The sequence below is a fragment of the Macaca mulatta genome, chromosome 5, assembly GCF_049350105.2.
Source record: "Macaca mulatta isolate MMU2019108-1 chromosome 5, T2T-MMU8v2.0, whole genome shotgun sequence".
In the NCBI taxonomy this organism is placed as follows: Eukaryota; Metazoa; Chordata; class Mammalia; order Primates; family Cercopithecidae; genus Macaca; species Macaca mulatta.
Genome location: NC_133410.1, coordinates 50,404,725 through 50,476,813, shown reverse-complemented (window position 1 = coordinate 50,476,813; position 72,089 = coordinate 50,404,725). Strand labels below are relative to the sequence as shown.

The 72,089-nt window shown below is 40.9% G+C and overlaps 2 protein-coding genes across 2 annotated transcripts in view; both read right to left on the bottom strand.

Annotated features, from left to right (window-relative positions):
• The window catches only part of COQ2 (coenzyme Q2, polyprenyltransferase), a 21,176-nt gene extending 3,728 nt beyond the window's left edge, over positions 1–17,448 (bottom strand). Inside the window, 7 exon segments of the mRNA XM_002808408.4 lie at positions 8–196; positions 2,273–2,406; positions 4,505–4,590; positions 6,246–6,367; positions 11,574–11,740; positions 17,032–17,304; positions 17,307–17,448. Coding sequence (XP_002808454.2) covers positions 8–196; positions 2,273–2,406; positions 4,505–4,590; positions 6,246–6,367; positions 11,574–11,740; positions 17,032–17,304; positions 17,307–17,433 — 1,098 coding nt within the window. The 5' untranslated portion in view covers positions 17,434–17,448.
• Positions 17,449–28,886: 11,438 nt separating this feature from the next.
• On the bottom strand, positions 28,887–70,190 carry HPSE (heparanase). The gene is made up of 12 exons (XM_001104975.5): positions 69,574–70,190; positions 56,513–56,658; positions 53,626–53,751; positions 47,406–47,579; positions 45,681–45,849; positions 44,991–45,038; positions 44,366–44,459; positions 43,813–43,919; positions 40,868–40,982; positions 36,602–36,720; positions 35,430–35,576; positions 28,887–29,070 (listed from the first exon to the last, which is right to left on the bottom strand). Exons 1-12 carry the CDS (start codon positions 69,804–69,806, stop codon positions 28,911–28,913), a joined length of 1,638 nt encoding a protein of 545 aa, XP_001104975.3. The 5' UTR covers positions 69,807–70,190; the 3' UTR covers positions 28,887–28,910.
• Positions 70,191–72,089: the final 1,899 nt, after the last annotated feature.

Below are 72,089 nucleotides of genomic sequence, written 5' to 3'. Positions count from 1 at the left end.
GTCAAACCTGGTGAGTCAGATGGGCTCCTACAGCACCCAGGGCAGCGTAGTAGGGAGCAGTCTGACCACTGTTCACACCCACTAGGCTCAGTGCCCCCAGCATTGCAACACTGAAGCCGCTGAGCCACAGCTTGGTGTTTTCTCCAAACCGCAGAGCCGTGGACTTAAGACCAATCAAAACATCATCTCTTTTGTCCTAATATCAGAAAGAAAAATAAACTGTTTTTTGAGATTTAGTTCACACACCATAAAATTCACATTCTGAAGTATCAGATTTAGAGTTTTTTAGTATATTCACAAGGTTGTGCAACCAATTACCACTAACTACTTTCAGAAGAAATTGTCTTTTAAAGAACATGCAGATACACCATAAGCGGTGAAAGATGACAGTAACTCAGAAACAGGCTGATCAGTAATGAATATGCAGGTCAATCAAAGTTAAATACCACTGCTAAAATCACCATCCAGCTTCATTTCTATATATCATTGTATTTGTTATAATCCTATAATGACTCTTAACTATATTTTTACAGTGTTAGGATTACAATTCAGCTCTAATTCTTCCCATAGCTCCTCTCTACCTCAGAGTTCTCAAATCTCAATAATCTCCCATACATTTTAGTTTCAATCTTGCAAAAGTCACAGATGCAGAAAAATGCTCACTTACCACCTAACCACATCCACTCATTTTCCACTTCTAGCCCAATCGATCCCTTGCCTTTTCTATCAAATCCTGTTTAGGTAGAGCTAGGTCTTGATGATATAAGCACATGTAGCTGCCTGGTTTCTCCCAGTAAGTTTACTTGTAAGCATCTTCATATACTGTTGTAAATAATGATGGTCACGTGAGATCAGTGGCTGCATGCTGAACTCTCTGCACTGACCTACAGGCAGACAGCAACCTGACAGGCTTCCCTTTGGGGCCCAAATCCAAATAACAATGACTGTGGATGTTTCTGTTTTTCCTTTCATACTACAATCGCCTTCAGGGTGCAAACTGTCTGTAATTATGTGAACCACAAAAGTGCCAATGAGTATGTGGTGTTTTCCTGAAGTTGTTAATCTAATTGGAGTACCGGTATCCTAAGCACTGGTTCCAGACCTTACTGCAAAAAGTACAGGCATCTCTTCTAACCATAAGTCAAGTTTCACTTTGGAAGTAAGGCTGATTACAGATCTGCCTTTTCAAGATACTACAAATGTAGCGGGGCATAGGGGGTTTAGTGGAAGAAAACAGGATGAAATCCAGACATATTCTTCAAGTAAATGGTTGAGAATACATAATCATATTTCAGAAAAATACTGAGAAAAACTTTTTTGAAAACTTCATAAATGCATTCTCAGAACATGTACTATCAAATCATCACACTGTATACCTTGGATGTGCATAATTTTATTTGTCAATTACTCCTCATATAAAGCTGGGGGAAAGTTTATAAATGTAAAAGAAAAAAATGAGTTTTTAGAATTGAATTTATCAAAAAGGCAAAATCAAAAGCTATAAAAACGCATATAATCCTTTACGTCAATAATACCACTTCTAAAACTTTAACTGAAAAACTCCTATTCAAGAAGTATTAATGATTAGAACAATATTACTTATAATTGTGAAAACTCAAACAACTTAAGTAGTCAAAATAGAGAAACTGTTAAATTTGTTTCAATTATGGCACATCAAATTTATGGCATGTTAAATTGGGGCATAGACTATCTCATAGTCCACAGTCTTAAAGCGACAATGACAAAGAATTGGTAAAAATATAGGAAAATGTTCACTAACTACACCAAGTATAAAACTTGCATAATTCAACGATTAGAGGGACAGGAGAATGTAGTGGTTAAAAGCAGTGTCTGAACACTGGGCTTGAATCATAGTTCTGCCACCCACTCACTGTCTGACATGACAAATACTTCTTCACATGTTTCCTCTTCTGTTAAGTGAGGTTAATGTTTCAGTACTTTCCTCGAAGGCTGTTGGGGGATTAAGTTTGTAAAGTACTTAAAACAGTGCCTGGCATATAGTAAATACTACTTAATTGCTTGTAAATAAAATAAATGAGTTGAATTTTGGTAAACACATATAAACATAAAAAAATATTTTGTTGGAGCCATGGAACTGTGAATGACCTTCTTTTTAGAAAAAAAATTCTTCCTCCTTAATTTGGTTCTTAAAAAACAACAACAAATTTAAGAAAAAAGGTTTTCTCCTTAATTTGGTTCTTTAAAAACAGCAACAACTAAACCCAAGTTAAGAAAAAGATAATTTCTTTACCTGATGGGCATAAATAGTATCATATATTAGTGTCCACATAACTCCAGAAAAATAAAGAGGCAGGCAAACAGATGGATCACAGGAACCCTTGATAGCAGACCATCCAAGTAATGCTCCCCAATTAAATGTCAAGCCTACAATTAGCAAAACACAAAAAGGGGGAAAGTCTATAGGTACTTTAGAATCCTAAAGGGAAGGAGTGGCATCGGAGCGCGTTCAGTGCTCCTGGGTATCAGACTCAGTGTGTGCTGCTTTCTGTGGGTTCCTTCCTTAAACCCTTTCAACCCTCGGTGGTAATTATTAGCTCCATTTTACAAAAAAGAAAACAGGCTCAGAGAGGTGAATAACTAAAGTAACAGAGCTAATAAAAAGAATAATATCCCCTAATTAAGTAAATAGTAGGTTTAAAGAGAAGATTTATCCCACCTAGTATGGTGCGTGGCACTATCAATAACAGTAGATGCTGGGATCTGACTCAAAAACCCATGTTCTTTCTGTTAGCACTCTGCCTCCCCTACCAGCTACAGAAACAAGAATATACATAGGAACACTGATTTATTCTACAAGGGCATCGTCTCTGAGGACGGTAAACAAACACCTACAGGTTGACAGCTCTCAAATCTCCACCTGCAAGCCTGATCACTCTCCTAAGCTCCAGACTGCATACTGAACTGTCTGCTGGACTTCTCTGCCTGCAAGTTGCTCATGTACCTTAAACTCAATGTGTCTCAGATACCTTTTCTCAGAAACCCCTTTTCTCCTCCTATATTACCTATTTCCACTCATGTCCCCTCCTTAACTGATTAAGTGCCTCTCCTTTGTGGTCCCGTAGCGTTCCTGCCTGCCACGTTGTACTGCAATGACCTGTTGATCTGTCATCTCCATCTCCAGCTCCTTAAAGATGGTCAGTGTGTTTTAGTCATTTTTATTTTCCCAGTACCTGCTGCAATTCCTGGCACAAAGTAAATGTAGGGGTTCAATAAATGTTTGGAGTAAATATACCAGCTTCTTAATATTATCTTACAGATAGGAAATGCTTATACTGAGAATATAATTTCAAATTTAATAAACAGAACATTCAATGAGAGGATCTTAGAAAAAGATAAATATTCTACCACAACTTCCCCGCAAATCAGGCTCACATCAGTTTCCTGAGTTGCTTTTAGTTCTTTCATTTACTGAAAAAAATGATTCAAAGAACTAGAGTCATTCTAGGAATATTCTAGGAATAGAAAAGTCTGGGAATAGACGTTTTTGCAACAGATTCTGATACTGGCTTACCTAACTATCTTCCTTTTTTTTTCACCAACAAGTATGTATTCAGTACCTACACTGTGCCAAGTGCTATGCTAAATGCTGGGCCACAGTTTATTAACTGGAGACCACAGGAGGCTCTCAACATATTCTTGGTTGAATTAATGCTGTTGAAATGAGTAAGTGCCGGATTAGAATCCTACGGTAGCCCAGAAGAGACTGTCTAACTTCTTCCTGAGAGGCTTCATAGAACAGGAGCTGTCTAGGCTATCACATACACTTTAACCCTTGTTTTCCTGCCACAGAGGGCTTCCTACCCCATTCCCCAAATTCTTCAGGGCATCTACATTAAACATTTTTTCATGACATACCGAGATTTTTAAAACAGCATTTCAGAAAGCAATGATGGCCAGGCACGATGGTACACACCTGTAATCCCAGCACTTTGGGAAGCCAAGGCAGGCAGATCGCTTGAGTTTAGGCGTTTGAGACCAGCCTGGACAACATGGCGAAACCCTGTCTCAACAAAAAAAATACAAAAACTAGCCAGGCAGGGTTGTGAATGCCTGTAATCCTAGCTACTCAGGAGGCTGAGGTGGGAGGATCACTTGAGCTTGGGAGGTCAAGGTTGCAGTAGGCTGAGATTGTGCCACTGCATTCCAGCCTGGGCAACAGATCAAGACCCTGTCTCAGAGAAGAAGAGGGGAGAGGAGAGGCTAGGGGAGGGGAGGAGAGGGGAAGAGAGGAGAGGAAAAAATAATGATGATGATGATGATGATAACCCTAATAAACATGCAATATTTCTTAGCTAATAAAAATAGCCAACTGCTCTCCTTTAAAATGTGAAAATCTACTATTGGTTAGGAAAATCACATGACTGATTTGTCATTTCATCTTTACCTATCTACCTACCTATCTCTCCATAAAAATGTTGTTTGCAGGTATCAAAGGAAATACTTAGAGTTATTTTAAGCTCACCCAAGGCTAGTTGAGGCCAGTATGTAATTCTTTTCATTAGTGGGTAGGTGATGACGAGAAGTAAGGATCCTGCTCCCAGAGCTATACTGAAAAGAGGAAACACAATTAAAGTGATTATTACCACTACCTCTTAGAAACCACGAAATACTTTAAGACAACGACATAAGTAATACTAATTGGAAAATATATTTTATCTTAAATTATATTTTATGTAAGTTATCTTCCTAGACTTTGACTTTCCCTATTATAAAGGATGAGTAGAAAACTACTTTAAATGTTATAAAACAACCAAACAAAATAATAGCTAACACATACAGTACTTTCATGTATTAGGGACTATTCTAAGTGAATCACATTTGTTAATTCAGTATAATCTTCACAATGACTCCAAAAGGCAGGTATTATAATATGAATGTTTATTCTCTTCCTTTTTGGCAGATGGGAAAACTGAAGCACAAAGAAACTAAGTAGTTTGCTAATTGTTATATAGCTAGTCATAGCAGAGCCCAGATTCAAACCTAAGGTAGTCTGGCTCCAGAGTCCAACCTATCCACCACCAAATGTTAACTACCAAATGTTACTGCCTCTCTGAACTGTTTGCAAACATTAAGGCATCTAATAAACTGAGACGTCCTAACTAATAATTAGAGTCAAGATATCCCTCCTTATATGCATGATGCGGTGTTACTTTTCTAGAAAAAAGGAAACACCTGTGAAAACGTGATAAAATAAGATGTTCTTAGGACCTCAAAGTTTATCTAACACTACCCCTTCCAGAAATAACCTTCCAAGGGTATTTTCATGTAATTGATGCTATCAGGGCAAGGCATGCAAAACTAAGTCTAGTCTCTATATAAAGTAACTCTTTTTGTCTTTCTTCTCTGGCATTGAAGTACTTTGTAAATAGCAATCTGATACACAAAAGTTTCATTTTGTCTCATTTAAGAGATATAGGAATGAGTCCTCCCACTTCTTTCTTCAGTCATTGATTAGTAACACCACCCTGGGAAAGACATAGTTCTTCTTTTTGCAAAATGAGTACAATCACTTCTGCTTTAAGTCTACTTTAGAGATACTGTCAGCATAAATAAAATTATACACATATGTGTGGCTGTATACACACACATCCACGCATGCACTTAGAAAACCTATGAAATTGCTTTGTGTCACTTAGGGAAAGTAGTACAAATACTGAAGGTGGTTCAAAACAAATTAAATGTTCATTTCTTTTCTTTTTTTTTTTTTTTTTTGAGACGGAGTCTCGCTGTGTCGCCCAGGCTGGAGTGCAGTGGCCAGATCTCAGCTCACTGCAAGCTCTGCCTCCCGGGTTTTTACGCCATTCTCCTGCCTCAGCCTCCCGAGTAGCCGGGACTACAGGCGCCCGCCACCTCGCCCGGCTAGTTTTTTGTATTTTTTAGTAGAGACGGGGTTTCACCGTGTTAGCCAGGATGGTCTCGAACTCCTGACCTCGTGATCCGCCCGTCTCGGCCTCCCAAAGTGCTGGGATTACAGGCTTGAGCCACCGCGCCCGGCCAAATGTTCATTTCTTAACTCCTTTGGCTGAAAGCATTCTTGAAGCAGATTTAAAAATATGTGGTGAGTTACTTACACTTGCTAACTTACAGTTGCTTGATAAGTAGCAAATGAACAACTTTGTGATAAAGATATTTCATTTTATTCCTACTTTCTCCATTTCAAAGGAGAGGTTTTATACATGATGTGGGAAACATGTTTAATATACCTGTAGTAATTCAGACACAGAAGAACACCCAGTGCCAAGGTTAGCTGTCCCCCAAGAAAAACAAAGGACTGAAAAGTTGAAATGTCTCCGGCGGCTATTGGACGACTGGCTGTTCTTGTAACCTTAAAACATAAAAACAGATACCTGAACTTCATGTAATGACTCAATCATTTACTTAAACATTTAGTGAAGAGACTGGCCCATGGTGGGCACAAATATGAATGAAGAGAGAAATCAACATTTTAAGTACTGGCAGGAATCAAAACTTCATATTTAAAACAGCTTTGAAAAGAACTAAAAATTCCCACCACTAATTCTCTTTTCTCCCATCCCCATCTCTAAACAAACAAAGGAAATTCCTGGCTGGGTGCAGTGTGGCTCAAGCCTGTAATCCCAGCACTTTGGGAGGCTGAGGTGGGAGGACTGTTTGAGGCCATGAGTGCAAGACCAGCCTAGGCAACATAGGGAGGTGCTGTCTCTACAAAATAAAATAAAATAAAATAAAATAAATAAAATTAGCCAGGTATGGTGATGTATGCCTATAGCCCCAGCTATTGGGGAGGCTGAGGCAGGAGGATTGCTTGAGCCTAGGAGGTTGAAACTGCAGTGAGTCATGATCGCACCAAGCTCTCCAGCATGGGTGACACAGCAAGACCCTGTGTCAAATAAATAAATAAATAAATAAATAAATAAAAGACAAAGCAACTTCCTTATCAGCTATTTAGCTATAACATGTTCAATTTCCACAGAGAAAGCCTAAAATATTTACGAACTGGCACAATCTCAGCTCACTGCAACCTCTGCCTCCCAGGTTCAAGCGATTCTCCTGTCTCAGCCTCCCAAGTAGCTGGGATTACAGGCATCCACCACCATGCCCGGCTAATTTTTTGTATTTTTAGTAAAGACAAGGTTTCATCATATTGGCCAAGCTGGTTTCGAACTCCTGACCTCAAGTGATCCGCCTGCCTCGGCCTCCCAAAGTGGTAGGATTGTAAGCATGAGCCATGGCGTCCAGCCCTTTTAATCTTCTTAACAGGGTCCTTAACAGATAAAAACTTGTTGATGAAGTGCAAATTCAATTTTTCCTCTTATGGTTGTGCTTTTCGTATTTCTCACAGCTTTCAAGATTTTAAAATTTTCTTTAGTTTTCAGAAGTTTGATTATAATGTATTGAGGTGAGGATTCTGTGTGTTTATCGTGTCTGGAGGTTGCTCACCTTCTTAAATATGTAGGCTTAAGTCTTTTGCTAAATTTGGGGCTTTTACAGCCAATATTTCTTCAATCATTTTTCAGCCCCAACCCCTTTCTCCTACTTTTCCAAGACTCATGAAACGAATATTAGATCATTTGTTATAGTCCAAAGGTCTTCAATTTTTCAGTCTATTTTCTGTTTTCCAGATGGTGTCATTTCTATTATTCTATCTCCAGTTCACTGATTCCTTCCTCTGTCCCCTCCATTCTGCTGTCGGGCCCATCCACTGAATTATTATTACAATTATTATTATCTTTCAGTTATAAAATTTCCATTTGGTTCTCCTTTATATTTTCTATTTCTTTGCTGAGAGGTGGTATTTTTCATTTGTTTCAAGCATGTTTGTAATTGCTCACTGAAGCATATTTATGACTGCTGCTTTAAAAATCTTTCTAAGAAATCCTAACATCTTTGCCATCTCAGTGTTGTTCATCTGCTGATTGTCTTTTTTTTCACTCAAGTTGAGATTTTCCTAGTTCTTGGTATGACAAATGATTCTTAACTGAAATCTGGACATTTAAGTATTATGTCATGAGACTATGAATCTTATTTAAACCTTTCATTTCAGTTGACTTTTTTTGACACTGCTCTGGCAAAAGAAGGGGGTGGGAGATGCTGCCTAATTGCTACCAGCTGAGGTTACAAGTTCAAGTTCCCAATCTGGTTTCCACAGGTCCCTGCCCAGTAGGCTTTTTATTTTTATTTTTTTCCTGTCTGTGCCCAATGACATTTCCAGATTTCTGGCTTCTTCAGTTCCAAGTCTGGGATATATGAAGAAAAACAAAATCTAGGAAATTCTTTGGGTACTGAGGTCCCTGGCCAGTCTGCCACCTTTTCTCCACAGTCCTCTTATGTTTTTTTTATGTATAATGTCCAGGGGTTTTAGTCATACTTAGTGGAAAGAATAGGAAAAATACATCTATTCCATCTAGTCCATCTTCCTGGAAGCAGAAGTCAGAATCTGTGTAATTAGTTTTAACTCTAGTCAAAAGTGTGGGATGTAAACGTTTAGGGGAGAGTCTGCCTACTAAATAAGATAAAGCAATTTAGAATTTTGCAGTTTGGCTTCAAATACTTAATCTCAGATGTTCACTTATGTAAACAGACCCAGGCTTCATAAACTGTTAGTAATTTATGGCACTATTTTTCATTTTCTGGAAGGCTTATACTAAGCTAGAAATTTTTTTAAGTGATGAACTACTATTAACATGTTCAAGAGTTATCTTGAAGTGATATATGCCAGAAGCCTCATTCATAGAGTGTACAGAATAAAAACTGACCGGGATGTGTGGACCTCCAAATCAAGAAAGTGTGTATCTCATGTTTGTTGGTTTCTTGTATGTCTTCTTTTGAAAAATGTCTGTTCATGTGCATTGCCTACTTTTTAATGGGGTTATTTTTTTCTTGTTGTTTGAGCTCCTTGTAGATTCTAGACATTAGCCCTTTGTTGGATGCATTGTTTGTAAATATTTTCTCCCATTCTGTAGGTGGTCTGTTTACTCTGCTGATTATTTCTTTTACTATGCAGAAGCTTTTTAGTTTAATTAAGTCTATTTGTCTATTTTTGTTTCTGTTGTGTTTCCTTTTGGGGACTTAGTCAGATATCACTAATCATCAGAGAAATACAAATTAAAACCACAATGAGATACCATCTTCTATGCCAGTCAGAATGGCTATTATTAGAAAGTCAAAAAACAGACATTGGTGAGGATGTGGAGAAAGGGGAACACTTATAAATGGTTGGTGGGGCTGTAAATTAGTACAATCTCTATGGAAAAAAGCATGAAGATTTCTCAAGAACTAAAAACAGAACAACTAATTCAACAATCCCACTAGTGGGTATCGACCCAAAGGAAAAGAAATCATTTTGCCAAAAAGACACCTGCACTCGTACATTTATGACAGCATTATTCACAATAGCAAAGTCGTGGAATCAACCGAAGTGTCCATCAATGGATGACTAGATTAAAAAATGTGGTATATATACACCGTGGAATACAAGGCCATAAAAAAGAATAAAATCATGTCATTTGTAAAAGCAACATGGATAGAACTGGAGGCTATTATTATTAGTGAAATGACTCAGAAACAAAGTCAAAACCACATGTTCTCACTTATAAGTGGGAGTTAAACAACGGGTAGACAGAAACATACAGAGTGGAATAATAGACACTGGAGACTCCAAAAGGTGGGAGGGTGGGAGGGAAGCGGAGGATGAAATACTACCCATTAGGTCATACTACATATGGGTACACTAAAAGCCCAGACTTCACCACTACACACTATATCCATGTAACCCAACTGTAACTGTACCCCTAAATCCATCAAAACAAAAACATTTTTAAAGAAAAAGAAAAAAGGACAGTGTGCATCTCCTGGCAAATTAAGGCATCCCAATTGTGTCAGAGAAATGCTTTACCATACAGCTCCTGCCACTCTTCTACTACACCCCATATCCTCCAGCCACACGCAGTCCATGTAGTTGCTGTTATCAAACAAATACTCATCTCACAGCCATGCCTCTGGACCTGCTGTTCCCTCTGTCTAGAGAAACCTTCACCCTCTAGCCCACTCTTTTTTGCCATCCTATTCTTTTAGAGTTCAAAGGTCACCCCTGCCTAGAAAGTTATCTCTAATCCTCTCCCTTAGGTTGAGGTAAGTGGTCTTCAGCGAGTTCCCTGGTGAATACTATTCTCAAAAGACTTTTGCTGTATTATAATTACTAAACCCTGAATGTCAGGAATGTTGTATTTCATCAATGCAATCCTAGAACCTGCCACTGGGTCTTCCACATAGCAAGTACCCAATAAATGCTTTTGAATTAAAAAATATATTAATGGCCAGGCGCGGTGGCTCATACCTGTAATCTCAGCACTTTGGGAGGCCAAGGCAGATGGATCACTTGAGGTCGGGAGTTCGAGACCAGCCTGACCAACATGGAGAAACACCATCTCTACTAAAAATACAAAAATTAGCCGGGCATGGTGGTGCATGCCTGAAATCCCAGCGAGTCAGGAGGCTGAGGCAGGAGAATCGCTTAAACCTGGGAGGCGGAGGTTGTGGTGAGCCGAGATCACACCACTGCACTCCAGGCCTGGGCAACAAGAGTGAAACTCCGTCTCAAATACACACACACACACACACACACACACACGTAACACTATTCTATTAACGAAAAATTATTATAGGTATGCCTTGCTTAAGGAAAAATCAGACTACATAAAAGGCAAACTAGGAGTGATTATTAACTTTATATAAGTTTATGTAAGATTATTCACTTTTTATAATTCAATGTGGGTTTCTTTTAAAATCAAATTTCAATTATTTACTCAAGCATTTAATGATCTTGTACTAATTATGGCATACTTGCTAAGATAAAAAGGCAAATAAGATGGCCCCTTTCCTTGAGAAAATAACTATTGAAGAACAAGGAAATAATTATACACATGCATTAGAATAGGTACAAAAAAAATCCAGAGAAAAATAATGCACCAAACTCTTAACAGAAGTTTTCTCTAGGGGATAAGAGGAGGAGATAAGGACAACTTGCACTTTTCCTTGGTTGCAATTCTATATTGTCTACATTTTTCAGAACAAGCATGTATTATTTTTCTAAGGAGAAAAAATGGGTAAAGTTATGTTTTTAAAAGAAACAATTATAGGAAACGCTAACAAGGGCTGCCTTGATTCACTTGATTTATGTAAGAATAGTTAGGGCTCTAAAATACATCTCAAAGGAAGGGATGACAGATCTTTGGACACTTGAAGGTTCAGGATGGATTTTTCACTTTCACTCCTAACCTTTAACTCCCTCATCCTCAGTCTTCCAAATTCTCAATTCACTTTATAATAATAAAGTACACACCTTGCCCCTGGGGCTACTCTTGTGTTGAGAAAGGAAGTATTGTACTCTGCACTTTGCAATACCAGCTATTCAACTGATCCTGGCACTTTCTATGCTGGATTTCTGTAGTCACTGAATGATCTTGTTCCTTTATATGGCATTCAAAAGCGATACCACTATGTTATTGCAGAATTGAGAAGAGCTTCTCTATTCCTTTTCAGGATGAAATTACCTTTTTATCATAGTCCTGGTCCCACATATCATTAATAGTACAGCCTGCTCCACGCATCAGAATAGCTCCAGTGCCAAAGAGGGAGAGCATGTACCAATCTGGAAAACAACCTGGTTCAGCTGCCAAACCAATGCTCCAGGTACATGGTAAATACAGCAGCCAGGTTCCTAAGCAAAAATAAAAAGACAAAAAAGGTATACATTTAAGTCAGTTAACTGTCTTCATTTGTTTAAACACCACATACCAAAGAAATACAGACACTATAAGTAAAAAAAAAAAAAAAAAAAAGACAAAACTGAGAGAATAAATTTGCAACTCAAATCACAAAGGACTCCTTACTATGCAGAATGCAGAGAAGAAAGAGATCAACAGTTCAATTAAAAACTAGACAAAACACATAATAAAAATTCACATAAAAAATACAAATGGCTCTTATACGTATGAAAAGATACTCAACTTTGAGAACCACATGAAAACTACATTGAGATAAAAATGTTCACCTATCAATGGCAAAACCCAATGTCTGACAACGCACTCGAAGGAGTTGAACACTCTTATGTATTTCTAATGAGGTTACAAAATGGCCCTACCTTTGTGAAGGACAACTTAAAAATTGTTTATTGTGTGTTTATACATGTATATAAATATATATATGTACCTACATATAAAACATTCATACACGAGTGTTAATATGCTCACAGACCATGTCAGGAAGAACACACCAGAAACAGATAATAATGGTTGCTTCTAGGGAGGGGAACTGTGTGGACAGGAGACAGGGGTAAGAGACTTGCCTTTCACTCTACACCCTAGCACCTTCTGAATATTGTATCATATACACACATTACCTACTCAAAAAAGTTAGCAAAAATTTCCTTTACTATTGTTAGTACAATACACTAAGATGGTCTAGTTTAATTTTTATCTTTTTTTTGAGACAGCATCTCACTCTGTCACCCAAGCCAGAGTGCAATGGCATAATTGTAGCTCACTGTGGCTTCAAACTCCTGGGCTCAAGTGATCCTCCTGCCTCTGCCTCCCAAGTAGCTAGAACTACAGGTGCAAGCCACCACGCCCAGGTAATTATGTTGCTCAGGCTAGTCCCAAACTCTTGGCCTCAAGTAATCTTCCCACCTTAGCCTCCCAAAGTGCTGGGATTATAAGTGTTAGATTTTTTGTTATTTTGAACTGAGTACTTTGCAGCTACAAGTACAAATGGGGTTAGTTCTTAGTACTTAACCAATAAACTAGACGAAATTAAGACAAAAACAAATAGATTATATAAAAGACTTCAAATATGAACTTTAATATTCTACTTCTAAAAGAAAGTCTTTCAACTGATGTTTGGATATGCTGCCTATTAGATACATTCTGAGCTTTCCTTCCCTATGGAGGGATACAAGAGAAAAGGGATCTGGGGCTAAAGAAAGTTCAGATCCTGAAGCAAAAATGGTCAAATGACCAAAGTCTCTGGAATCATGTTTAAGCTTCACTAGGTTTAAGCTGTATTCATTTACACATATTGATGAAGCATATACTCTGTGCCAGAACTGTGCTAAGAACTGGGAATACAATGGTGGCTAAGACAGAGGTGGCTTCTGCCTTCATGCAGCTCATAAATCAAAAGGAAGAAATGCAGTTAAATAAGCAGTAACAATAAAAGATCAATCCAACAACAGGACAAGAACAGGGTCCTTCAAAGGCATAAAACAAGGCGTCCAAGTTAGTTAGCTAGTTTTGGGAGGCGGTAGAGAGGAATCAGAGTGTCTTTTCCAAAGGGGATTTACATTTCCACAACAGAAAAAAAAGTTAAGGAGAAGCCTCAAGCTAACACCTTGAGAAATGGCCAGTCCAGACCTAAATTCAGGTTGTCCTGTACAGACTCATACTTGGTACACCCCACAGTAACAATGGTTAACATTTACGGAGTGTTCATGAAGCGTCAGGCAGTGTTCTAAATGCTTTATATGTCTAAACGTATTTAATCTTCAATGACATCTTTATATTAAACTTATTTATTTATATATTTATATTAGAGATAGGGTCTGGCTCTGGTGCTGAGGCTGGAGTGCAGTAACAAGATCATAGTTCACTACAGCTTCTGACTCCTAGGCTCAAGCAATACTTCCGCCTCAGCCTCCCAAGTAACAACCTTACATAGTAGGTATTGTTAATAACCCTATCTTACAGATGAGGAAACAGATAAACAGAGTGGTTTAAGTAAAACATAGTAGACGTAACTACTTTCTTTACCCTGGAGCTCTGAGTATAGTTCACAAGGGACAGAGGAATAGCTGATCCTATCCTCCTAGGCTAGAGAAGAAAGAATACCACTTCACAGCTATTATTTCCTGGTACAATTAGAACTAAAGGTTCCACTAAAAAGAAAAAAATTCTAGACAGAAAGATGTGTAACCACCTATAGTGTTTTCTATCAGGAACAAAACTTGCTTGGCCAAAAATCTGTATTAAAAGTACCATATTCACTTACTGATAGGAATCTGCAGAGCTCCCCTACAGATGACATGGGTTCCTACAGTGAAGGGGAAAATAAGACTTCTCAGTTCTATGTCTGCCACTTGTAAGTTGAGTGACACTAGACAGTAAAGTATCTTAAGGCTTAAGTCTTCATTTCATCTGTAAATGAGGGAAGAGAACAGCTACCTCAAAGAGTCGTTATGAGCTGACAATATTAATGATGATGTTGTAACAATAATAACAGATACATGGCCCTTATTGTACCAGGTGGTTTCAAAGAACACTTTTGACTCTCACAACAAGCCTATGAGATAGGCACTATTTTTATTACAACCATTTTACAAGTACAGAAACTGATGCGGAGAGGGAGTAATTGTGCCCAGGACCACACAGGTAAAAAGTGGCCAAGGTGGTATTCCAACCCAGATGGTCTGGCTGCAGTCTGTGTCCTAAGTCCAACGCTGTCACTCTGTACACCCTAAATCTCTCCATACACTTCAGTTTCACCTGTTCTTTTGTCCCTACTGATTCTTTGCAACATTTTTTTGTCTTCCATATGACACTTTCATTCCCCACACTTTTCTGTGAAGAAAGATGCAGAGGTAGCACAGACAAGAGACAAGTACATTGCAAAAAGAAATGTTTCTTGTAAAAAAAAAAAACTCTATGGGAGATGAAATAAAATGAGCAAGTTCTGAGGGGTGATGAGCAGATCAAAGACAGATGATCTTTAAGATATCATCACCCATAAATGTGGTAAAACAAAAAATTACACTTCCAATTTGGTGGAAAGAGTGCCACCTGCTGAAACTTTCCGGAATAAGGTAGTTTGGCCCATTTGAAAGAAACCATTGCCTTCTCAAAAACAATGAAACCTGCTATTGATCAACGAAGGTAACAAGCTATAACTTCAATAAAGTAAAACAATGAACATACAATTACCCCACAAAATAAGAATTTAAATAAAGAATTATCAAACCTGGAATTCTACTCCTGTCAATTATTGTTCCTGGCATGTGTTAGGGGTTCAAATGAATTCTAACATTGTACTATGTAGTTTTCTGAAAAATCCTGTAATGATCACCTTATTTAGAACCAAACCATGCAGGCTAGTATCTTCCTAACATATACAATCTGTAAGTACCATATTCTCCAATCCCCACTTCTAAGATAATAATGGCTGTTTCTTCAGCACATATTATGACAGGCACTGTTCTAAGCACTTAACATCTATTAATGAATTTTCATGACCTCACAAAGTCCACATTATCATTAATAGTATCTTCATTTTACAGATGATAAATGGATGCCCAGAGAGGTGAAGTAATTTAACCAAGGTCCCTAGATAAGCAGGGTGGAGGTTCACATCCAAGAGGTCTGGCGCCAGAGTTTTGTTCATAACCCCTTTGTTGCCTCCTGTTACACGGTGGAAGGTCCAGCCACTAAGATAGAAGCCAGAGGTTTAACTGGGGAAATGGGAATAATGGCAGATGTTCATCTATAAGCCTACACTGCCACTCCATGCCACAGACTCCAAGAACAGAATTATAGTCAGGCTTCAGATTGGAACTGGGCTTGGAAATGTATGCCTCTCAACATGAATCTCCCCAAAATGCATGGGGGTCATACACAGCCTCCCAATGATGTCAGGGCTGTCCCTATCATTCAATGGGCTTTTATGTTTTAATAGCTGACTGTTATAACTTAGTGCTCTAATCCCAAATAGGTCGTGCATAAATCTAGAATACCAAAAGCAAGGCCTAATTTGGGTCTTGTATGGGCAAAAGTGGAGTGAATGTACCTAGGCCTTTGAATACATCCCCATACACTGCAATGGCAAATGTCATCATCTAGATTGGCTGGAGTTCATCCTCCACTTCTCCCTCCACGTTATCCAGCTTCTTCAGACCCGTTCTTGTCTAGTCTCGTTTCCCATTTTCCACACCCACTTGGTGTTCCAGGTCAGGCTTATAATCGTAGTGTTCTAACACCCCATCCTTGGTGCTTTGCAAAAATACTTCTCGCACTAAGATCTCTTCTCTCCTTTGCAAAATCAACTTGTCCCTTGGAGTATAATTTCTTCTTGAAACTTTCCAGCAAGGGACCCACAGCAATTTCTCTTTTTCCCTGTAGCACTTGCTATCTGTACCACTCATATTTGATCCATATTTTCCTAGCTCACCAAATAGTCTTTTTCAACTAGACCAGAGTTCCTTGAAAGCAAGGAGTTTCCATAGCTCTTTCTATCTCTATGGCCGGACAATGTAGTAGGAACTTATTAATTCACTTAACACTACTTGAGTAGCCAATCAACCAATAAGAGCATAAGGTTAGTGGTGCTATTAAGAAAAATTGTGGATAAAGCGATAGAAAGTGAGGTTGGTAGGTGTTAATTAAAATAAGAAAGTCAGGGAAATCTTCCTGTCGGGGGCGATTGTGAGCTGACAGGCAGTCCGTAAGCGCTGTCTCTGCTGCGTTCAAATGAATTAAATCTTTGCCTTATGGGTGACACAGGCAAAAGAGCTCCGACTCAGTATCAAAACACAGAGTTCTTCTAGTCTGGCTCTGACGAGGAGCCTTAGTTTCCTCAGCGTCTTAACTGTCTTAATTATTGTCTTTGTGGGCCTTACAAGATTGCGGGGAGGATCAAACATTCTAATAAATAAATGAGGGCCACGAGAACGGAACCTTCCGCTTGAGTCACCATTTAAACAAGTATTTGTGGAAAGAGAATTATCTTGCCCCGCTTCAGGTGCTCAGGATGCAGACAGACGTGAAACTGTCGAGTCCTTTAGGAGACTGTCCAGACTGCGTGTCCCGAAGCGACTCGCCCCTGGGCGCACGGCAGTCGGCAGCCAAGCCCAAGCTTTCATGCTCTCATTTCCATCACTTCCGGGCCGGCCGCCGCGGACAGCTCCGCGGAGCGGAGTCGGAGGCTGCTACTTGCAAATTCCCGGGCTGCCCGCCCGCCCGCACTCACCAATGGGTTTGTCCAACCGCATGAGGCGCAAGTACGGCTGCAGGGGGCGGGGCGCGGAGTTCACCACCGCCGCAGCGGACAGGCTGAGCTGGCGCCCGCGCGGCCCGGGACAGGCGGAGGGCTGCAAGTCACCACCGTGGGGCGCGCCGGTCGCACGCGCCAGGGTGAAGGAGCGGCCCCGCCAGCCCGGCAGCGACGCCAGTGCCACAGACCACAGGCCCCGCGCGAACCCCGCGGCTCGCGAGCCCAGCATGGCGCTGGGGAGGCCGGGAGAGCTCGGATTGACGTCATTCCCCAGCGGGCATGCGCAGTGGCATCCGCAGGATGCAATCCAAGTCTGCCAGGCTGGGCGGCGGCGTGGACAGAAGCTTTCCTCATCCTTACTTGAGAAAAAGGGGTCATCGTGGTCGCTTACTGTAAAGGAGGAATACTTAATGTAAAAGGAATTCCTGTTGGCAAAAGGCAAAAAAATTACGACAAATGTAGTTGTAATTTTTTACAACTCGATCTCGATTGACTTTGTGATTCTGTTATCGGGCAACACTAAAACAGGGGTCTCTGAGGAAACAAACAAAAAATAGAATCGGGCAACACCTTATTCCATAAAATAGAATAAGTGTTCCAAAGAGTCGAGCGGAGGAAGTTGGCTTTATAGACAGAAAAAGGGCTGAAGAAAGCAGAAGCGAAGAACAAAAAGCGTATTGGTCACTTCAAATTACTTTCACTGCGAGGAGGGGACAGGGAAACAACAGTAGAGAAGTAACTGATTGGTTAACATCAGGTTACTCCAGGTTAAGGACTAAAACAGGAAACTTAATTGTCATGACGATTGCATTTTGAAACGGCCTGGTTGGAAAATTGGCTGTTGTCTCTCTTTCCTGACTTCTCAGAATGTCAGATACAACTTAGTTTTAGTTTGGTGACTTGGAACTTTAGCATGGGTGACTCTTGATTCTTAGTCTGATCTGTTGAGACCTAGTGCAGGAACTTAGTTCAAAACAATGGCCCCCTATAATTTAACACTATTATTAGCTTTCTCCATAAAATGAAAAGGATAGTGTTTATACATATGAAACAGTTGTACCAGGAAAAAAAAAAAAGCTTTGAAAAACGTACTGAATCCAAAAGAATTTGCATACACGTTTAGCCATTTTAAAACAAAAAGGGCACCAAGTGGCCACATACAAGACTGTTAATTAAAACCGCATTCAGGATTAAGGGATGCTCATTACACAAGTGAAAATTTTAAATTTGACAGCCCTTCAAAGGAGTTCGTGTAATCAGCAGACAACCAGCGTGTGTGACGCTAAGAACCTGGAGCTGAAAAGTCATCACTCTTTTTTTTTGAGACAGAGTCTTGCTCTGTCATCCAGGCTGGAGACCAGTGGAGGGATCATGGCTCACTGCAGCCTCCACCTCTTGGGCTTAATCAATCCTCCCATCTCAGCATTCTAAATAGTTGGAAACTACAGACACGAGCTACCATGGCTGGCTAATTTTTTAATTTTTCGTAGAGAGGAGGTCTCACTGTGTTGCCCAGGCTGGTCTGGAACACCTGGGCTAAAGCGATCCTCCTGCCTCAGATGATCAGCAATCTTTCATAAGCAACTCTGTATACCGCTGTGTGCCAGGCACTTTACATGTATCATCTCATTTAACCTCTCACTGAGTAACCCTAGGCAAGTCACTCGTCTGGATTTTAATGTTCCAGGAAGTTGACTTAGTCTTTAGGCTCCTTTCCATAAAACCTGTACAATGATTCTGTGACTTCTTGCACATCTTAAATACAGCAAGTTGGATGCCTGGCCACTTTAGTGTAATGAGGCAGGGGGTACCTAGCCTTTCTCCTGCCTGCAAAGAATAAAGGCCAACAGGAAATTGAGTAACACTCCTAGTTGTTTAGATGGGAGACGATTTAGATCTGACTCAAACCTGAAAAGGGTGTAATATTAGTCATGTATTGCATCCGTGACTATCCAATTTAGGTCCAAACTCTTTGTTTAAAGAAATATATTAAGAATTTCAAGATGGCAACAGCAAGACATTAAACCAAGTACAAGGTCCTTCTTAGCGTAGGCCCTGGGTGACTGCACAGGTACCCATGATGCTGACCCTTCCCAGAAGTGATACAATCCTAAGATATTTGGTCCAGTTAAAGTGCACAGGAAACTGAGACATCACTCTGCTAATTTGTAGAACAAGAGAACAGTCACATAGAGTAGAGCCCTAACTTTCAGGAGTCTCCTCTGGACTAATGTCAAGGCACAGTATGCCTTTGGGAAAGCCATTTAACTGCTGCAAACTCTTCAGAAAAGGCAGAGACTAGGCTTTCTCTAAAAGGGCCTGTAAGGCTCCAATTCCTCATTTTGGATTGGGCAGGAATTCATTTTGTTTTAAACCTATTACACACAGGAACTGAAATGGTTAATTTTACATGTTAATTTGGCTAGGCCATAGTGCCAAAATGTTTGGTCAAAAATTATTCTGGCCAGGTACTGTGGCTCACACCTACGATCCCAGCACTTTGAGAGGCCCAGGTGAGAGAATTGCTTGAGCCCAGGAACTCAGGACCAGCCCGGGTAACATAGTGAGACCTCATCTCTACTGAAAATTCAAAAATTAGCTGGGAATAGTGGCATATGCCTGTGGTCCCAGCTACTTGGGAGACTGAAGTGGGAGGATTGCTTGAGCCTAGGAGGTTGAGGCTTCAGTGAGCCATGATCATGCCACTGCACTCAGCCTGGGTGATAGAGTGAGACCCTGTCTCAAAAAAACAAACAACAAACATCTTTCATCTTTTTTATAGTGGCCGGAAGAATGAATTACAATGACTGACAAGGCTTTGGAAACAAGACAACCCCTCCCCACATCACAAGGACTGAGAAAGGTAATCAAGTAGATTTTGCAGTATGTTCAGAGGTGGTAAGTGGTATGGAGAAAAGAAGAGTAAGGGGGAAGAGTAGGGACAGGTTATATGTATACTTAAATACGGTAATTGGGGTGGTAGGGCAGTCCTGATGTCACTTTCTCAAAGACTTGAAGGAGGTAAGGGAGTAACTATGAGAGATCTGAGGGAAGAATATCACTAGATACTCTTAGAGGGATGGCTAGTGCAAAGGCCCTAAGATGGGAGCAAGCTTGAAACATTTTCTTAATAAGAGCAAGGAGGCCAGTGTGGATAGAGTAGAGTGAGCAAAAGGGAGGGAGATCAGGGATGAGGGCAGAGAGGACTAGGGACCAGGTTGTATGGGGCCTTACATAAGGTAAGGACTTTGGCTTTTCTCTAAGTGAAATGAGGGGAAGCCATTGGAGGATTGTGAACAGAACAGTGACATGACCTGACTTCTATTTTATTTTATTTTTCTCTCATAGTTCTTGTCTCATACTGACTTATATTTTAAATTACTCTCACTACTGGGTTGAGAGTAAACTGTAGGCAAGTAGTGATAGAAGTAGGGATATTCGTTAAGAGGCTGATGAAGCTCAGGTTGGTGGCTCACACCTGTCATCCCAACACTTTGGGAAGCTGAGGCAGGGGGATCGCTTGAGCCTAGGAGTTCAAGACCAACCTAGGCAACATAGTGAGACCTCATCTCTACAAAAAATCTTTTAAAAAATTAACTGGGCGTGGTAGTGCACTCCTTTAGTCCCAACTGCTCAGGAGGCTGAGGTAGGAGGATCACTTGAGCCCGAGAGGTCAAGGTTGCAGTGAACTATGATCACACCACTACACTACAGCTTAGGTGACAGATCAAGACCCTGTCTCAAAAAAACTAGACAAGTAAACCATTATTCTGGTTGTTTCTATGAGGGTGTGATATGGTTGGGTTGTTATGGGAAGTCAGGGACCCTGAACAGAGGGACCAGCTGGAGCCATGGCAGAGGATCATAAATTTTGAGGATTTCATCTTAATATGGACATTTATCAGTTCTCAAATAATACTTTTATAATTTCTCATGCCTGTCTTTAATCTCTTAATCCTGTTATCTTCATAAGCTGAGGATGTACGTCACCTCAGGACCACTGTGATAATTGTGTTAACTGTACAAATTGATTGTAAAACGTGTGTTTGAACAACATGAAATCAGTGCACCTTGAAAAACAACAGAATAATAGCGATTTTTATGGAACAAGGGAAGACAACCATAAGGTCTGACTGCCTGTGGGGTCAGGCAAAAAGAGCCATATTTTTCTTCTTGCAGAAAGCCTATAAACAGACATGCAAGTAGGAAACATATTGCTAAATTCTTTTCCTAGCAAGGAATATTAATAATAATACCCTGGGAAAAGAATGCGTTCCTGGGGGGAGGTCTATAAATGGCCGCTCTGGGAATGTCTGTCTTATACAGTTGAGATAAGGACTGAGATAAGCCATGGTCTCCTACAGAACCCTCAGGCTTACTAGGATTGGGAAAACTCAGCCCTGGTGAATTTGTGGTCAGATCAGTTCTCTGCTCTCAAACCCTGTTTTCTGTTGTTTAAGATGTTTACCAAGACAATACATGCACCACTGAACATAGACCCTTATCAGTGGGTCTGCTTTTGCCCTTGTCCTGTGATCTTTATTGGACCCTTATCAGTGGTTCTGCTTTTGCCCTTTGCCCTGTGATCTTTTTGGACCCTTATCAGTGGTTCTGCTTTTGCCCTTTTCCCTGTTCCCTCAGAAGCATGTGATCTTTGTTAGACCCTTATCAGTGGTTCTGCTTTTTGCTCTTTGAAACATGTGATCTTTGTGCCTACTCTCTGTTCTTATACCCCCTCCCCTTTTGAAACCCTTATTAAAAACTTGCTGGTCTGAGACTCAGGTGGGCATCACAGTCCTACCGATATGTGATGTCACCCCTGGAAGCCCAGCTGTAAAATTTCTCTCTTTGTACTGTCTCTCTTTATTTCTCAGCCGGCCGTCACTTATGGAAAACAGAAAGAACCTACGTTTAAATATTGGGGGCAGGTTCCCCCAATAGATTGTGTCCTCACCCAAATCTCGTCTTGAATTGTAGCTCCCATAATTCCCACCTGTCATGGGAGGGATCCAGTGGGAGGTAATTGAATCATGGGGGCAGGTCTTTCCCATGCTGTTCTTAAGATAGTGAATAAGTCTCACAAGATCTGATGGTTTTATAAAGGGGAGTTCCCCTACACAAGCTCTCTTGCCTGCCGCCATGTAAGATGTGACTTTGCTCCTCCTTCAACTTCCCCCATGATTGTGAGGCCTTCCCAGCTATGTGGAACTGTGAGTCACTTAAATCTCTTTCCTTTATAAATTATTCAGTCACAGGTATGTCTTTATTAGCAGCACCAGAACAGACTAACACAGTAAATTGGTGCTGATAGAGTGGGGTGCTGATGTAAAGATACCCGAAAATGTGAAAGCGACTTTGGAACTGGGTAACAGGCAGTTTGGAGGGCTCAGAAGGCAGAAAGGTGGGAAAATTCGGAACTTCCTAGAGATTTGTTGAATGGCTTTGACCAAAATGTTGACAGTGATATGGAGAGTAAAGTCCAGGCTGAAGTGGTCTCAGATGGAGATGAGGAACTTGGGAACTGGAGCAAAGAGGACTCTTGCTATATTTTAGCAAAAAGACTGGTGGCATTTTGCCCCTGCCCTAGAGATTTGTGAAACTTTCAACTTGAGAGAGATGATTTAGGGCATCTGGCAGAAGAAATTTCTAAGCAACAAGGCATTCCAGAGGTAAATTGGGTACTGTTAAAAGCATTTAGTTTTATGTATTCACAAAGATAGGGTTTGGAATTGGAACTTATGTTCAGAAGAGAAGCACATTAAAGTTCAGAAAATTTGCAGCCTGATGATGCAATAGAAAAGAAAACCCCATTTTCTGAGGAGAAATTCAAGGGGGCTGCAGAAATGTGCATAAGTAATGAGGAGCCAAATGTGAATCACCAAGACAATGGGGAAAATGTCTCAGGGCATGTCAGAGGTCTTTACAGCAGCCCCTCCCATCACAAGCCAGGAGGCCTAGGAAGGAAAAATGGGTTTGTGGGCTGGGCCCAGGGCCTTGTTGCTTTGTGCAGTCTTGGGACTTGGTGTCTTGCATCTCAGCTGTGGCAAAAAGAGCCCAATGTACAGCTTAACCCGTTGCATCAGAAGGAGCAAGCCCCAAGCCTTGGTGGCTTACATGTAGTGTTGTGTCTGAGGGTGCACAGAAGTCAAGACTTGATGTTTGTGTATCTCTGCCTAGATTTCAGAGGATGTATGGAAGTACCTGGATGTCCAGGCAGAGGTCTGCTACAGGGGCAGAGCCCTCAGAAGTGAACTTCTGCTAGGGCAGTGCAGAAGGGAAATGTGGGGTGTGAACACCCACAGAGAGTCCCCACTGGGCCACTGCCTAGTGGAGCTGAGAGAAGAGAGCCACCATCCTCCAGACCCCAGAATGTTAGATCCACTGACAGCTTGTACTGCACACCTGGAAAAGCTGCTGTCACTTAATGGCAGCTCATGAACGCAACCAGGAGGGGGGTTGCACCCTGCAAAGCCACAGGCTGAGCTGCCTGAGACCATGGGAACCCACCTCTTACATCAGTGCGACCTGGATGTGAGACATGGAGTCAAAGATCATTTTGGAGCTTTAAGATTTGACTGCCCTGCTGGATTTCAGACTTGCACGGGGCCTGTAGCCCCTTTTTTTGGCCAATTTCTTTCATTTGGAACAGGTGTGTTTATCCAATGCCTGTACCTCCATTATATCTAGGAAGTAACTAATTTGCTTTTGATTTTACAGACTCATAGAGGGGAAGGGACAATCATACCTTGTCTCAGATGAGACTTTGGACTGTGGACTTTTGAGTTAATGCTGAAATGAGTTAATACTTTGGGGGACTGTGGGAAGGTATGATTGATTTTGAAATGTGAGGACATGAGATTTGGGAGGGGCCAGGGGTGGAATGATATGGTTTGGCTGTGTCCCCACCCAAATCTCATCTTGAACTGTAGCACCCATAATTCCCATGTGTTGTGGGAGGGACCCAGCGGGAGGTAATTGAATAATGGGGATGGGTCTTTCCTGTGTTGTTCTCATGATAGTGAATATGTCTCATGAGAACTGACAGTTTTATAAAGGGGGGTTGCCCAGCACAAGCTCTCTTGCCTGCCACCATGTAAGATGTGCCTTTGCTCCTCCTTCAACTTCCAGCATGATTGTGAGGCCTCCCAAACCATGTGGAATTGTGAGTTAATTAAACCTCCTTCCTTTATAAATTACCCAGTTTGCAGTATGTCCTTATTAGCAGCATGAGAACAGACTAATACAGGATGTTTTAGGATGAAATTAACATTTAAATAGGTGGATTTCAAGTAAATCAGATTGCCCTCCATAATGTGAGTGGGTTTCATCCAATCTGTTGAAGGCCTGAATAGAACAAAAGACTGACGTACCTCAGGCAAGAAGGAATTCTCCTAGCAAATGGCCTTTGGACTTGGACTTCAACTGCAACATTGGCTCTTTCCTGGGTCTCCAGCCTGCCAGCTAGCCCACCCTGCAGATTTTGGATTCTGCAGCCTCCATAATTGCTTGAGCTAATTCCTTAAAATAAATTGGCCAGGCACGGTGACTCACACCTGTAATCCCAGCACTTTGGGAAGCGGAAGTGGGCGGATCACAAGGTCAGGAGATCAAGACCAACCTAGCTAACACGGTGAAACCCCATCTCTACTAAAAATACAAAAAATTAGCCAGGCATGGGGGTGGGTGCCTGTAGTTCCAGCTACTCGGGAGGCTGAGGCAGGAGAATGGCATGAACCTGGGAGGCAGAGCTTGCAGTGAACCGAGATCTTACCACTGCACTCCAGCCTGGGTGACAGAGTGAGACTCTCAAAAAAAAAAAAACTCTCTTTATATCTTTATATACATATATATATATATTTATCCTATTGGTACTGTTTCTCTTCTCTAGAGAACCCTAATGCAGAAATGTTGCACCAAGTGGATGGAGAATAAATTCATTCATCCCACAAATATTTGTTTAAATGGTGCATCAACCAGAATATTCCACTTTATATATACCCTTCATTTGAACAGATTTACATGTTTGAAGCACTTCTACATTCATATTTTTCATCTCTACTGTATTTCATCTGATTTTTGTGGTGGGCCCTAGAGAAGATGTTTTAGGTTTAAAAAATATTTATTGGTCAGGTGTGGTGGCTTATGCCTGTAATCCCAATACTATGGGAGGCTGAGTCAGGCAGATCGCTTGAGCCTCGGAGTTCAAGACCAGCCTGGGCAACATGGCAAAACATTGTCTTTACAAAAAATACAAAAATAAATGGTGGCACACACTTGTAGTCCCAGCTACTAGGGAGGCTGAGGTGGGTTGAGCCCAGGAGGCCTAGGCTGCAGTGAGCCATGAGCATGCCATACCACTGCACTCCAGACTGGGTGACAGAGTGAGACCCTGTCTCAAAAAAAGAGAAAAAAGAAAATAAAAAAAAATTATTGTTTATTATCGTTTGACTCCCAAATGAGATGTAAAAGTGACTTTCAAGTTTAACAGATACAATCATTAACTATAATTACTTCAGGCCTTAAAACAATTTTATGTGGAACTGGTGTTCTTTATAGAAATTGTAATTGACAATAATGTGACTATAAAATGATAGCTGATGAGAAATAAGAGAATAGTAAAAGACAAATTTTGGGAGACATCTCCTACGCTTCTCAGTAGTGCTGGTGGAACTGAACGCTCATTGCCTACGGCAACAAACTCAACAGCAAAAATTAATACTGGCTCTTTGTTCTCCTCCATCTCATGCTCCCTGATCTCTCATTCCTTATTCCCAAATAACCCACCTGACCCCAAGTCCTTGTCTCAGACTGTGCATTGGAAAACCCTCATTTCTGATACCTAATAGTATAACAAGGGGTGAAACCCAACACACTAGTGGTTCTATATCCTGTTTCCAGGTATAAACAAAGCAGTGAAGGAAAACAAGGCTTCCAAATGTAGGAATCTGTAGGCTTTAGCTTTACTAAAAGAATAGTCATACAATACCAAAGTTATAAAAATTACTTTATTTCAAATGTGAAAATATAAAAACCACTTACATATAAACTTTAAGAGTATTGAAAGATCTAAAATTTAATTTTCAGCTTTAGCTCCTTACAAATGTACTTAAATTGAATGGAATTAACCTAAGTGTCCATCAACTGATGAATGGATAAAGAAAATGTGGTATATATATATATACCATGGACTATTACTCAGCCATAAAGAAGAATAAAATAATGTATTTTGCAGCAAGTTGGATGGAACTGGGGGCTGTTATCCTAAGGAAAGTAACTCAGGAATGGAAAACCAAATACTGCATGTTCTCACTTATAAGTGGAAGCTCAGCTATAGGTACACAAGGACATACACAGTGATATAATGGACATTGGAGACTCAGAAGAGAGGAGGATGGAGGGGGGTAATGGATGAAAAATTACCTATTGAGTACAATGTACATCACTCAGGTGACAGGTACACTAAAAGTCAAGTCTTCACCACTATACAATTCACCCCTGTAACCAAAAAGTGTGTACCCCTAAAGCTATTAAAATAAAAAATTTAAAAGATACTATATTCATAACAGGCATAAATATAAAGAATATTAATCCTTAAGAGGGGAAAATATTACATTTTGTCACTGCTAAAAAGTGTAGAACTGCAGTGTTCAGTTTGTAGACTGACCAACACCCTCTCCATTCCAAAGGATTACTCAGAGACAATTATAGGAACCTTATTGTTGTTGGCAGTGACTGGTGAAATGGCCACATTACCCATTTCTAAACAATAAGACATGAGGAGACATGAGGAGAGGTTTGCTGTGAGAAACTCTGAAAAAGAGTTATTCAAGTCTATGAAGGAGATTTAAAAAATGACTCATTTTCTTCCTCTGGTTGCTATGAGGTCTGAAGGGGCCCTTGGAACAGGTACAGCCATCATGCTACCAGAGTCTGAGAATGAAGCCAACACTAAAGATGGCAGAGCAGAGAGCTGGGAAGAACTAGATCCCTGGTGACATACTGAAGTGCTGGAGCCTGGCCTGTTTGAACATCTAGTTATGTGGGAATGTACATTTCCTTATTGTTTAAGCCATTTGCATCAGGAGTTTCTGTTACTTGCAGCCAAAAGCTTCCCAACTGAAACAAGGATTAAAGGTAGAGAAAAAGTAACTATTAACAGATGGTTATAAGGTATTGGGTGTTTTCTAAAATTTATCCTCTTGATGAATCAATTTCATTTATAGTAATTTTAAGTTTATAGAATGTCTTCCCCTCTGAATTGTCATTAATCATTTTTTATACTATCACATCTAACAATCTGTCCTCTCACATATTATTGCTGACAAAGACAAACCAAAAGAAGAAAATCAGCAAAATCTAGCTCTCTTTTAAGGTGCAAATAGATAGTTTCTCTTTTACAACCAGTTTCACGGTAATGGCAGTACACTTTTTCTGATGGGAGCCTGTAGAGATGGCACATGAAGGAAAGAATTCTAGAATCTTCTAATTCATTTTGAAAGATAAATATACAGCTAAGCACCTTCTTAAAACTCATAATGTATCCTTCACTTCCTTGCTTCCTGGCCATATTAGGAGCATTCACATACATTTTTAATAACTTTTGTTTTTTTGAGATGGAGTCTTGCTCTGTCACCCAGGCTGGAGTGCAGTGGCACAATCTCGGCTCACTGCAACCTCTGCCTCCTGGGTTCAAGCAATTCTACTGCCCCAGCCTCCCAAGTAGCTGGGACTACAGGTGTGCACCACCACACCCGGCTAATTTTTGTATTTTTTAGTAGAGATGGGGTTTCACCATGTTGGCCAGGTGGTCTCAAATTCCTGACATCAGGTGATTCGTCTGCCTCCGCCTCCCAAAGTGCTAGGATTACAGGTGTGAGCCACTGTGCCCAGCCATTTTTAATAACTTTAAATAAAGACTGGGTGCGGTGGCTAATCGCTGTCCCCACAGGTATTAAAGTCTTTCACTGACTAGCAATACTGCATAGAGGTAACATCAAATGATCTCCTGCTGTACCATGTTGTACTCCCAAAGAAATCCCAGCACCTGGAAGGCCAAGGTGGGAGGATCAATTGAGTCCAGGAGTTCAGGACCAGCTTGGGTAACATAGCGAGACCCCATCTCTACAAAAAAATTTTAAAAAATAGCTAAGTGTGACGGCATGTGTCTGTGGTCCTAGCCACTTATGAGGCTAAGCAGGCGGATGACTTGTGCCCAGGAGTTAAAAGGCTGCAGTGAACTAAGATTGCACCACTGCACTCCAGCCTGGGCAACAGAGTGAGGGCCTGTCTCAAAAATAAAACACTGCTGGGTGTGGTGGCTCACGCCTGCAATCCCAGCACTTTGAGAGGCTGAGGTGGGTGGATCACTTGAGAACAGGAGTTGGAGACCAGCTTGGCCAATATGGCAAAACTCCATCTCTACAAAAAATACAGAAAGTAACTGGGTGTGATGGCACATTCCTATTATCCTGGCTACTCAGGAGGCTGAAGCAGGAGAATTGCTTGAAGTTGCAGTGAGCCAAGATTGCACCACAGCACTCTAGCCTGGGTGACAGAGAGAGACTCTGTCTCAAAATAAATAAATAAATAAAAAATAAAACAAAACTTTACATAAAAGTAAAACATGCAAAATGCTAAGCAGTATTTGGAACAAGGTATTATTAGCTATTATTATTAGCAGTGTTCTACCTAGAGAGATCAAAATACTGTGCTAAATCTAGCACTGAGAGTGTCCCAGTGTCTCTCAAGCACCCACTAGTTGCTTTGTAAGGTATCTGCTTCCTTTCCTATAACTTGAGTTGCTTTACTCTTAGTACACTTGAAAAATTCAGTGTCAGGACTAGTATATTTTATTTTCAGACGCAAGCAGCAACTTTGGCATTTCTTATCACAAAAAAACTATATGAGAAAGCTGGCAAGCCCAGTGAACTTCCTGGCCGGAGAGGTTTTTCCATTAAAGGTGGTAAGGTTTGATCATCCACCATCTTTAGAGTTTGACCATTGAGTTGGACAGCTCTGCAAAGGGGAAAGATACACCGAGTTAACAAAGTGGCGCAAGCCCCACCTATCCCCTACAAAAGTCATGAAATCTTTATTAGACCAAATAAACTTTTGTGTGTGTGTGTGTCAGCCTATATTATAAAACTTGTATTTCAACACTGTATCAGTTAGGCATTTGACTAGATAATCTTTTGAGTAGTTATGATAGAGACCATATGGACCCCAAAGCCAGAAATACTTACTGTCTGGCCCATTACAGAAAATGGAACACACACAATCTATACTAGGCAATATGATGGCGGTATTAAAAGGATAAACATGACACACCTTCTGGAATGGTGGCTATTTTATTTAATGGCCAATAATTGAAACTATTTCCATATAAAGCAAATAGATATGTAGAATAGAATGCAGTTTCTATGAATTTAGCATAAATGGTAGCCAATGAAATTTCTCACTTGTAACTACGCCCATAAACTGTCTAACTCCCCTCTCCCCGCCAGAGGTAATGCATTCATTTTCTTACTATTATTAAGAAATTTTGGTAGAATGCTGTGGTGAACCAAAAACAATTTGGCTAAACTACAGAACATTTTATATTTCCTATGTATTTCACTATTGGAATTCAAATTAAAAACTGTTGAATGTTTTTAAAAATTAAGGAAAAATGTTATTTCTTATACACACTTATTATTATTTAAATCAAATTAATGCATATTCACAGAAGCAAAAAAATATGGACAAGAGCTTATGAAGAAAAGTTTTAGTCAGCTGTAGATCTATTGATATTTTCATTATTCTAAATAAGATGCTTATATCCCTTTTCCTCAAATATGTTTTATATTGTGAACCAAGTTAGCCCTCTTTAAATATTGAAAACTTGTAAGATTAGGCTGAGCATGGTGGCTTACACCTGTAATCCCAGCACTTTGGGAGGCTGAGGCAGGCAGATCGCTTGAGGCCAGGAATCCAAGATCAGCCTGGCCAACATGGCAAAACTCCATCTCTACCCAAAACTACAAAAATTAGCTGGGCATGGTGGTGGGTGGTGTGCACCTGTAGTCCCAGCTACTCAGGAGGCTGAGACATGAGAATTGTTTGAACCCGGGAGGCGGAGGTTGCAGTGAGCTGAGATTGCACCACTGCGCTCCAGCCTGGGCGGTAGAGTGAGATTCTGCCTCAAAAAAAAAAAAAAAAAAAAAGAACCAAAAAAACAACGGAGAATGTATAAGATTAGTTACTGTCAGAGTTATATTTATATCATTTATGTAATACATGTAATGTATGTAGAACACTGACAACCGTGTCCTTTATATAGTAAACACTATAAAAGTATTATCTATCATCATTATTATTACTCAGATAAATATACAAAAAGTAACCTAAGTCACCATAACCATTTTAAACATTTTGATGTATATCCATTCTTTCATCTATTTTTTAATGTACATGTATACAGTCATATGCCACATAAGGATGTTTTGGTCCACTACGGACCGCATATATGAGCGTGCTCCCATCAAATTATAAAATTATAATTCCTATTGCCTAGCAATATCATAGCCATTGTAATATTGTAGCACAACACATTAGTTTTCTATGTTTAGATATGTTTAGATACACAACTACTTAACCCAATGGTAACTTGTATATTCACTACAGTAGCATGCTTTACAGGTTTGTAGCCTAGGAGCCACAGGCTAGTCATATAGCCTGGATGCATAGTAGGCTAGACCGTCTAGGTTTGTGTAAGTTCACTCTATGATGTTCACACAAGGATGAAATCACCTATCGACACATTTCTCAGAAGGTATCCCCATCATTAAGCAACACATCACTGTACACACCTTTTTTTTTTTTAACTTAAGTATGGGTATACTGTATTTTCTTAAAACTTGATTCTTCCCCCTGCCCCAGCACATCCTTTTTCTCACACTATTAAACATTCATCCACTACCTAATTTTAATGTCTGCACAGGATTCCATGGTGTGAGTATATGATTTACTTAATTCTCTAATGTTAGATATTTTTCCATGTAGCATTATTATATATATTTTTTCACCTAAAAAAATCTCTCACACCCTGTCCTCATTAAGCATCAGTGAGCAGAAAAACTGGTTTCCATTTTGACCTAATGAGATGCTCAGTCCTGGGTTCTGTAACTTAAGACATATCAGTAGCATGTGCATGATTGTGGCAGAGGCTAACATGCCTGCATTGCAGTTGTACTCAGTCTACATGAGTTGGTTTTGTTTAAAAGCCTGTATCACCTCAATTTTTAGATGGGGAGAAGGAGGAAATGCCATGACCATCATCAGGAAACCACAAACAAAAACAGGTCTTGAAAATATCTCCAACTGACAGTGTTAAGAGCCTGTTCTGCATGAAATTAAGAACTTTGCAAGAGTACACACAAAAGTTTTAGATACGCTCTTGGAGAGGATATTTTGCTACAAAGTTTAAAGGTAAATCTGGTCATTGCGAATTAATCCTGCTGTGGATAAGACGAGGTAGATGGGCAAGATATTATACCATTAGGCTATATTGTTTAATCAGCTGTACATTTATCTAAAAGATGTTACACATCTATCAAGGGTAAGCTTAATGTATGCTGATTATTTTCACATCAGGCTGGGCAATGAGGATGGGGTTTAATTTGGGTATAGTGTCTTATTTTATATTCTGAAGTCAATAACATGATGACAAAGAAATAGAAGATGTTTGTCAAATTTCAGATGAAATGAAGCTAGAAGTGATTAGCAAGCAACAGATTCAGCAGAAGTGGGGATGCTGGGCAAAATTTATGAGATAAATATAAAATACTGCCTTTATGTTAAAAGTATGTTCATTCAGTCCAGATAAGGTGGGTCATGCCTGTAATCCCAGCACTTTGGGAGGCTAAGGCAGCAGGATTGCATGAGTCCAGGAGTTCAAGACTAGCTTGGGCAATATAGTGAGACCTCGTCTCTATTTTTTTAAAAAAAAAGTTCATTTAAATATTTATTAAATACTTACTATGCAGAACTCTAATAATTTTTAGGGCTGGGTGCAGTTATTCATGCCTGTAATCCCAGCACTTTGGGAGGCCGAGAAAGATCACTTAAGCTTAGGAGTTTGAGACCAGCCTGGGCAACATAATGAGACCTTGTCTCTACAAAAAATTAAAAAATTAGCCAGGTATGGTAGCATAAGCCTGTGGTCTCAGATACTCGGAAGGCTGAGGAGGAAGGACCACTTGAGCCCAGGCAGTGGTGGCTGCAGTGAGCTGTGATGGCACCACTACACTCCAGCCTGGGAGACAGAATGATACCCCTGCCTCAAAAATAATAATAATGATAGTAATGATTTTTAAAGGTGACTGCTGTTTAACTCTCTGAGGTTGTTAATACGAGCATGCATACAGACTGTGCACTCATAAACTTATCTAGGATACTTTTTTGCAAAATTTTAAAGACAAGAAGAGTATAAGTAATATATACTCATCAAAGAGAATTTAGGGGAATAAAACATTGTCTATAATTTCACCAGTTTTCCAATTATAAAACATGAAATGTGTGATCAGAATGTAATAGGGGCAGGGCACGGTGGCTCACGGAGGTAATCCCCGCACTTTGGGAGGCCGAGGTGGGTGGATCACTCGAGTTCAGGAGTTCGAGACCAGCCTGGCCAACATAGTGAAACCCCATCTCTTTGAAAAATACAAAAATTAGCCAGGTGTGGTGGTGGGTGCCTGTAATCCCAGCTACTCGGCAGGCTGAGGCAGGAGAATCTCTTGAACTAGGAGGCAGATGTTGCAGTGAGCCATGATCTCTCCACTGCACTCCAGCCTGGGCAACAGAGCGAGACGCCACCTCAAAAAAAAAAAAAAAAAAAAAAAAGTAATAGGGTCTACTAAATACAGCAAAAAGAAGAGTCATTGGAGAAATTGGTCATAGTTAGCCTAAAGTGAAGACAATCCAATTTTCCTTCAAACACTTGGGAATTATTCCAGAGAAAATGAGGTATTCAGCATTGCTCCAAATTAGGGGTGGCAAACTCAAATGACACAAAGGCCAAGAAAGTGATAGGTGCAAGAACAGTAGGACAGATGTAAGATAATAGGGTCAGGAAGAGACTGCAGAGAGCTGCAAAGCTGAATGACCTGTCTAAAGTATACAATCCCCATTCAACTCCAGCTAGTCGGGAAAGCAAGCCCAGAGTTGCCATAGTATCCATTTTTAAAGAAAAGCTGGAGATTCAGATATTTTAATAGCTGTCAATTTTTCGATGCTGACAATTAACTAAAAACAAAACACAAAGTGCATGCCAACCTCCCCTACCAGAAAAAGGGGAGGGGGGAATCCTCCAAACTAACTTGTCCACAAGAATGAGGTATAGTTTCCAACCTCTCCTCTAGAGAACAGAACTAAGAGCAGCAAGTGAAGGCACCGAGAGGCTCACTTTATCCTTGCCAGACAGAATAGTCACCCTGAAGGGCTTTCCATGGGTAGTTGGACTAAAATGATCTCTTATGATGCTTCCAACTCTACAACTGTTATTCATTTACTTCAGAAAATTATTTTTTATCAGCAGCAAACACAAATATGCTAAAAAAAAAAACAAAAAAAAAAAAACAAAAAAAAAACAAAAACCATTTCAAAAAGGGTCAGAACCTAAATTGAAAAAAGTATCTGTTACCTAAAAATGCATTATTTACCACAAGGGGAAGAAAATATTTAAACAGTAGGAAAATGGTTAACTAAATCATGGTAGTATTTTATAAAACATACGGCCCATTAAAAATGTCTACGAAGGGGCCAGGAAATGGTGGCTCATGCCTGTAATCCCGGCACTTTGGGAGGCCAAGGCAGGTGGATCACCTGAGGTCAGGAGTTCAAGACCAGCCTGGCCCATATGGTGAAACCTCATCTCTACTAAAAATACAAAAATTAGCCAGGCGTGGTGATGCGCGCCTGTAATCCCAAGTACTAAGGATCCTGGCTGAGGTGAAAGAATCGCTTGAACCTGGGAGGCAGAGGTTGCAGTGAGCCTAGATCACACCATTGCATTCTAGCCTGGGCGACAGTGAGACTCTGTCTCAAAAAAAAAGAAAAAAAGAAAAAAGTATCTACAGAGGCTATGTTGGAAAGGCTCTTGGGAAGACTTCCGGATCTCTCCCCCAACCCTGCCTTTTTCCTATTATGTGTTATATGATTATAGTTATAGTAAAATAAAGCATAGAAGGGAAAAAAATAAAAGAGCAGTACCCAGTGTTAATAATGTTTGTCTGTGGGGGATAGGACTTTGAAGAAAGCAAGCTTACTGTACTGCCTCAAGTTCTGAGGCTAATAGTCCTGGAAAACATCACTTATGTGGCATTTGCAAAGATGGGAGGAGATGGTGAGAATTTTGTAAACTCTTCATATTTATTTATTTATTTTTGAGACAGGGTCTCACTCTGTCACCCAGCCTGGGTGACAGAGGCACCATCACAGCTCACTGCAGCCATGACCCCCTGGGCTCAAGCAATCCTCCCACCTCAGCTTCCCAAGTAGCTGGGACTACAGGCACGCGCCACCATGCCTGGCTAATTCTGGTATTTTTTTGTAGAGAGAGTTTCACCATATTGCCCAGGCTGGTCTCGAACTCCTGGGCCGAAGCGATCTGCCCGCCTCAGCTTCCCAAAGTGTTGGGATTACAGGCATGAGCCACTGCTCCAAGCCTGTAAACTCTTTTTATGTTCCAATATGAGAGTAGTCATGAGAAAGGAACTCCTTCCAACATACATTGAACAGAAACCTCAAAATATTTATATGTCTAAATCTTCAAAACTCATTGTCATTTTTGGCACTCCATTGAATACAGGCTTTTATAAGATGTAGTCAATAATTGGTTTTTGAAACCAAAATATATGAGAATCTACTTAAGAAGTACATTGTAGCTATTCTTTTTCTTACTCTAACCAATAAAAATTAATGCTATAAAAGAATCACACTGATCTCACATGGTATGACGTTTTATACCAACCCACATACCTTTAACAGCAATTATATACAGGTATATTTTGCTTTAGTGAATGTGTTACCAAGAATTATGTCTTTTTAGAGTAAATAATTTAAATGCGTTGAGTGGATCTTGATATGTCAAGTTATTTTGAAATGCAAACTTATTCTCTAAGATAACTGCTAGTTTGTGTTCACATCCTTTTGCTTTAGACTCTTAGGGTGAGTTATACTCATATTAGTAAGTATTCATACATAAATTTCCTGAATATGAAGAATTATTAGAACTTGAAATAGCTGACTTTGTCTTTTGCTCCCTGTCCAAACTCTCTGTTCTGATAAACACCAATAAATTTATTGAAAGTTTGGAATGAACAAGGAAAATTACTTACTTGGAAAGTAATCCATGAGGTCCCAAAGGTCTTAGAAGGTATTTATCCACTTGCTTGTCAAAAAAAGGATAGGGTAACCGCAAGTACTTGGTGACATTATAGAGGTTTATGGCATACAGAGTTAAATCTCCTTCTTTATACATTGGACTAAAAGCAAAGAGGTTAACTCAGTAAAAATATGTATTAATTTAAGCAATTAAAACTCAATTACAAATGGAATCCTAAGTATTAGTATCCATAATGACAATCCATAATGCATCCTAAGTATTAGGATCCATAATGACAGTGGGCACTCTTAGTATCCTTCTTTTATGATCATATTAGACCACTAGTGTGGTCCTATTTTGAAAACATGATTAAAAACATTGCCCTTCATGCTACCAATGTCTGGGCTAGAGCACGCTGAGATCCTCACAGCTCTGCCAGCTAGGTTGCTAGGAAGCCAGCCAGACTATCCATTTACAGACATAGGAAGGTAAAAGGCAAATTTTATGTGTTCATGTGAATTCACATTATAAACAATAAAACAGGGGCTTTTCCTAACCTTATAAAAAGACTGAAACAAATAAGAACATTAAATCTACTGACGTTTCTTATGAATTTATCCATTCAAACCATTCCCCTTGCTACTTCCCACTGGGGTCCTCACTATCCACAGAGTTCCCAGTCACCAATAATTGGAAATGGTAGATGGTCTTTTTTGGTTAGAATTAGTATTTCAGTATCGTCTTATCAGGAATGATAGATTGAAACCTATCTAGAGAATATTCCTGAGATTTAGGAACATTTTTTGCTACCTAAAGCAAGAGTATGAGGCTACAAAAATCTCTATGTCTTCTCAACTCCAGAAACTGCGGTCACAACTTTTGAAAATAATATTGTTGTTATTATTGTTCTCCTCTTCAAGAATCACTTGAACCTGGGAGGCAGAAGTTGCAGTGAGCTGACATTGCACTACTGCACTCCAGCCTGGGTGACAAAAAACAACAACAATAAAAGTATCATTTTTCTTTTAAAAATAAAATAAAATAAAATCGTTGTATAAAACTTTACTAAACTGCAACCGCCTACACTTATGCAATGTATAGATACATGCAACAGGGTGTTTGAGTAAAGTTACGTGCTTACCCACTAAAACTTGATGATTGGTAAAGGGTGTGTCTCATACTTACTTGTCAGTGTTTGTGCAATGAAGGTATACTCGAAGGTTCCTTCTCTTTGGGCCTTTCACACTTGCCATTAACACTTTGGTGCCCACCAATTTCTTGAACAGAAGAGATAGCCAATAATCCTTGTTGTGGTGGTTGGAGAAAAAAATAGATCTTTACTTACTTCCTTATTTAAGAAAACCAGTGGCAAGCAAATAGTTATCCTACAAATAGTATCACTGTTATCCTGGGAGCATTTAAATAGGATTCATCTTTTTTTTCCTCACATGTGACCACCATGAATCTGACAGCAGTATCTTGCTTGCTGCTGTTTAGCACTGGAGGACACAATTCAAAAGGCCATATCCTCTAGGGCATATCTGTCAAGAATGATCAGAGTTTAGGTATCCTTGGTTATCGTTCATCTGAAAATTCAAAGCAAAGCTCAAAGCCAAACTTTTAGACACACACACACACACACACACACACGTACACACTCACAAAGACAAATTTTTAAAGTAAAACTTTTGTCTAAGAGACAAATAATTTCATTTAGGCCAGACACAGTGGCCAAAGTGTAATCCCAGAATTTTGGGAGGCTGAAGTGGGTAGATTGCTTGAACCCAGGAGTTCAAGATCAGTCTGGGAAACATGATGAAACCCCTTCTCTACAAAAAATACAAAAAATTAGCCAGGTATGGTGGTGTGCACCTGTAGTTCCAGGTACTCAGGAGGCTGAGGTGGGAAGATCACCTGAGCCCAGGGGGTCGAGGCTGCAGTTAGCCATAATTGCGCCACTGCACTCCAGCCTGGGAAACTAAATGAGACACTGTCTCAAAATAAAAGAAAAAAAAATTCATTTAAAACCTTATTCCCCCACCCCAATGAAGTAATGGATTAGGCAATGGTCATCGCTAGCTATCAAGATCAAAACCAGACACAACCAGACATTATGTGCTTCCAGAAGCACATAATAAAGCATTCTTGCAACATACAAACAAACAAAAAAACAACCTGAATAAACTCAAGCTTCTAGGTATAACTACTAGTTTACAGGAAACATAGGGGACAGAGGAACATGCTAAATGATATCACACGAATAAATTTAGCAAACTTCAGAATGTAGGAAATACTATAGAACAAATTACCTGTTTTTTCACATTAATAAATTACAAGAGATGAAAGAAAGGGAGGAAGAACTTAAAGATGAACAAACTTAAGAGACAAATCAACCAAATGCAATATATGAACCTTGTTTGGATTCTGATTTGAAAAAACTATCAACAATATTTTAGATAATAAGGAAAATATAAGACACTGACAAAATATTTGGTGATACTAAGGAATTATTGTTAATATTTAAAGTATGATAAAATAGTGTGTTTTTACAAAAATGATACATACTAAAAAAAAATATATATATATATATTTATATATATATATATTTATATTTATATATAAACCTTATATATAACCTATATATATATATATAATATATATATATATTTTTTTTTTTTTTGAGACAAGGTCTCACCCCGTCACCCAGGCTGGAGTGCAGTGGTGTGAACGCAGCTCACTGCAGCCTCAACCTCCTGGGCTCAAGCGATCCTCCTGCCTCAGCCTCTCATGTAGCTGGGACCACAGGCATGTGCCACCATGCCCAGATAACTTTTTGATTTCTCATAGAGACGAGGGGGTCTCACTTTGTTGCCAAAGCTGGTCTTGAATTCCTGGGCTCAAGTGATCCTCCTGCCTCAGCTTCCCAAAATGTTGGGATTACAGGTGTGAACCACCACACCTAGCACATACTGAAATATATATAGATAAAGTAATATATCTGAAATTTGCTTCAAAGTAATCTAATAGGTAGGAGGTGAAAAGTGGGAAGGATTATGGATCAAACAAGATCAAAGTATGCAGGAGGAAAATATAATTTTCCTTCTACTCTTAGTTCTTAGTTGGGATGGATCTCTGTAACAAGACAGAAAACAGGAGAAAAACAAACATAAGTGTATTAACATGTGTATTTTATATATACATGTATATATAAATGGAGAAATATATGTATATATATTTTATATATATACGTGTGTATGTGCATATATATATACAGAAAATATATTTTCTGTATGTATATATATACAGAACAAGTAATTTTCAAAAAGGTGGCTTAGAACTCCAGCTTATATAGCATCTTTAAGAAAGAACAATACATTTTTGGACAAGAGACATGACAAAGGAAAAGGATTTTGAGTCTCTAGGGGTGGCAAGTTGTGGGAAGGAAAATAAATGAGTATGTAATATAGTTTCTTCTAGTGCCATCTTTAGACTGATAAGGGTCTGAAGTTATCTTCAGTGATTAACTCTTGTTCTTCCTGGTAGAAAGGGAAGGAGGGGGACTTTTAAATTTTATGTCCTGCTTTTAAGCAAATGGAAGAGGACACAGAACTTTTCTTCTATGTGTTTCTTCCCAGTTGCCTTCAGCTCAAAATAATCCTTATGCCAAAGTGGCATATTTTGGGGTGGCATATTCTAGTCTCCTAAAATGGGTTCATATACTTTCCTCTGTATTTTGTATATGATTAAAATTTTCTATAGTAAAAGTTTTTCTTGAAAAACCACGGATCGGTGGCAGGCACAATGGTTCATGCCTGTAATCCCAACACTGGGAGGCTGAGGTGGGAGGATCACTTGAGCCCAGGAGTTCAAGACCAGCCTGCATAATACAGTGAGACCTTGTCTCAATTTTAAAAATAATAAATACATAAATACATAAATCATCATTCAACATGTACCCCAACTTTCCTTCTTGAAAGTAAAGGGAAAGTAGATTTAACAAGACAAATGGCTTTCGTTTCTCTGCTTAAATTCCACTTTTTCACTGGAGACAAGAGTGGAATCAATGTTTTCAAAGGAGACATACGCATGGGTCAATGACTGGTAGGGTAGAAAGTGTGCGGGCCTCAGAGGCAAGATTTGAATGGGAGTTTTAAGAGTAACGTAGGACTACAGTGTGGCTTCCTGTAAATCAGGTAACCTCTTCTTAATTTAAACTTCCTTATCTAAAAAATGGATCCAAGATACCTGCCTTGCCACCTCACAGGACTGTCATGCAAATAAAATAAATTCACAGACATGTAGAGTGAGTTTAAGCCTAATCCCCTTGGATGTACAAGTGTCAAGGGTACCATTTACTCTTGTACCTTTTTCTATCTGATTGAGAACCTTGAAGGAGAAGCATATTTAGTGCATATACAAAGAGTTTGTAAGGCAAAGGTTTATGTCTGGGCCCTGGGAAAATTTGGATGAGATAAAAAGGTGAGGAGTAGATTTTGAATGTTTGTCTAGTGAAATTACTATGCTTAGTTTAACTCTATAGATGACAGAATATACTTGGGGAAAGATAAATTCCATTTTTGCAAGGTCACTTTTCGAAGAATTTTCTTAAAAAGGATGAGTAATATGTTCCACAAGCTTGGGCCACTATAGATAAAAAGCAATTTTGTTGGGAAGTCTATCCACAAACCACAAAAGCCTAGCTTATATTTTCACATAGGCTTTCTGCAAAATTTCTTAGCTTTCCTACAACATTCAAATAATTATTTTAGGAATTATTCTTAGAAAATAGATATCTGCAAATGACATTTTAGACTATAAAAATCAAGGTCATGCTTCTCAGGGCTACATCTGTATTATCCCTGACATATATTTAGACATACAGATCTTCCACAAGGCTTTTTGGGAAGAAACATTTCCTGATTTAGCACCAGATGAGGTTGGAGGAAGGATTAGACATGAGACTTTATTCATAAATATCTTGAAGAATATTAACAAAATAGTAAATTCTTAGCATGAGATTTTTAAGCAAATACATGGTACTGGCTCATTTTAAGGTTAAATAAATCACAATTTCATAACAAAAAATGTTTTGAAGCTTTGCATTACTGTAGGCAATTATAACTTTGATTTACTTTGTAAAATATTTAAAAATCCAACTTGTTTTATCTTATATAATGAGTCATAAAATTTCAAATTATCCCCTTTTAAACAAAATGCACACTATACCGCAAATGGCTTACATTTAAAAAGTTATTCCTAGCTCTTGATTTCTTCTCTTCAAACACACACAAAAAATATTAGATTGGTTGATATCTAAGGCTCCTTCTAATTAATCATCTCATGATTTGGCTAGTTACTGAGAGGACTGACTATTCATAGGAGGTTAACACCAGGGGTCCTGAGTTGACTTTAATCTGCTCTACTAGAATTAGGAAAATAATGGTCACTTACAGGTAAAGGATCGAAGTTTTCATCCACTAAATGGTAGTTTCCGGCTCCAAAGAATACTTGCCTCATCACCACTTCTATTCCCATTCGGGCTGACAGGCCCAATTTATCCAGCCACCTGGGACAGAGCGAGACCAAGCTTTCTTCAGGTTTGGAAACAAAATTGCTCAATTCTAATTGCACACCATCTTGATTTTATTTATTTATTTATTTATTTATTTATTTATTTATTTAGAGACAGGGTCTCACTCTGTTGCCCAGGCTGGAGTGCAGTGGCGTGATCATAGCTCTCTGCAACCTCAAACTCCTGGGCTCCAGTGATCCTCCTGTCTCAGCCTCCCAAGTAGCTGAGACTGAAACTGCCTTTGCAGAAATTATAACTGAGGAAATTCTGACAGTGAAAGAGATCAGACCTAATTGACTCCATCTTGCTTCTGACCTTTCAGCTGTCCTTGTTCATTCCTGGGTGTAGGCTGAACTAACTTTGGGAAGAAATTCAGTTCATGGTTTGACTCTGAAACAAAATTGATAATAGCCCTTTTCTGAAAAGACCCCCTTCTTGCCTGGGGACCAGTCTACCTTTGCAGGACTAACAAATTAGCTACAACATTAGAGATTACGGTGGCTCCAAGAGTGTGAACCTTCCCAAATTGTTCCTGGGGATAACATCACTGTTGTGAAAACCTAAGATCAGCACTTGAAATATCTCGCAGACCCTGAACTGGATGGATCAGTTGAGACCACCCAGACTGGTAATCTGGCCCAACCAGTTCTGCCATCCCATCCAGGAACAGAAGACAGCAAGAAAACCTCACTTCCACTCCCTATGAGTCTATCGTCAACCTGACCAATCAGCACTCTCCACTTCCTAAGCCCCTACCTGCCAAATTATCCTTAAAAACTCTGATCCTCAAATGTTCGGGGAGACTGATTTGAGTAATAGTAAAACTCCGGTCTCCTGCACAGCTGGCTCTGCATAAATTACTCTTTCTCCATGGCAATTCCTGTCTTGATAATCGGCTCTATTTAGACAGCAGGCAAGGTGAATCCGTTGGGCGGTTACAGGACCACAGGTGTGTGCCATCATGTCTGGTTCTGATTTATTCATCTTTGAGGGAGGAATTATCAGGAAGCCAGAAAAGTGTCATCAATTATAAATAAGTCATTTAAATGAAATGGCAACTGCATGCAGCAGCAGCAGCAGCAGAATCCCTCCCTTTACATCTTTCCATACGATAACAAATCCGAGAAGACTGTTACCATGCTAGAGGTATCCCTTTCAGGGTGAGACAACTTCCACAAAGCAAAGTAGACAAATTCCCACCCCTATAGACAACTCCTGGTCCTATGAGGTCCCTGCACAAACAATGTGTGAGGGCTGATGAAAAAGTTGCCGTCAGCAAGGGTAAAATGTAAAATAAGCAGAATTGCACCTAAGCTATTATGGGCACCTCTTTCCACTGCTCCTTCTCTATCCCCCTCTCCCCGACACCCCAGATCTTTAGTTAATGGCAAAACAAACATCTCCATTCTTTATTCCTCATGCTTCCATGGGCATAAAGGATTTGCGGTTTATTCTAGGCTTATAAGAATGAGGATGAGAGAAAAAAGAATGAAGATGGAAGAGAAAACAGAAACAAATCTCGCTTTTTTTTTTTTTTTTTTTTTTTTTGGGACAGAGTCTCGCTCTGTCTCCCAGGCTGGAGTACAGTGGCACAATCTCGGCTCACCGGGTTCACACCATTCTCCTGCCTCAGCCTTCTGAGTAGCTGGGACTACAGGTGCACGCCGCCACGCCTGGCTAATTTTTTGTATTTTTAGTAGAGACGGGGTTTCACCATGTTAGCCAGGATGGTCTCGAACTCCTGACCTTGTGATCCGCCCGCCTCGACCTCCCAAAGTGCTGGGATTACAGACATGAGCCACCTCGCCCAGCCGAGAAACAAATCTCAATGTGAGGACATAGCACTATAGATTAAAAGCACTAACAGAGTTACTAAATGTAACTAAACCAGTATTTTAAAGCAATCAAGTTTGTCGTGTTGGATAATGAGATGATTTAATAAATCTTTAAATTCAATGATAGCTCCTCTGGTGGGACCTCATATTTTAGGCTTAAACTTCTTGGGAATCTATGAATTATAGCTACATACACTAAGTATCCTCCTGAGAGACAAAGCTGTAATATGCTCTAACTTGCATTTTTTTTTTAAGAGACAGGGTGTGGCCAGGCGTGGTGGCTCATGTCTGTAATCCCAGCACTTTGGAAGGCTGAGGTGGGCAGATCACTTGAGCTCAGGGGTTTCAGATCAGCCTGGGCAACATGGCAAAATCCCGTTTCTACTAAAAATATAAAAATTAGCCCAGTGCGGTGATAATTCTGTAGTCCCAGCTACTCAGGATGCTGAGGCAGGAGAATCGCTTGAACCCGAGAGGCAGAGGTTGCAGTGAGGTGAGATCGTGACACTGCCCTCCAACCTGGGTGACAGAGGGAAAAAAAAAAAAGACAGGGTCTCACTCTGTTGCCCAGGCTAGAATGCAGTGGCACCATCATAACTCACTGCAGCCTCAAACTCCTGGGCTCAAGCAGCCCTCCCACCTTGGCCTCCCAAAGTGTTGGGATTACAGGAAAATACCATATCCGGCTATATGCATTATTTTACAATGTACTTCTTTAGAGGAAGGACTACTTGACATATTTATGGGCCATAATTAAAGGACAAAATTTCTAAAACAATTTATCCTTATAGTGATTAATTTAGGACCCTTGTCAAAGATGTCCATCAAGCTTTAGTAAATCATTTTCTTGCAAAATCTGGCATGAATTTTGGGGCTCAGTCACTGAAACTGTCTTTGATCTGCTTTTTGGCTGGGGAGCTATTTCAGTGGAATAGAAGGATGGAGAAGAGCTGCACTCTGACCCCTAAGGCCAGCGCTGCTTCACTCACATAAAGCCAGCTGCAAAGGTATCGGATAGCAAGGGCGCTCCGCCTCCATATGCAGAGCTTGTTTCTCCTAACCAGACCTTCTTGCCAGGCCTGGTGCTCTCAACCACCTATAGAACAGAAAAGTATTCATGGTAATTGCAAAAAAGCTGACCTGTGGCTTCAACTGTGGTGTTGAAGATTAACAACATTCAAAACTTTGTATTCCTAGACCTACCCATCCTATATGGTTATAAAATATGTCCACAGTCATTTAATGGGAAATTTTCTTTTATTGAAATAGTAGGCTGTGGAAGGAATATGAAGTGAACCAACCCATTCTTATCATCTATGAGAGTTAATTCTACTAAAGGCTATTGGAAATATTTCAAGTTTCTAATCACACACATGGGGTAAGACCCAATGCTAAGGGGGAAACTAACAGTGGATAAGTCATAATACTTGTTCTCTAAAATTAGAAAAACATGTAAATATACATACCTATAGAATTTAGAACTAGCTAGCCTATAAAATAAGGATTCTGGTTTTACATTAAAAATGTTAAAAAGACTATTACCTGGAAAACTTTTTGCACAGATGAAATAAAAATGTCCAATACATCAGGATTTAGAAAATCTTCTTCAGTAGCAGTTCGTCCATTCAAATAGTAGCTAAATTATACAGAAAATATTCAGAAAAAAATAACAAACTTTATTTTCTGCTTTTAAGCTAATTGCTGACCTTATTCTTCTTCTTACCTCTCCCACTCACCTGTTACTAAAAAAGGTAGAAGTTCTACTAGACCAAGATGGAAGGGGGTTATGAGGAGGAATCCATTCTATGCAAGTAAACTAGAAATCAGTTACTCTGTCTTGAAAAAACACATTGGCAAGTACATGTACTCCTGGATTACTGGTTCTTTGGCAAGCAATTGGTGTTAGCTACTTATATGTTCCATGGGTTAATTGGCACTGTTCTTCTGTATAAAGTGATCTTTATAGAAATGACTATATTATTTAAAATAGCTTTAAATTTTCATTTTATTAATATTAAAATTGGAGCACAGTGCTACTTGAGACACTATTTGTTTCCTATTTGAACTGCAGTCAATTGGCAGTTAAATGGAACTAACTTTTTGAATACTAGATAATAAATAAAGCTAGCCTTACTTTCCTAGTATTAAGAATAGGAGACATACTTACTGATGCCATGTAACTGAATCAATCACTTCTCCACCAGCCTTCAGGAAGCTAAAAAAAAAAATTTTAGTATCACTCAGTCATCATATGATAATACATATATATGCACAATATACTCATGAGAGTTTTATTCCCTAGAAATGGGCTGGTTACTGCTTTAGGATGAGGTAAACACAAACTTCCTAATTTTGATAGCAAATTTTATCATAGGTGCTATTTGCTTCAGATCCCTTGATATTCTGAACCTGTCAAAATTTCCTCTTTTGGTAAATCATGTATGCAGGCAGCAAATTGTTTAATAACATGTGGACTATTGAGGATTGTCTATCAGATTTTTTTTTTTTTTTTTTTTTAAGAAAAGTGGTGGCTGGGTGTGGTGGCTCATGCCTGTAATCCTGGCACTCTGGGAGGCTGAGGTGGGAGGATAGCTTGAGCACAGGAATTCAAGAGACCAGCCTGGGCAACATAGGGAGACCCCATCTCTACAAAAAAATTTTTTCAAAGTAGCCAGGTGTGGTGGCGTGCACCTGTAATCCCAGCTATTTGTGGGACTGAGATGAGAGGATTGCTTGAGCCTGGGAGGTCATGAGCCATGATTGTACCACTGCACTCCAGTCTGGGTGACAGAGCAAGACTCTGTCTCAAAAGAAAAAAGAAGAAAAGTAAAGTGATTCTGCATCCTCTAGTTCCTACCTCTTCAGCATCTCAGCAGTCTTTCTTCGAGGCTGACCAACGTCAGGACCATAGAGTTTTGCATTTTTGAAGGTTGACTTTCTTAGAAGTTTATGCAATCGAATAAAATCTTCTCCTAACTGCGACCCATTGATGAAAATATCAGCCTTCTTAAGGAAACTGTTAGGTTCTGAAAGATAGCAATTCTCAAAATATATATCGAGAAATGTATTAAAAAGCAAACATACAGCAGTATATAAAAGCAACAAAACATTTTCCAAATTACAAAAACTTGTAATTCAGTCAAGAAAAGTAAAACCAGGTCTGGTGTTACGGCTTATGCCCGTAATCCCAGCATTTTGGGAAGCTGAGATGGGAGGATCCCCTGAGGCCAGGAGTTTGAGACCAGTCTGGGTAACACAGTAAAAAATCCTGTTCCATGGAAGGAAAAAAAATTAGCTGGATGTGGTGGTGCACCCTGTAGATCCAGCTTGGGAGGCTGAGGGAGAGGATCACTTGAGCCCAGAAGGTCGAGGCCGTAGTGAGCCATGATCATGCAACTGTACTCCAGCCTGAGTGACAGAGCAAGGCTCTGTCTCAAAAAATAAAATAAATAAGTAAAGTAAAACTCATAGTTATAAATAAGATACTCCAGAAAAACAAAACAAAAATTTTAACTGTATAACGGAGATATGAGGGGCTATTAAACAATTTGAAGTTAATAATGAAGGGTGATAAACCAATGGATATGAATATCTGGGAACTAGCCTGTATTCCATATCTAATAACTTCATTTACTTTGGATAAAAAAGGTTTGAGACAGGGCACAGTGGCTAATGCCTATAATCCCAGCACTTTAGGAGTCTGAGGCAGGAGGATTACTTGAGGCCAGGAGATTGAGACCAGCCTGGGCAACACAACTAGACAAAAGAAAAAAAAATTGGCTAGGCATAGTGTAGTCCTAGCTAATCAGGGACTGAGGTGTGAGAGACTGCATGAGCCCAGGAGTTGGAGATTACAGTGAGCTATGAACACACCACTGCACTCCAGTCTGGGTAACAGAGCCAGATCTTGTCTGGGAGAAAAAAAAAAAAAAAAAAAAGTTTGAGCAGGAAGACATGTGCTTACCCTATTACTACATTTCATCTCCCATTTAATCCTCATTTCCATTGGCTGATATGTGGAAAAAGCACTCTATGTTTTGAATACATGTGGCGAATCATGAAGACTTATAGTTAAAATTTACAAGTTCTTTACAAAAAAAGAGTGAAGACAATCAGGAGCTTGACCCACGTAGGATTCTATACGGGCAGGTTGTAGACCACTGGGTCCAGAAACGAAGGTTGCAATGGGGTTACTGAGATTAGCTGACACGTTTGAGAAACTGAAGAAAGAAGGGATGGATAAAACAAACTGCTGACTTCCCAGTTTTGCTGAGTCCAGTCTGCCAAGCAAAATAGGGTTAAGTGATTCTGAAAATCTCAAGGGAATTTAGGAGCTGGGAAGGTTGCTGACTCCAGCTGGTTCTCACCTCAAATGTAACATAAACTGGGATTGGCAATAATAGGTTCTGGAATAGATACAGTAGGAGTTTTCTGCCATATGCACTTCCAAAAGTTGCATTGTTGAGCACTTGCAAGAATGTGCCCAGGCAGAAGTCTATTTGCTAATATTAAAAAGAGTGTCATAAGAAATAATGCTAGTGGGGAATCTCCTTATTAATGAATTGTTCCCTAGGGTACTTACCATTGCCTAGTTCCCAAGACATGTTATACCTCTTGGAAGAGCAGTAGTCCAGGAGCAACTGAGCATTAGAACTGTTCCACTGCAAATCTGCTGTTCTTAATAATGCATTTAGGCCAAAGATCAAGTCCAGTCCTGAGCAATTTGCAAAAGTATACAGCATATCTACAGAGCTTCCTAAAAGAAAAATGTCACAATTTAATGGTTAGATTGGCACCACGATGAGGAAGGCCTCCAGATGTGCTTTTCGTAATGAATACCTATTTCTGTTGTTAAACTGAAGAAATTCTAATTCTAACAAATGATTATAATTATGTTTATGAGACAACAAAATTGGACAAATTAAAAAAATCAATCTCACTTCATTTGCTCCAGTTGTTGAATGAAGTCCCATGGAAGATACCAGAAGCTCTGGTCTGACACTTAGGTTTTGTTCAAGTGATATCAGGATAATTGGGGAAGCCACAATTTATAGCTCAGTGCTCCACATGCATGGCCAGACTGTCATTAGTTAGCATAAACCCCACTCTTCGTAATCTAAATATCTCTAATCACAAGTTAAAAAATATTTTAATAATTTTCATTATATTTAAAACAATTTTTTAAATACCTGTATATGATTTATTAATTTAAAGTGAATCAAATTTCACATTAAAAAATTGGCCTAGAGTTATAGGACTGGTTTCCAAACTCTGTGCAAGGCAAGTTGGGGAGCACCAGTGAATGCATGGGCACAGCTGCAGGATTTAGCAACTAAAAGTGCAGGGCACCTAAACTTGAACTTCAGATAAGCAGTTCATAATTTTTAGTGTATGTCCTATGTAACCGTTAAGAAATACTTAACACAGGGGCCAGGTGCAGTGGCTCATGCCTGTCATCCTAGCACTTTGGGAGGGTGGATCACTTGAGCCCAGGAGTTCAAGACCAGCCTGGGCAACATGGCAAAACCACATCTCTACAAAAAGCACAAAAATTAGCAGGGCATGATGGTAAGCACCTGTAGTCCCAGCTAGCTACTTGGGAGGCTGAGGTGGGAGGATCACCTGAGCCCAGGGAGGTCAAGGCTGCAGTGAGCCATGATCATGCCATTGCACTCCAGCCAGGGCAACAGAATGAGACCTTGTCTCAAAATTTAAAAAAAAAAAAAAAAAAGAAAGAAAGAAAAGAAAAATAATTAAAATGAAAAGAACTATTTATCTGAAATTCAACTCTAACCAGGCAATACTATTCACAGAGGCACTGTAGGCTCTTTTAAGTTTGCAAGGGAAAGACATCAACATCTGTTGGACAACACAAGTCCTATTACTATTAGGTTGTGTAGACCTTACAATTTAATAATCAAAACACAAGTATTTTTTGTGGCCTAGGCGTGCTGTAAAAAAATTTTCTGTGATATTAAGGTGCCATAAGTTTGGGAACTCTGTACTCTGCTTTTTAAACCATTAGCTGTTCTATTATCACATTTCAAGAGTGGCAACAATATAATTTTAAGTGTTGTCTTTAAATTGATTATCATATGCATAATACGTCCTTCCAATTTTCATGTATATCTACAGTCGTTTGTTAAAGAGTAATTCATTCCTGAACTTTTGTAGTTAAAAAAAAAAGACCTCCATCTATCTGGCAAACTTTACAACCTTTCTCCTTAAAAGTGGCTTTGTTTTTGTTTTGTTTTTAAGTCTTTGGCCTGAATATATTAACTATTTAGACTGGGCACGATGGCTCACGCCTGTAATCCCAGCACTTTGCGAGGCTGAGGCAGGTGGATCACCTGAGGTCAAGAGTTCCAGACCAGCCTGCCCAATACGGTGAAACCCCATCTCTACTAAAAATACAAAAATTATCTGGGTGTGGTGGCATGCACCTGTAGTCCCAGCTACTTGGGAGGCTGAGACAGAATTGCTCGAACTCGGGAGGCAGAGGTTGCAGTGAGCTGAGATTACACCACTGCACTGTAGCCTGGGTGATGAAGCAAGACTCCATCTCAAAAAAAAAAAAAAAAAAAAAAAAAAATTAACTATTTACTATTAGCTATAAAGACCACTAGGCAGAAACAACTCTTGCAAGCTGCTTTAGGTGTTTTGATATTTGCTGTGTCACCCACTTCCATAATCTGCTGCCTACCATCAAGGAATGACAGACATTTGGGTTTGAAAAGCTCCCTAGAGTCCTGTGACCCAGAATTCTACTGGATCTTAGAGCCACAGTTTCGGGCAGTATGGAGGCTTTGGGATCACCAGCCTGTGCTTAATCTCCACCCTCATTTTTCTAGGGGGAAACTGAGATTCCAAACAAGGTAAGTCTTTGCCCAATATCACACAGCCATTTGGTGGCAGTACCATTACTAGAGCCTGTTACAAGGGGTGAGTGACCTGCTTTAGTTACATATTATAGGCTTTTGTATTTCAAAATCATGTTGTAGAAAGTGCCCTGGATCAGGAATCATAAGACTTGAGCTCCAGGCATAGCTCTCCCACTTACAGACTATAATATGATCGCGGGTAATATCTTTACCCGACAGGAACCTCAGCTATGGATCTACAGTCCCGGGACAAGCACCATCACATGCCTACCTGTAAAACCAAGGTTGAAATGAGACATGTGAAAACTGGCTGTAAATCACAAAAATCCCTTACAGTTAAATAGCACTTTGTACTAGCCCTGTACAAAGATTATAGCGTTTTCAAAAAACCTGGAATGCTTGCACTCATACTTTACCCTTCCTCCATTTCTTCATTCTTCCAAATGTGCTTGGAGTTTACATAGCTTGAAATTCTATTATACAACCCCTATAACATAATAAACTGTAACATCTCCTGGAATAGAGGCTATTGATGACTGCGTTCAAATCCATTCTTTTTTTCTTTCCTTTTCTTTTCTTTTTTCTTTTTCTTTTTTTTTTCGAGACAGAGTCTCGTTCTGTCACCCAGGCTGGAGTGCAATGGTGTGATCTCGGCTCACTGCAACCTCTGCCTCCCGATTTTCCTTGCCTCCACCTCTGGAGTAGCTGGGACTACAGGTGGATGCCACCAAGCCTGGCTGGTTTTTGTATTTTTAGTAGAGACGAGGTTTCACTGTGTTGGCCAGGCTGGTCTTGAACTCCTGACTTCAAGTGATCCACCCGCCTCGGCCTCCCAAAGTGCTGGGATTACAGGCATGAGTCACCATGTCTGGCCACATCTACTCTGAAGAAAAAAAAAAAGCGCCACCTAGCCTACTCCTTCCCCAAAATAGGAAGAACAATTTAAAAACTTATAATTCATTATCTTATTCCCAACACTTTTCCAAACTCTCATCTCTTACTGTATAAAAAGTGGAGAGATCCTTGGAATGAAGATAAGCAAGATGAGACATTGAAAAAAAATGGCAGACTCTTTCCCTTGGACTGTACCATGTAAGTCTATGTCAGCATCCAGTGTAAGCCTGGGTGTAGGCAATAGAAGAATGGGGTGATGAGGGGAACAGGTGGAGAAGAAGAACTACAAAGAGTTAGCTCACTCAGGATGATTACTTTAATAAGGGAGTCATCCTTTCTGCAGTCACATCCAGCATTACATCTGTAACATTGCTTCCTTTTCCTGCTCAAACAGGTTTAAGATGTGAGTCTATATTCTCATGACAAATGTTTTTGTCATCTTCTACTTAAGTGGAACACACCATTCAAGAGGACCTGTGTTAGAAAACGTACCTATATATTCTGGGACACTTGTTTTTTTGTTTTGTTTTTTGCTTTTTTGTTTTGTATTGTTTTTGTTTGTTTTTTGTTTTTGTTTTTCTGAGACAGAGTCTCACTCTGTCGCCCAGGCTGGAGTGCAGTGGCACAATCTAAGCTCACTGCAACCTCTGCCTCCCGGATTCAAGTGATTCTCCTGCCTCAGCCTCCTGAGTAGCTGGGATTATGGGCACCCAACACCATGCCTGGCTAATTTTTGTATATTTAGTAGAGCCGAGGTTTCACCATGTTGGCCAGGCTGCTCTCGAACTCCTGACCTCAGGTGATCCACCCGCCTCAGCTTCCCAAAGTGTTGGGATTACAGGCATGAGCCACTGCACCCAGTCTGGGACACCTGTTTTAAGGGTGCAGGCCACTAGCTAAGCAATGAGCATGTCCTTATCTCTGCAGCCTTTTGCTACCTCTTCCTTTGTGGTATGTCCCCATGTCACTCAGCCATTACCAACCTCAGCCACAGGTTCACAACAATGTGTGGAATCTCCTATTGGCTTCTAAAATATTTGTCACTACAATGAGTAGATGCCCAAACTAAACACAGATTTCTGTTTCCATGATGTGCCCATGAAAACTGAAAATTTCAAGCCGGAAATCAAATGTTTACAAATACAAATAAAATTCTGTATTTTTTGTCTATTTTAGCATTGCCAACAGGGTAGTCAGACTTACATTAACTAACCCAGTTGCATAGTTAGCAAAGGAAGGCATTTCCCCTGGTGTAGGAACTATGAAAGCCAAGTCTTGGAGTTGGAAACTTACCATTTTGGTAACAGAAGGATCGTGTGAAGTAGCAAAACTGTCTTAGAAATTTAAGATAAATTGGTATAATGTTTAATATGACCCCCCAAGACTTACCTATATCTTCTGGGACATGTATTTTAAGAGCAAATCCATTAATTACCTAATACAACCGGGTCTTCTCCTAGCAGAGCTATAATGATTTATTACAAATGTGACCTTACTTCTGTGGTTCTGTGGTACATGTCATTCCTTTAATGGGATCTGAAATGGCCCTGCCTTATGCCAAACTCCATTCAATAATTAATTATACTTAGTAAAGTGTCACAGTAGATCCCCCTCTTAAAAATGCAAAAAAAAAAAAAAAGTTTTTTTAGAGGACAACATTAGCTATTAGCATATGAGCTATTTTCTGATTTCTTATGGATCACCTTTTTTTCTGTACCATATACATAAAAATGTATATAAATTTGAAATCTGATACATTGAACTCCAGGTAGTACATAGCAAAATCTTACAAGGATAATTTATTATCTTTGTAAGTATATAAATATACTAAAGTATAATTATTATTATACTTGAATAATGTTAACTAACCAAAACAAGTACAGAAACTACAAGAAAATTTATTTTCAAAAGTCAAAAGAACAGTTTAAAGTATCTGAGCAGGTTATTTCTTTAACTGAGATATGGGGCAACATCATTCCTTAGTTGGGTATAAACATGAACCTTCAGATAAAAATATATTTCATAGTTAAAAAAGGACTGTGGCCAGGTGCGGTGGCTAATGCCTGTAATCCCAGCACTTTGGGCGGCCAAGGTGGGTAGATCACCTGAGGTCAAGAGTTCAAGACCAGCCTGGAGTCTGGCCAATATGGTGAAACCCTGTCTCTACTAAAAAATAGAAAAAATTAGCCTGTCATGGTGGCAGGCACCTGTAATCTCAGCTATTCAATAATCAATAATATGATCGGGGGTAATATCTTTACCCTACAGGAACTGAATAATCAAATATTCTTCATAATGAATAGGAGGCTAAGGCAGGAGAATCTCTTGAACCCGGGAGTCAGAGGTTGCAGTAAGCCAAGATTGCACCATTGCACTCCAGGCTGGGCAACAAGAGCGAGATTCTGTCCCCCCAAAAAAAAAAAAAAATAAGGATTGCTTGTTTCACTTGCTTTAAAGCCCCATGTGACAATGTCATCCTAATTTGAAGACTGGAAGACTGTTTTAGTGACTGAAAATACACTAATGGGTAGCTGAGCTAGCTCTGTGTTTGCAGAAGCCACAGAGGAAACAAAAAGAGAATGTTGCTTGGTGGCCAAGGCTGTCTGGAGTGACTCAGGGCCCTCCTGCCTAATGCTCTAAACCAATGCATAGTGGAGGTTATTTCTGGGAGGGAGGCGGACAGCAAGGTATGAATGATGTTCACATTTTGCCCTTTATATGTCTGTATTTGAATTTTACATAAGGAATATATTCATGTTTTCCTTGACTGCCTCGTTTTTTAGAGCAGTGAAGGTCATTGTTAGATCATGAATGATTGATTTATCTTTCACTCTGTGGCTACTAGGCAATGTCAGATGAAGAAAAAAAACAAAATAAGTTTTGAGTTCAGGATTTCCTGTTTGGGAAATGCTTCAGTATTTTCAGCTTTATACAACTAGTGTAGGACTTGCTAGATCGGTGTCCGAGTCCAATCTATTCAAATATCTTTGGGGCTGGAACACCTCTAGGGTGCCTTTCATTTCTTACTCGAGTAGGTGCTGTTCTTGAACTTTTTCTGGTAGTGTTCTCGGAGTAGCACTTGCTCCTGGTAGGGCCATTCCGACCGTAACTTCTCCTCCACATCAGGAGGGATGGATCCAGATTTGCAAATATCTGCAAGTGGGAGAGATCATTTAGAGGATCTGTTTTCACAGTGAGCAGGCTGAAATCCCATGTGTTTATTTAGTTTGCTATTTATGTGACTAAAGCAGGATAATTAAGTTCTGGTTATGAGGTAGGAGAGCAGAGAAAAGATATATTCTGTAACATGTGTCAAATTTGCCGGCTCATGAATCACCACAAAGAAAACAACCAAAGGCAGGTTTCCTACAAAATATTGAACACACACTGAACATGGATATGTTGGACATAGCTCCAAGTTATTTAACAATTCAGAGGGTTCCTCAGAAGCTTAAAATTACTGGCCGGGCGCAGTGGCTCACACCTATAATCCCAGCACTTTGGGAGGCTGAGATGGGTGAATCACTTGAGGTCATGATTTCGAGACCAGCCGGCCAAATGGTGAAACCTCGTCTCTACTAAAATACAGCTACTCGGGAGGCTGAGGCAGGGGAATCGCTTGAACCCAGGCGGCAGAGATTGCGGTGAGCCAAGATCGCGTCACTGCACTCCAGCCTGGGTGACACTGGACGACAAAGCGAGACTCTGTCTAAAAAAATTTAAAAAGCTTGACATTACCAGAGAACTCTAATAGACAACACAGTGCAGTTCTCTTCAGGTTCACATTCAAAATCCATAGCAATTTGTTTTACATGGACTGTATCTGCAGTGTGGTGATTTCCTCTTGCCATCATGGGAGGTAGGATGGGTGGGAACCATTGACGTTTTTTCCCTTTGAATTTGGTACCATCAAAACTTCCGGGACCACAACATGTGCACTTGAAAAAAATCCACCCTGGCCAGGCACAGTGGCTCACGCCTGTAATTCCAGCACTTTGGGAGGCCGAGGTGGATGGATAGCTTGAGCTCAGGAATTCGAGACTAGCCTGGAAAACATAGTAAAACCCTGTCTCTACTAAAAATACAAAAAATTAGCTGGGTGTGGTGGTGTGTGCCTGTGGTCCCAGCTACTGGGGAGACTGAGGTGGGAGGATGGCGTGAGCCTGGGAGGCAGAGGCTGCAGTGAGCCAAGATCCCACCATTGCACTCCAGCCTGGGCGACAGAGCCAGACCCTGTCTCAAAAAAAGAAAGAAAAAAGAAAAATCCACCCCTTCCTGTCAGGCAGATCATTTCTTTATCACAAGACAGCAGGGTCGCCGGGTGCTGGCTGCCAGGGCCGGCTGACTGACCGATGACTTCCTTTCTGGAAAGCTGCACACTGACTTGCTGGTGGCTGATGCCTCATCCATCCCTGGGCTCACAGAGGATGTTTCAGAGGAATTGGATAACCCCAGTTTCCCCCACCAACCATCCTCCTAGACACAGGATGAAGACAACTGATGAGCAAAGAACAGTTTCCTGTCTAAACGTATGAGATCTTGGGGACACACATGGCTGGTGGGAAAGGGTCAAGTCTAAACAGAAACTAGGTTAGGTATGGTGGCTATGCCTATAATCCCAACACTTTGGGAGGCCAAGGCAGGAGGATCACTTGAGTGCAGGAGTTTGAGATCAGCCTGGATCACATAGAAAGACTGTCTCTACAAAAAATTAAAAAACTAGTCAGGTGTGGTGGCATGCACCTGTGGTCCCAGCTACTCAGGAGGCTGAGGTGGGAAGACTGCTTCAGCCCAAGAGGTCAAGGCTGCAGTAAGCCATGATTGTGCCACTATACTCCAGCCCGGGGAACAGAGTGGGACTCTGTCGAAGAAAACCACCCCCAAAACAAAACACAAACTCATAAACATTCCAACCTGGTATTCAAGGAGAACCCATCTGTCTTTTTTCTATTTTCTCTAATTACTATTATGTCAATTTAGCCCCAAATACCTATGAATTGCTCTAAATACTTCGTAACTGGAGAAAATAAACAGAAGGAAAAGATATAATATATGAAATACTCAAATATTCCTCATAATGAATATATACATTATATACATGTTATTATAATTCAGTGGTGTATACAATATTTTCAGTATCTTTTTTCTTTTTAAATTATTGAAAAATAGAGACAGGGTCTCTCTATGTTTCCCAGGCTGGTCTTGAACTCCTGGGCTCAAGTGATCCTCCTGCCTCAGCCTCCCAAAGTGTTTGGATTACAGGTGTGAGCCACTGCGCCCATCCTAGTAATTGTTAAGATATGATTTAACTACCATTTGATGTCTGATAGCACTTCTGAAAGACAGGACAAATTTTCATGGCTCCCTAGGGCAGGTTTCTCAGGTGAAGGCCACAGACTTTCAATATCAGAATCCCCTGACAAACTTGCTCAAATCAGAATCTAACGTTGGAGCCCAGAAGTCCAAATATTTAAACTCACCCAGGTGATCATGGATCTCTTTCACCCACATTCTATTTTTAGAATAAATATCCTTCAATCTATCATTGTATCTTCAGCTAGAAATACTCTCTTTAGTTTGATGCGATTCTACCCACTTGCTCTCTCCAAGCAGCTCTGTCCTTCAGCTACAATCACTGTTCTATTAATATTTACAGTACGATGAGCTCTCAGTTATATCCAGGACATCTTTTTTTTTTTTTGTGAGGTCTCACACTGAACATGACAAACATCATGCTGAGGAAACCTGCCCACTGCCTCCTCCTTTTGTTCAGGTTCCTCCAAAGGTCAGATGAGGGGAGAGGAAGTTAATCTCTTATTAATTGTTAGGTGTGAGAAATAACAGTTTTCTCAAAGCATTCTCATGACAGACTGACGTTAATTAAAATATAGAGTTAATCCTTAAAAATTTTCACCCTGGTTGACTTGAGATTGCCAGTAACTTCTCTCTTCAAAGGTTGATTCCTTCTTGGGATCGAAAATTAGGAAGTCTGTCTTGGTGCCACCAAACCTCAGGTACGCAGGGGACAAGCCTCTGGCCAAGGTACGAAGCTTTGGAGAACTGTTAGGAAGACAAGCAAGAAAGTATAACTATTTTTTCCAAGACTATCTAGTCAAACATTCTTACTTCCTTCTTTCCTGGTGGACCTATTTCTTAACATTTGTCTGTGGAAGACTTAGAGGAGGAAATCATATTGTTTCGTTTTCGAGACAGAATCTTGCTCTGTTGTCCAGGCTGGAGTGCAGTGGCATGATCTCAGCTCACTGCAACCTCTGCTTGCTGGGTTCAAGCAATTCTTGTGCTTCTGCCTCCTGGGTAGCTGAGATTACAGACAGTATTGTTTAATTTTTATTTTTTTTCTTATTGGGCATGATAGAAAGGGAATCATTGTTTAAAACAGGAAGCATCTCAATCTGAATCTAATTGAAAGACTGATGGTCTAGGCACCTGAGGGCAACTTTCAGCTGTAATTCTGGCAAGAGCTTTTGTGTGTGTGTGTGTGTGTGTGTGCGTGTGTGTGTTTGTGTGTGTGTGTGTGTAGGGATGGGGTCATGCTTTGTTGCCCAGGCTGGTCTCGAACTCCTGGCTTCAAGTAATGCTTCTGTCACAGCCTCCCAAAATGCTGAGATTACTGGCATGAGCCACTGTACCCAGCCAGGAGCTTATGCTTTAACTTGACAAGTAGGATAGTGTTCAACACTTTAAAAAACTCATAGCCTTTTATGATTGATGGGACAGAGTGGAAACTAAGGGAAAGACAGCTCTGTGTCTGTCTGAAAAACAGATTGTCTGAAACTATGGAACAGTAAAAAGATCAGCGGTTACCACGAAATGGGGGTGGAAATGCAGAGAGGGAGGGATGAATAAGTGGAGAACAGGGGATTTGTAGGGCACTGAAAATACTCTGTATGTTACTATAATGGTGGATACATGTCATTATACATTGCTGAAACCCATAGAATGTACACCAACAGTGAACCCTGCTGTGGACTATGGACTTTGGGTAATAATGATGTGTCAGTGTAGGTTCATCAACTAGAACAAACACCTCTCTGGTGGCAATTTTGATAATGAGGGAGGCTACGCATGTGTGTGGGCAGGGGGTTTATGGGAAATCTCTGTCCTTCCATTCAATTTTGCTGTGAACCTAAAACTGCTCTAAAAAACAAAGTCTATTTAAAACACACACACGACTTGGTGCAAGACTTTTTAAAAAGTCTTCAAACACCTGTGTTTCCAGAGAAGTTTATAAATGACTTAGGATCTCTTCTCCTCTCCTTAACTCCCACCTCCCTTCACCATTCCCCACCAAGGAAAATCATTATTATGTATTTAAGTCAAATGACTTAAAATTATATAGGATTCTAATTTCCATCATTGACACCTCTAATTTGAGCAATTCTAAATGCATATTCTGTCAAACCAAAAATGCTCCGAATAGGTGCCTATTATGTGCTTAGAATGGTACCAAATGCTAGAAAATGGAATTAGAATGATCTATAATCCCCTCCCTCAAAAAGATGAGAATGTTCATAAATATTTATATGAGCAAAACTAAGAGAACAGAAGACCTGGGTAAGAGAAACACCTGTCATACATTTCTGAAGTATCAAACATGCAAGGCTGGCCACACTGCTTCCTGGAATGTTCTGAAAACATATTAAACCAATGCTAGTAACTCTTGGAATGGCCTAATTAGTTTGTCTACATGTAGGTTTATTTCAAGTCAGGAAATTATTCTTGGAGCACTAATTGCCAATACTTCTTCTTCTTCTTCTTTTTTTTTTTTTTTTTTTTTTTTTGAGACAAGGTTTCATTCCCATTGCCCAGGCTGGAGTACAATGGCATGATCTCAGCCCGTTGCAACCTCCACCTCCTGCGCTCTAGCAATTTGCTCACCTCACCCTCCCAAAGTGTTGGGATTATAGGCATAAGCCACCACGCCTGGCCAAATTGCCAGCACCTCTTAATATCTTAGGAATTAAAGATCTGATCTAAAATTTAAAATTTTAAGATGTGCTCATGCTTAATTAAATATGCTATGTAAGAATTTCAAAGTATTTCTTTATGCTTAGGAAATAAACCAAATGATAGAAATTGAACAAAATGTAAGTCTCTTGTGGTAAAACTTCAGTGATTCCTCCTTACCATATTTTTGTTTGTAACTTGTGAGTCCCTAAAAATACAGTGGGCTCTGGCACTAGGAACCTCAGAATAAAGTGAGATTTTAAAATGTTGTCAACCCGAATTCACCCTGACTGAAATACCTGACAGCCCCAAAGAGCTCTAGGAAGGATGGCATCTGCCATAGGATCCTCAAAACCACGGCTAAATAAATGGAAATGCTGATCTAAGGTAAGGAAGAAGTAGCTATTTTCAGTTTGGTATGAACCCAAATAAAAATAAACTGTAGGGAGGGGAAAACAGAGGATGCACTACTGTTTAATGACTACAGAGTTTCAGTCTGGGAAGATGAAAAAGTTCTGAGATAGATAGTGGTGGTATTGGCACAACAATGTGAGTGTGGTGAATGCACCACACTGCACACCTTAAAATGGTTAAAATGGCAAGTTTTTATGTTTTGTGTATTTTGCCACAATAAAATAAATAGTACTTGTAGTGTAATTTTAACAATAAAAGAATATATATTTATATACGAGAGAAGTATGCCTGGATGATAGCAATGATCATTATGTGGTGAGCTAGATAGTAGACTTTTTCATTGCTTTCCTGTATTTCACAAGTGTTCCATAACAAGCATGTGATATTTTAAATTATACAAGTTGGTGTGTGTGTGTGTTGGTTTTTTTTTTTTTTTTTAGACAGGGTCTCACTCTATTGCCCCAGGCTGGAGTGCAATGGCATGATCTCGGCTCACTGTCACCTCTGCCTCCTGGGTTCAAGTGATTCTCTTGCCTCAGCCTCCCTAGTAGCTGGGACTACAGGCACCCACCACCATGCCTAGCTAATTTTTGTATTTTTAGTAGAGATGAGGTTTCACCATGTTGGCCAGGCTGGTCTTGAACTCCTGACCTCAGATGATTCACCCGCCTTGGCCTCCCAAAGTGCTGGGATTACAAGAATGGGCCACCGCACCTGGCCTTTGTGTCTGTTTTAATAGGTGAAAAAAACAAGATTTTAAGGAGATAAAGCCATCTGTTAATTTATTCAACAAATATTTGTTGCGGGCCGACTCCGCCAGGCATTATGCTAGTTGCTGGAGATGAATGGTGAACCAGGCAGAGATAGCGACTGTTCTCATACAATTTATAGTTTAGTGATAGATACGAACAAGTAAATAGGCAATTCTTAAAAAATGCTATGGAAACATTTAGAGGGGCTCCTAATCTAGACTTTGGGCTGAGGGTAGGAGGTTGGTTAGCGAAGGTTTTTCAGGGGAAATGGTTTCACTGCTAGACATTCAAAAAGAATAAACCTTATCTAGATTAAAGAGAGTGGGGTAGGATTGAAGAAAGCAATCCAGGTGAAGGGAAAAGTCTGTGCAAAGACCAGAGATAGAAGAGAAGCTGGCACCACTGATGAGCAGAAGGGTGTGGCTGGTGCCTAGAGATGGGGGGCAGAGAGGCTGGGAGAGAACAGAATGGAGAGGCAAATAGGGCCACATCATGGAGAGCCCCGTAAGCCACAAGTCCAGGAGTGCCAACTTCATATGAGGGCAACGGGGAGCCATGGAAGGATCTGAAGCAGTTGGAGTGACCTCACCAGACCTATTTTAGAAAGGAATCACAGGCTGCAGTACAAATAACTGAAAAGAAGGAGCAAGACTCTGGTCATGGTAATGTAGACAAAATGTGATGGACTGAGGTAAGGTGACAGCTCAGAGATGGGGAGAGATGGATCAATTCAAGACACACTTAGAAGTAGAAATAATAGATTTGGGTTTTTAAAATAATTTTTTTTTTTTTTTTTTTTTTGAGACGGAGTCTTGCTCTGTGCCCCAGGCTGGAGTGCAGTAGCGCGATCTCGGCTCACTGCAAGCTCCGCCTCCCGGGTTCACGCCATTCTCCTGCCTCAGCCTCCCGAGTAGCTGGGACTACAGGTGTCCGCCACCTCGCCCGGCTAATTTTCTTGTATTTTTAGTAGAGACGGGGTTTCACCGTGTTAGCCAGGATGGTCTCGATCTCCTGACCTCGTGATCCGCCCGTCTCGGCCTCCCAAAGTGCTGGGATTACAGGCTTGAGCCACCGCGCCCGGCTTAAAATAATTTTTAAAAAATGAGACAAGTTTCACCTTGTTGGCCAGGCTAGTCTTGAACTCCTGGCCTCAAATGATCCACCTGCTTCGGCCTCCCAAAGTGCTGGGATTACAGGCATGAGCTACTGTACCCGGCCTAGATTTGATTATTAATTGGATGTTGAGGAGGAGTCAAGGATTACTTCTGGGAAGCACCTTGGAAGATGGTAATATCATTTGCTGGATGAGGAATAGGTGATAGATTGAAGATGGGGAGGAACAGGGAGCAGAAAGGGCGCTAAGTTTTGTAGAATTTGAGATACCAATGGAACACCAAAAAACATATTTCCATCCATCAGGTGCTTGGCCCTGTGTGCCTGGAACTCAGGAGACACATATAGGCTGGGAATATAGACAGGCAAGTCCCGTAGAAATACCAGGGACTGGCAACCCCTAGCTCACAGGTCGCAAGGCATGGCCCTAAAACCAAGATGAGGAACTTCCTCAGAGAGAACCACTCCAGGCTGGCCCCATTCCACTGCCTTCCATCAGGCACTGATTCTGTTCCTTGGCATTTTGATTGGGTTTGATGATAGAGGAACCTCATTTAGATTCCTCTAGCTGTATTTGTAAGCAGTCGCGGCTGGGCAAGAGATGGGGAAGTGGGAGGAAATGAGCATCTGGAAAAGGAGCTGTGGCATCACATGACGGGCATCTGTGCGTGACCTGGGTCATGGCCTGGTCCTTAGAGGTACAAACTGTACCACCTTGGTTCACTCTCCATCACACTGCCCTGCCTTCATTTTCTTCATAGCATTTGTCGCTCTCTGAAATCAGCTTCCTTGTTCACTTCCTTGGCTTACTCTCTACTGCAGCCCCCATCTCTGCTGCAAGCTCCCTGAGAGCAGGGACCTGACTGACTTATGAGAATCCACCCAATACCTAGATAAGTACTTGGCACACCACTGGTGTTGAAGAAATACTTCAGTGAATGAATGAGCAAGGCCCGCCTGATGTAAGTGTAAGTCGGGGCCAGACGAAGACTGTTTCCTGAACAAAATGAAAACTCAATGCTATCTGGGTTTACCACTTGGACACTACCAAGTAAAAGAAATCACGTTTCAAAGTTTTGGTATTAAGGACCTTTCTGTTTATCTCTTTTGCAATGAAATATTTTCTTGTTTTGAGAAAATAATATTGATGCCCTCTGACAAAAACTAGATTTAATATGGCTGCAAAATATGCCACAAAACTAAAATTGATCAAAGGTACAGTATCTCAATCATACACAAGAAAAATAAAGGAAAAATGATCCCACCACCAGAGTGACGTGGAAATAACAGAGGAACGCATGAAAGAAGCTGCAGCTGTTCTATTTCTAGAGCAGTTTGTTAAGGAAAAAAAAAAAGGGGGGGCCTGCAGGTGTTTTTATTTTACCTTTTGTACAAAAATAAGTTACTTCTCTCTGACACGAAAGCAGAGGTGTGCTCGAGTCGGCTGTACCACGTTGTCGGCCTGTGAAAGCCAAATGTTAAATCTGGAGAAATTTTGTGAGCCTGTTGTTAAACCGTTGGCAGTTTGGAACCGGCTGTGGAGGGAGTATTTACACTACAGAAATCAGCAAAACCCATCAACCAGTCTCCCCTTCTCCCAGAGAGCCAGTTGTTAAATAGTTTCCAGCATAGCCCTGCATGACCAGTAATTTAAGTAATTTCCGGAAGTGGGTGAGACCACCCGGGGAATACGTGAAGTGAAAAAAAGGCGTAGGTCAGAAGTCTGAGGAACACTAATGTTTAAGACAAGCTAGAGAGAGAGATGGAGAGGAATTGTTAGAGAACACTCCCCTCCTAGAAAGGCGACAGACCTAAAGAGGTGAGAAAGTGCTTCCATTGTCAACCTTGCCAAATGCCTCCAAGAGACTGTACTAGTTTGTTAGGGCCGCAGTGGCAGAGTTACTGTAAACTAATTGGTTCGAACAACAGAAATGTATTGTCTTACAGTTCTGAAAAGCCAAAAAGTTGAAATGAAGGCAGTGGCAGGGCCATACTCCCTCTGAAGGCACAAGAAAGGATTTGTTCCAGGTCTTTCTCCTAAGTTCCCATAGCTTTTTGACTCCAACTCTGTAACTCCTGTCATCACATGGTATTCTCCCTATGTGTGTGTATGTCTCCAAATTTCTTGTTATAAGGACATCAGTCATATTAGAAGAGGAGTCCACCACATTCCAGTATGACCTCATCCTAACTAATAACATCTGCAATGACCCTATTCCCAAATAAAGTCACATTCTGAGGTACTGGGGGTTAGGACTTCTAATATGGATTTTGGGTGACCTCATTCAACCCATAACAAAGACCAAATAAGATAAAGTATTTATTAGGTTTCCCAACACAGGAAGGCCATTGATGATGTCGGAGAGATTGATTTTAGTGACATAACAATGGTGGCATCATGCGGGCGGAACAGCAAGAACTGGCTGCCCAGGGGAGGGCAGAAACGGGGTGGTTTCTGCAGAGACAGTGCGCGAGGAGGTGATTGAGATGGGAAAGGCTTGGGGATGCTTCTATGCTGCGAGGAAGATGCCAGTAAAAAGGGAGGGGTTGAAGATACACGAGAGGGAAGAGGTGACTGACAGAGCAAAGTCCTTGGGGGTTGGGGAGGGGACGGGATTCAGAGCAGAACTGGAAGAAGCGGACTGAGATCAGAGAAAGGAGGAAAGCTGGACTTAGGCATGACATGTCTGCAGATTTGATGACAGGAGGAAAAGGAAAAGGAAGTAATTGCTCATTTTCTTTGGGAAGCAGAAGTATGGTGATGTGCTAAGAATGATAAGGTGAAGGTGGAGTCAGAGATTTTTTTAAAAGTAGACAATGCGAAAGGCAGAGAAATGGAGAGTTAAGGGTAACACTAAGGGCCAGGGAAGTCTGGAAGCTAAAAAAATGTTTGGTGCAACGTCAGTCTATGTGGCTGGGAAACTGTCCACTCCCCCAGAGCTCACTAGCCCAGCTATACAGGTTGGCCACTGAGACTGGAAATGAGGCATTAAAATGGCTTATTAATATGCATTAAAATTAATAAGTAATATATTTCAATTTCCACATTTTTGGGCCACCCTGTAGATTCCAAAGAGAGAAAATATGCTTGGACTAAATCAGGTTTAGGATTTTAGGATTTTAGCTGGAAGAACAATGGAACAGGGATTTGGGGTTATTATCACAAAAGTGGTTCACGTGATAAATTAAGAAGCTCAAATCAGATATGGAAGAAGTAGAGACAGGAGGAAGCTGTTCAGTGGAGGTATTTAAAAATTGTTATGATGGGTGCTACGGAGTAGAGGAGCTGTGGTCTGGCTCTCAGAAAAAAAGGTGCCCTGCTTTTTAGTATTTGCCAGTTTCCATGGTAAATATTCTCACCAGTGCAAATCACTGTCTGATTTGCAGATACCCACAGGATGTCACTGAATACAGAGTTGAGAGGAAACGCATACATTTCATGAGCTGGACAAGCTGGTTCTGTTACAACTTGAGTGTAACATTATCTGTTACAACATATAAAAAAATGTGAGAGTGAAGAAACTGAGACAGTTTATCTAGGTGACTTGAAGTCATCTAGGATGATGGTGAGACTTAGAAGTGGAGAGGAAACTGTGAGATCAGTGCCAGTCTTCAGTTAATAAGGGGGAGTAAGTAAGAGGAGGACAGAGTGCCGTGAGCAGGAGCACTGGATGAGAGCCGGATGTGGAGATGAGGAACCACACACTGCATCATGGCATCATCCGTAATGCTCATCAGCCTAGTCTGTACTGAGTGTGTAGGGAACTGACCTGCCTTCTTTCACTTAATTTCAAAACAACCCAATGAAGCAAGTGGCATTATTATCGTCATTTTACAAACAAGGAATCTGAACAAAAGGAGGTAATTTGCCCAAGGTAACAAATCAAAAGAGATTTGAACTACAGCAGTGTGGAGTTCAAACTAGTGGGCTGTCATCCAGAAGCCGGACTGGAGAACGGGAAAAGAACTGGACTATGGGAGAATGTGCAGCCACTACTCAAAAGGGCTACAGGGAAGACGGTGTCTTCAGAGAAGAACCAAGCTGTAGCTTGGACAAGGAGGTACAGGAGATATTCTGTGAGGAGGACAGAGCAGGGTTACCCCGCAAAGGGCTCCAGGGCACAGTGGATAGGGTTAGTGGGGAAGGGATGATAAGAGCTCAATCAGAGGGACAGCACTTCCCAGGAGTTAGGAGACATGAGGTGTGTGATTGCCCCCAGCCCTTTGTTTCCCTTTGGCCGTGGATATTTCTGCCATCAGTAGGCACATGGGGGGTCTGCGCCTCTTTCCAACACTGGTTATCAAAACATGTGTTTACATTGATAAGTAATTTTCCAAATGGGAAAAGCAACTCTGTCTACAAAGATGCAAGAATCTAATATTGAAAGTTTTTATCAGTAAATATTTATTGAATTGGCAAAAAGAGATAAACTTTGCTGAAGGAAAATAAGCAAATTGCAATGAAAAGCAAACATGGTTGGTTGCATTATCACTGAGATTGCTGTTCGTACCACTTTTGCTCTGCAGTAGTTAGGATTTCTACCACTAACTCAGCACTATACTTTTTTTTTTTTTTTTTTTTTTTTTTTACCGTGCATTAGTGAACTATGCTTGCATATGTGTCTTAACTGAAATGCAGATCTGTACTGTCCACTACCATAGCACTAACTACATGTGGCTACTGAGTGCTTGAAACATAGTTAATCTGAGGCCAGGTGCAGTGGCTCATGCCTGTAATCCCAAACCTTTGGGAGGCCAAGGTGGGCAGATCACCTGAGGTCAGGAGTTCGAGACTAGCCTGGCCAACATGGTGAAATCTTGTCTCTATTAAAAATACACAATTAATCAGGCGTGGTGGCATACACCTCTAGTCCCAGCTACTTGGGAGACTGAGGCAGGAGAATAACTTGAACCTGGGAGGCAGAGGTTGCGGTGAGCCAAGGTAATGCCATTGTACTCCAGCTTGGGTGACAAGAACAAAACTGTCTTGGAAAAAAAAAAAAGAAATATACTCTGAGAAGTGCGATAAGTAATACATGCCAGATTATGGAGAATTGGTTTGAGGAAAGGAATAATAAATATCTCATTAATATTTTTATATTGATTATATGCTGAGAAAACATTTCGGATATATTGAACTAAATAAAATTATTAAATTAATTTCACTTGTTTCCTTTTACCTTTTTAATATGGCTACTAGAAAATTAAAAATTACATATGACCTGGCATATGAGGCCCACATCATATTATATTTCCATTGGACAGTGTTGATTCAGGGCCAGGCTCTCTTTGGAGTTCTGCACACAGTTGGGCTTAGGAAGTATTTTGATTGGTTTCTTGATTAAGTCCCTCTGGGAAGACAACAAATTGAAAGTTCTATTTTTTAAATTTTAGATTGCTCTATCATTGGTATTTCAGTTTTGTGTGCAGTTGGGCTGTACACAACGTATTTGCCTTCAGGGAGGCTAGAACCACACCATATGACTAAGTTTGCTTAGGCCTCTTTGAAGTACCTTAGATGAAGGGTTGGGCCCTGAAACTGTTACTCTCATGTGAATGCTTCTTTTCATTATATCAATATCTCAATTCCTTTCCAAACAATCTTTTTCTACCATATCCTACTCTCTTTCCTTTAAAAAATATAATCTGCTTTCCCTTTTTATGGGCATTATTATCTCATGTGATCAGAGTCTAGTTTCAAACGGCAGCCAAGTTACTTAATCTCCCTGAGCCTCAATTTCTTCATTTTAAAACGGGATGATAAAATGGGGATGATACAACCTCATAGTGTTGTAGCCAAGACTAAATGGATTAATACCTAGAAGGTGCTTAGAACAGAGCCAGGCAAATGACAAGAACTGAGGAAGTGTCAGCTGTTTGTGTCCTCCTCTCTTTCCTTATTCCTTCAGCTTTCGTCTGCTCAGCTCTTGCCATCCCGCCCACACATCTTCACTTTTGAGGAACTGTAATAAATTAAACAACAGGCGTCTTACTCTCCTCTACTGTGGACCCATACAAAGCTTAGTGTTGTCTTCTGAGATGGCTGGGCTGCTTGGGCCCTGTGCCCCTCCTGGGGAGATGGACCCTCACACTCCGATTTAGAAGCTAGGTCTTAGATGAGGAGAGGGGGTTCCTGCCTCTTTTAGACAGAAGCCAGCCTTGGAGAGAAGCACGTATAGACAAGAATAAACTGTCTTGTAAACCAGAAAGAAAGTTTTATGCATCACACGTTATGCTCTCTTGGTATTTCATTATACTCCAGTGTTTAACAAAAAGGTGCAGAGGAGGGGGGAAAAAGGGTGCTCTGGGAAATGAAGAGATGTATTTAAGAAGAATAAAGGTATCATCCTCACTAAGTTGCAGATTGGAAGTTCTACGTGTTAGAGGGGTGTCAGTCAGTTGCGGGGAGCTTTGACTGCTGGGTGATCAGGCCCAGACCCTGGAAGTCATACTGTATGTTTTTTCTTTAGGACCTGTTACTCCAGAGGTGAACCCACGTCTGTCCTTTCTTGGGGAGAGGTTGGGGAATATGCTGGCTACAGCAGTAGAAGAGGCCTTGGGTCCTCACATTTCGGTAAATGGACATCTACTTCACACACGTTTTCAGTAAACCCGCCCCCTCACCCACCCACCCACTGCCCCACACTCCAGCAAGCTAAGACCAGGGTCCTGAGATCTGGAGCCCTGTGGTTCAGTATTTCTCTGGAGTAATCTTCCTATCCCCCAACTAGTTGCTGCCTAGTATCAGCTTCCTATCCTTAAAAGGAAGAGCAAAAAGTGAGGATTCTTCCCCACCAGAAAATTCTAGTGCCACAAGGGAAAGGAGCGGTTAACTATGATCCAAAGAAAACAGAAAACTGGTGAATGGCTACCAAATGCTCACCATGTCCTAGGAAGAAACAATTCGTTTGAATGTCAAACACTTACTATGGGCCAAACACTGTGAAGCTCTTACCATATCATCAAATCTTCGGGCAATAATCCTTGAGGCAAGCTTGAGAAATTCCATTTTACAGTGGAAGAAATCAAGGTTGGTGTGGCCAAGAGACATGGAAAAACCAAGCCACTCATCTTTGCCAGAGCTGAGAGTCAAGCCAGGACGGTCTGTCCATCTCTTAACCAGTACACTACCCATTAAATTAGCACTGGCAACTATCGTGTGGGCTCAGGGAGGACAGCACCTAGGTATTTAACACAGAGGTGAGATAGTGGTGATCATTCCCTCCATCTGGGCTGGTCAAGATGTGGCCAACTCTGGAGGCTCCCAGGGCCTAAATAAGAGACCAGAAGACCTGGGATTGTCGCTGTAGCTCCCCATCTTGGAGTCATGGATCTTAGTCTCCCAGTCATATGAAATTATAAAATATGAAGAAAAAGGCAAAAATATAGAAGATATCAGGATTATGCAGAAATGAGGAGGGTTGTAGTCCAAGGAATGTTTGAAGGGAAAATGGACTATGATGACCTTTGACCACATCCTCAAGGAATGGATGATTTTTGTGAGAGACAGTCTCACTCTCAGCTCACTGCAGCTTTGACCAGTGGGGCTCAAGCAATTCTCCTGTATCAGCCTCTTGAGTAGCTAGGACTTCAGGCACGCACCACCACATCTGGCTGATTTTTAAATTTTTTGTAGAGATGGGGCTTCGCCACGTTGCCTAGGCTGGTCTTGATCTCCTGGACTCAAGCAATCCTCTTGTCTCAGCCTCCCAAAGTGCTGGCATTACAGGCACCGCACCTAGCTAAGGATTGGATTCTAAATTGAGTTCTAAACTTACCCATATTCCCTAACAGCTATAGGGCAGAAGGCTTGAACCTGCATCAGGTTCCTTCTTTCTCAGGCAAGAACAAAACTTGGAGTTGATAAGGCAGCACCACATTTCGCAGCCCCATTTTGGAGAGACATCTTTTTATTAGGACTTTGTAAGTCACTGAAGTAGTCTCCTAGGTCTCATTTATTGAATATTTAGATTTTTATTCTTGTTCTAGATGCCCTTTGCAGCTGCCAAAAAAAGAAAAAAAAAAAAAAAAGAAAGAAAAGAAAAAGAAAAGAAAAGAAAAGAAAAAGAAATCTCCTAACAGAGTTTAAAAGACAGAAGCCTATGCACAATCTTACTTGTCCTACACTGCACAGCAATTCAAGCATTCACAGGCCTCCAGGTGCACCTGCCCAGTTTCCCTCCTCCTGGCGAGGGAAGTACTGGGGCAAGTGGGCAGTTTCTTTTTTCAAATTTCCACTTATACCTGACCTTAGCTGGTGCTTACTCAATACTTACAGAATGAATGAAACAAAAAGGCTCATTTAGAGTGGGCGCGAAAAATGTGTACACACGGACTTAGTGGAATAGTAGACACTGGAGACTCCAAAAGGTGGGGAGGGTGGGAGAGGGATGAGGGATGAGAAATTGCCTATTAGATACAACGTACACCATTCAGGTGACAGTTACACTAAGAGCCCAGATGTCACCACAATGCAATATACCTATGGAACAGAACTGCACTTGTAACCCCTAAATCTATTTTTTAAATGATACCCCCCAAAAAGAGGTTTGGGGTCAGAGAGTAAGGGAGGGAGAGGGAGAATGAGAGGCGGGAAGTGGGGTGGGGAGAGGCAGGCGGGGAGGTTCCGGTGTGAAGTTGTTTCCGCGCAAAAAGAGAGTGGCTGGCGGGGCAGACATAGGTGTCAGGAGGACAGGAGAGGGTACAGGACCAGGAGGCTGGCGCTTACCCCAGGAAGATGAGGAACCGCGGGTCCGTGGCCAGGTTGGCGTCGATGGTGACCGACAGGAACGAGGGGCTCACCAGGTGCAGCGGCTGCTGGGTGAAGAAGTCCAGGTCCACGACGTCCTGTGCTTGCGCAGGTCCGGCCAGGACGCCCGGGGAGAGGGGAGCCAGCGGCCCCAAGAGCAGCAGCAGCAGCGGTGGCGGCGGCGGCAGCGCAGGCTTCGAGCGCAGCAGCATCTTAGGCTCACCTGGCAGCTCCCCTCCGCCAGCGGCCGCGCAGCGGAGAGTCGAGCACTGGAGCACTGCCTCCCGCGGCGCCCCAGCGCCCTTTTCTCCTTTCCTCCGCCCCGTTACGCCTACTCACCCCTCCCACTGCGCCCTCCATCCCTCCCACTCCTCTTCTGCATCCCTCCCACTGTTCCCAATCCAACCCCGCCCCGCCTGCCCGGCTGTCTCCTACTTCCTTGCTCGTTTTCCCCTCGGTGGCGGTCACGTTCACTTACGAAATCACCCACACCCACTTGAAGGGTGAGGAGATGGCCGGGATCCAAGCGCCCAGGAGGCCTGGGGAGGAGCGCCCGGGGAGCAGCGCTGGGCATTCCCGAGCAGGCTTCCTGACGCACGTGTTCTGCGCGCTCTCGTGGGAACCCAGCGTTTCCCACTTCCAGGTCCCATTCTGGTGGCGCCGGGTCTCCCTCTGACCCTCGAGTAAAACCTCCAATGGAGTATTCATCCCTTCCTCTCCCATCTAGCTTATAAACGCTTGTCACTTGAGCCAGCCAAAATCTGATTGTCCTCTGGCCAGGCAGTTTCTTAGGTATTTTACTTTTGCTTGAAAAAATCTGGCCTCAGCATACGCTAAACTGCTGCTAGAAAGAGATCAACCACCCAAAATTCCTTATCAACTTCTCATGAAGACAATATTTAGCAATCTTAAACTGTTAATTGCTCCAATGTCTGGAACTCAGGACCTGAAGCCCCCAAACAAAATGTGGAATATGGACTGCCCCTGAATTTGGAAACTTTGACAAATTTCTCCTCTGCACATTTATCTTTCGCTGTTGGTCAGACTTTTCTTCAACTTTCTCTTGACGCTTACAATGATGTATAATCATAGCAAGCATTGCACACTTAATGCCTACTGTATGCCTGATACAGGTGCTTTACTTGTGTTCTCTCCCCTTCTCACAACCCTGCCAAGGTTCATACTGTCCTTGTTTTACACCTGCGGACCCAAGCTCTGAGACAATAACTGGGTGAAGTGTCAGAATCGGGATGTGAATGCAGTTACAAAACCCAAAACCTAGAGCAGACGGCAGTGTGTCTCAGGTGAAATGTACCTTCCCTCAAGGAAGCTTTCTCTCAATCCCCAGGTGGCTGAAGTCCCCATGGCACACTGTCATAGCATCCTCAATTTGTTACACTCAATTTGTTAGACACTCTCGTAGCAACCTCAATTTGTTAGTATTGTGATGTTGCTCAACATAGGCTTCATCTACTAGATTATACGCTCCACGAAAACAGAGATTAAGTTTGTCTTATACACTGTGCTAGCCACAGCTCAGGCATGTGACCATGCTTGGTGCTTAGTAAGAGTCTAATAAATATTGGTTGAGTAAGCAAATAACACCAAAACCCTTAGATTTTTCCACTGGAGATTGTACCACCAATAAAGCAACAAATAAAAATTGATTATTTTGAAAATTTGCATAGATCAGGCCAGGCATGGCATGTGATGCCAGTGATGCCATCATGCCTGTGATGCCAGCATTTTGGGAGGCCAAGGTGGGAGGATTGCTTGAGCCCAGGAATTCAAGACCAGCCTGGGCAACATGATGAAACCCCATCTCTACAAAAAATACAAAAAATTAGCCGGACATGGTGGGCCGTGCCTGTATTCCCAGCTACTTGGGAGGCTGAGGTGGGAGGTTTATTTGAGCCTGGGAGGTGGAGGTTGCAGTGATCCTTAATCATACCACTGCACTCCAGCCTGGGTGACAAAATGAGCCACTCTCTTCAGATAATAATAATTATCATTATTTGCATAGATCCAACTATTCTTAAGCAACTTAAAAGCTAAGCTCATAGTGAAGTTTGCAACTGGAATCAGGTTTATATCCTACAATTACTGTATATATAAGAAAAAAAATTCACACATAAACACCACACTACCAGAAGAGTGTAATAATATGGTAGCAGAGATGGAGTTGGAAAAACAGGAGAAGTTTCTTTTCCACATTTGTCACGACATTAATCTTACACCCCACCCCATGCCCCTGCCTCCTGTTGTGAGTCAACAGTCTTACCAATTTCTTTAACATATTTGGGTGATTTGAAAAGTGGACCATTGCAAGTTTTCTAAATGGTGCATCCTTGTGGTCTACATGGGAGTTACTAATATGGAAACTGGGGGCCAGGTGTGATGGCTCACACCTGTAATCCCAGCACTTTGGGAGGCCAAGGTGGGCAGATCACTAGAGCCCAGGAGGTCAAGACCAGCCTGGGCAACATGGCGTAGCC

What these genes read in the sequence shown, in the direction of transcription:
- HPSE (XM_001104975.5), bottom strand. Translation starts at nt 69,806, where the DNA reads ATGCTGCTGCGCTCGAAGCCTGCGCTGCCGCCGCCGCCACCGCTGCTG. An exon ending in ACTGCTGAGATGCTGAAGAG is followed by an intron (nt 45,039 to 45,680) that starts GTAGGAACTAGA and finishes TTTTTTTTTTAG; the next exon opens with CTTCCTGAAGGCTGGTGGAG. An exon ending in ACCTTTGCAGCTGGCTTTAT is followed by an intron (nt 40,983 to 43,812) that starts GTGAGTGAAGCA and finishes GCTCTGTCCCAG; the next exon opens with GTGGCTGGATAAATTGGGCC.